This window comes from Neovison vison, chromosome 13 (assembly GCF_020171115.1).
Source record: "Neovison vison isolate M4711 chromosome 13, ASM_NN_V1, whole genome shotgun sequence".
In the NCBI taxonomy this organism is placed as follows: Eukaryota; Metazoa; Chordata; class Mammalia; order Carnivora; family Mustelidae; genus Neogale; species Neogale vison.
The window spans coordinates 40025097-40097185 of record NC_058103.1 but is presented as its reverse complement, the minus strand read 5'-3'; the positions used below and the strand labels follow the sequence as shown (position 1 = coordinate 40097185).

General features: G+C 38.5%; 1 protein-coding gene across 1 annotated transcript; it reads left to right on the top strand.

The window, feature by feature from the left end:
* Positions 1-16633: 16633 nt before the first annotated feature.
* PPM1A (protein phosphatase, Mg2+/Mn2+ dependent 1A) lies at positions 16634-54823 on the top strand. Its single transcript, XM_044231328.1, has 6 exons — positions 16634-16890; positions 44144-44997; positions 47253-47370; positions 51449-51557; positions 52943-53000; positions 53939-54823. Exons 2-6 carry the CDS (start codon positions 44164-44166, stop codon positions 53966-53968), a joined length of 1149 nt encoding a protein of 382 aa, XP_044087263.1. The 5' UTR covers positions 16634-16890; positions 44144-44163; the 3' UTR covers positions 53969-54823.
* The last annotated feature ends 17266 nt before the right edge of the window (positions 54824-72089 follow it).

Here is a 72089-nt window from a genome sequence, read left to right as displayed (position 1 = left end):
GTTCCATTGATGTATATGTCTGTTTTTGTGCCAGTACCATACTGTCTTGATGATGACAGCTTTGTAATAGAGCTTGAAGTCCGGAACTGTGATGCCACCAACTTTGGCTTTCTTTTTCAATATTCCTTTGTCTATTCGAGGTCTTTTCTGGTTCCATATAAATTTTAGGATTATTTGTTCCATTTCTTTGAAAAAAATGGATGGTATTTTGATAGGGATTGGATTCAATGTGTAGATTGTTTTAGGTAGCATAGACATTTTTACAATATTTGTTCTTCCAATCCATGAGCATGGAACGTTTTTCCATTTCTTTGTGTCTTCCCCAATTTCTTTCATGAGTACTTTATTGTGTTCTTTATAGTTTACTTTATAGGTTCTTTGCCTCTTTGGTTAGGTTTATTCCTATGTATTTTATGGTTTTGGGTGCAATTGTAAATGGGATTGACTCCTTAATTCCTCTTTCTTCTGTCAGGGAACTGTATTTTTAAAAAGCTTTCCAAGTGATGATGATGCTCAGTTGGTTTTCTGTACTAAAATGCCATTATTAAATTAGATTTGAAAATATCTCCTAATAGCAGTAACAAGCAAATTAAGATCCTAAATAAGTAAAGTATATGCCCTAGCTTCCTGTTGCTCTTGTAACAAATTAACATAAACGCAGTCGCTTCAAACAACATAAATGTATTATCTTACCATTCTGGAGATCAGAAATAATAAGATCTGCCTGTAAGGCCATGTTCCTTCTGAAAGCTCTAGGGAGGAATCAGTTTCCTTGCCTTTGCCATCTTCTGGAGATCACCTAATTCCTTGGTTTGTGACCCTTTCTTCATATCATTCTGACTTCTGTTTCCATCATCACATCTTTTTCTCTGACTCCACTCTTCCTGATTCACTCCTGTAATGACACTTGTGATTACACTGTGCCCTGGGTAATCCACAATAATCTTCCTACCTCAATACCCTTCGCTGAATGCCATCTGCCTTTTCCTTTTGCCACGTAAGGTAACATAGCTGCACGTTCCAGGGATTAGAGGGGCACACTTTGGTGGGACAAATATATATATATATAGAGAGAGAGAGAGAGAGAGAGAAAGAGAGAGAGAGAGAGAGAATTAAAGAAGAATTATTATTGTACAATATTAATGGGCCACACGCTCCCTATTTACAACTCTGGACTCTTTAGACCTATCTACATTCTGATATTCTGTTAAGAAAATTATAAGTAGCAGGGCACCTGGGTGGCTCAGATGGTTAAGCATCTGCCTTTGGCTCTCTGGGTCCTGGGATCCAGCCCTGAGTCAGACTTCCCGCTCAGCAGGGAGCCTACTTCCTCCTATCCCTCTGCCTCTCTCTCCTGCTCATGCTCTCTTTCTCTCTGCCTCTAGGTCTCAAATGAATAAATTTTTTAAAATCTATAAAAATAGGCATGCCTGGGTGGCTCAGTGGGTTAAGCCTATACCTTCGTCTCAGGTTATGATCTCAGGGTGCTGGGATTGAGCGCCGCATTGGGCTTTCTGCTCAGCAGGGAGCCTGCTTCCTCCTCTCCTTCTGCCTGCCTCTCTGCCTACTTGTGATCTCTGTCTGTCAAATAAATAAATAAAATCTTTTTAAAAAAATCTTTTAAAATAAAAAAACAAAACTATAAATAACAAACCTGGAATAAACTTGCTAGGAGTTGAATGTCTTCAGAAAAGACATGTCTTCTGAAAATCTCTTTCAGTCCATTTTCGTTTCCAAAATTATAGACGCCCCTGGGTTTGGGATGTTACATACAGTATTTCTCTAACAACTTCAAAAGATGTTGTTAACTTTTTAAAAATGTATCAAGATGAAACTTATTTTTAGTTACCATAACTTTAAACAAATATACCACATATATTTAGGGACACAGAAAGAGCTGTGTTACAAAAACATTTTTAAGCATCATTGCAATATTGTTAGAGGTGATATAGAAATCATGGGCTTAGATGCCATATTAGTTATCAATTGCTGCTTTAAAATTACCCCCAGAACTTTGTGATTTAAAGCAACAAACTCATCTTACCTTACAGTTTCTGGTCAATTACCTGGAAATGGCTTAGCTAAGTCCTCTGGCTCAAGGTTTCCCACGGTCTAAAATTCAAAATGTTGGCCAAAGCTGCCATGACCTCAAGGCTCAACTGGGGATGGGTCCTCTTCCAAGCTCATACATGCTGTTGTTGGCAGGATTCTGACAGGATACAGTTTCTCCAGACTGTTGGACCAAGGGCCTTGGTTCCTCACTTGCTGTTGGCTGGAGGCTGCCCCTAGTTCCTAGCCAAATGGACCTCTCTATGGAGAAGACAGTTCACACCTGCCAGCTACCTTCATCAGCACAAACAAGCTGGAAGGAGAGACAGAGTTCTAGCAAGACAGAAACCACAGTTTTCGCAACTTAATCTTGGAAGTAACAGCTCATCACTTTTGCCACATTCTCTTTGTTAGAAAGGAGGTTTAGCTCATACTCAAGGGGAGGGAACTACAAAACCATGTGAGTAGCAGGAGATGGAGATCGTTGTAACCGATCTTCCAAGTAATCTTAGAAGGCTGTCTACGTTAGATGGCTCTGGGATCCTCGCCTTCTACTTCTTTGTGACTTCCCCCAACCCCCTTTTCCCTTAACTGTGGCTGCTAGTCACACTGGATTTGTCATTATTACTATGGGAATGGATGCAACAACCTCTTTGAAATGATCCTGTTATTTCTAATATATTTTTTGATGCTGACAAACCCTACAATGACTTCCAACTCTGAGCATAATGTTAAGCCTCCATGATCACTGCCTTCCATAAATCACTGGCCATGTGACTCAATCTCCAACCATCCCCCACCCCTTCCCATAGGTTGGGCTAATCTCACCCACTTCAAAACCCCAAATGTCTAGTCTCATGATTGGTCTTTCTGGCATGGTCAGCTTAGATCCTGAGTCATCACATTTGTTTAAATTATGAAAGGTCCCATTGTTAGTCAACTCATTAGCATAAACTATCAGGAATGTGATGAATAACAAAGATACTCCTAGCACTTGGGATGTTCCAAGGTTTTAAAGGCTACTTCCCAGGAACTAGGGAGAAAGGCCAAATTCTTTATTACACAGGTTGTCTACTAAAATACCTACACACAGTCTCTGCTTACACCATGGTAGTATGGTTTCAAGGGCAAATGTTCCAAAAGAGAGAGAACCCATATGGAAACCATATTGCCTGTATGACCTAGCCTTGGAAATAATGCAGTGTTGCTTCAATCACAATCTATTTGTTGAGACAGTTTTAAAGGCTTACCTAAGATCAATGGGTAAAGAGAAGTATCTTCTCCCACCTTTTGATGCAACAATGGCAAGGTTTGGAAAAGGAGAGGTAGAACTCAAAATATCAGAGGGGTCTTTTTTGAAAAATAAAATCTGACATAATCACCCAAGTCTAAACTCCTCCTGGACCCTTACAACATCTTTAACAATTTAGTCTCATACTGCTTTTCATCCCTGGTATCTAACTACCTCCTTATACTTTGCTTCTAATCCAGTTAAAAGAGTCATGCCCATTTCGAAGATTCTGGGCAGAGCTTTCTCCCCACTGAAATCCAACTGAATGCAAATTCAACCTATCCTTCAAGGAATACCCCTATTGTGACTCTATGAACCAGAGAGAAACCCCAATTTAAACCGGCTTAACCAAATAGAGAATGTATTGTCTCAAGGAACTAAACACTCCAGAGGAGAAGTTATCTTTGCACATGACCCAAGAAACTCCAAACTCTCACCATCCTTACTGCTAACAACCATAGAGGAACAGGATGTCTTTCTTCTAATCACTCCCAAATGATTCCTAGGATTTACTCTAATTGGTCCACTTAGGTCATGTGTCTAAACTTGCACCAGATTCTGGGGTCAGAGGAAGAAATGCTATTGAGAGGAAGAGGTAGTGGTTCCTAAAGAAATGTACATTACTGGTACCAGAATGTGGAAGAAAAAGAAGTTCAGTTCCAGAGTCATGGTTTTTTCATTTCTAGAGTAGTGGAATGTTGAAGATGGAAGGAACTGCAAGGACTATTTGACTCAATCCCTTCATTTTACATATGTGGAAACTCAAAATTCAGAAAGATGAGATGACTTGTCTATATTGCATACAGTGGCATAACATCAGTGCCAAAACTAAAACCCTGTGTTCTGACTCCCCAGGCCACAGGGTCTTTGAATAACCTGATGCCTTAATAGAGCTAGGATTATGTTTTAAACTTCAAATTTGCGTTATAAAAACCAGCAAGCTTGGAGTCACATGGTGGTCAAATTCATCCACTCACTTGTTCTATGAATTTGGACAAGTTACTTAACCCTTCTGAGCTCCCATGTCTCATTCGTGAAATATAGTAAAAACAGCTACCTTGAAGGAATATTGTTGGGGTTAAATTAGCTACTGTGGAAATAATGATTCTAACAAAAAAGGAAGCACTCAATAAATGGTAGCCATTATTTGTGTCTCTTGCCATGTTTAATGGGATTTAACACAAATTATGTTTTTATTCCAACTTGGTATTTGACTAACAATTCTTTTCATAGGTGTGGGGGTTGTGATTTACATCATCTAGAACATTTTATTAAGTCAAGGAAATTTCTTACCCTTTAACAGCTTCAAACAAATATTAATAACCAAAAAGTATCTATCTAATCCAAATTCAATAGTTACAAGTAGCATTTCATGGACTTTTAAACACCCTTTTGTAATGCTGCCCTTGGGAATCTAAGTACAGGACAGCAGAAATTTTAATTGTCAGTTCCATGTGTTTCTGTATTTTAGTTTTTGCTTTTGAATTCAGGCAGGACTGACATGTGATGGTGCATTTAGTGATGACAGTCCAAATACTCTGACTGCCTCTAAGGCAATGTTTATGGGTACATAACCCAGATATGATACGCATGACTCACAGGCCATATAAATCACTGGTATTTTATATCAAGCCAAGATTTTTTGGGGGGCCTCCCATGTTTCAAGTACTCACATTGTTCCCTTTAACCTTCCCATGCTTTTGTTGTGATTGACAACACAAAAGAGCTTTGTATGTCTTGCCTACTTGGACAAAGGTCAGTAATTTTACTGACCACCCCCCCACCTCAAGATGTACATATGGTTCTTTAAAAGTACAGATCCATATATTTTATTAAATACTCTTTTCAAGAACTTTGGTGGCCATAAATGTAATTTGAACAACGAAATATTTCTAATTTATATATATATATGTATATATATATGTATATATGTATATACATATATATTAAGATTTTATTTATTTATTTATTTGATGGAGAGAGAACAAGCAGGGGGAACTGGAGAAGCAGGTTCCCTGCTGAACAAGGAGCCTGACACAGGACTTGATCCCAGGACTCCCGGATCATCACCTGAGCTGAAGGTCGACACTTAACTGACTGAGCCACCCAGATGCCCTAAAAGATATTTTTAATAGAATTGATATACATATATTAGATTCTGGTAAACAGGAGGTTTGTGATATGCTATAGCAACTATTATTTGCATCCTTCTCCATATTTAATGTTATTTGACACATTGTAGGTTCCTAATCAGTACTTAGTTTTGAATGATGGATTATTTTTCCCAATGTTAGGTGCTTATGATTTATATCAACTAGTGCACAGGCTGAATCTGTCACTATTAGCAGAAATTGTTGTTTGGTTCGCCAATGCAGAGATCATAGATTCTACAGGTATAATACAATAGCCATAATAACTTTTATTATGAAATATTTCTTGGGTATCTGCAATGTACTAATTATAAGATTAAACATAAAATTAGTCATGGTTCTTTTTTAAAGGCCTATTCTGGCCTTTAGAAAGGCCTTGAAGATTACCAATATATGACTTTCAAATTAAAGGAAGAAATCTCAGGAGCAAATAAGAAGACTAAACATGTGAAGTATTTATCTTTCTTTCATTGGTCCATGAATGAGATTGAACCTAGATATGGCAGTGGAAGAAGTAGAATCATCTTTGATTTATTGAGGTCTTTACCGAGTACCTTCTTAAATTTGCTTTACCCTACCCCACTAAGGCATGTCAATACAACTTGCTTCCCATGTATTAAAATTTAACTATCAAAAGATCTAAAGATTTTCATATTAAAAATCTCTGCCTGGGGCGCCTGGGTGGCTCAGTGGGTTAAGCCGCTGCCTTCGGCTCAGGTCATGATCCCGGGGTCCTGGGATCGAGTCCCGCATCGGGCTCTCTGCTGAGCGGAGAGCCTGCTTTCCTCTCTCTCTCTCTCTCTCTGCCTGCCTCTCTGCCTACTTGTGATCTCTCTCTGTCAAATAATAAATAAAATCTTAAAAAAAAAAAATCTCTGCCTTAGGTAAGGACACTTAAACTACTATTCTCACTGGATAGCACAAGATCTAAATAACTAGTAGAATTTTGGTCTTCAGCCTTCAGATGTGTGTTAGGGGAGCATTAAGTAGGGAGGGAGAGGATAATAAGGTTCTTGGAGAGTATTTTTGAAGGAGGTATTCACCTGAAATTGAACCACTTGAATGTGTGTCTATCTTACCTACTCTTAATTTAGCCTTTCCTACAAGGTACTCCTTGCTACATTTTAGTATACTAACCAAGAAAGGTTACATGATGAGTCATTGGCAAAAATATCTAAGCATCCTTCTCAGAAAATGAAAACAGAAACTCCAGTAATAAGAGCTCTCTAGAAGACCTCATTCCTACCACCAATATGTAATCATTTTATGCCATTTAAAGCTGAAAACTAATTTCACTTCCTCTTTAAGGATTTATGAAGCTGACATGAAAGGATTTTTCTACTTCCACTTTTACTTTTCTAAAATCTCTTCTCCATATTGCAGCAAGGGTAAAACATAAATCAGATCACATCATTTCCCTGCATGAAAACCTTCAGTAGTTTTCCATCACACTTAAAAAAAAAAAATATATATATATATATATATATATATATATATATATATATATATGCTTGCTGTGGTCTATAGGCAACTGCCTACATAGCACTCTGTCCCACCTTCACCGTGCCCCAAACATTCCAGAGTTCTCTTCATTCCTTGACATGTCAAGAGCACTCCCACCCCAGGGCCTTTGCTCTTACGTAGGTCTTCCCTTAGATGTTTACATGGTGGTTTCCTCTGTCATCCAGGCCTGCCCAGCTGCCACCCATATAACAGGCTTTCTCTGACCAGCTGCTGTAAAGTAACCTTTCCTTTGTTCCCTCTCCCATCCTGCTGGACCACACCATACTTTGCTCTACATCTTTTAGAGTATTTATTCCTCTGTAAGAATCTTGTTTGTTTTCTGTTAACCCCAAGTAAGCTCTATGAAAACTGACTTTCTTCTTCACCATAGTATCCCCAGCCTCTAGAGCACTGCTTGGCGTTTTTGAGGTACTCAATACCTTTATCTTTATCGATTAGATAAAATGCATGATGGTGACTCAAGTCTGTTTGGAAATTACAAATACTGTAACACATAAAACACGGGGTTTGGAGTCCTTCTTTTAAAGCAGTATAAGAAGAACAATTTAGAGTTTAGGTTCAGAACCAAATGGTCACCTCTGGTGTAGATGGCATGAAGTGGAAATTCACGTAAAAAGGGTCGGCAGTGGTGGGGGTGACAGAATCCTCCAGGAGAGGACCCTTGTCATAGGTCACACATACATTCCCACAGGCCCTCAGTAAGCCAATGGGCTAGATGTCAAAACAAGTCTTGAAAAGAATAATTTTAGGGGCACTTGGGTGGCTCAGTGGGTTAAGTCTCTGCCTTCAGCTCAGGTCATGATCTCAGAGTCCTGGGATCAAGCCCCACATTGGGCTCTCTGCTCAGCAGAGAGCCTGCTCCCCCCTCTCTCTCTGCCTGCCTCTCTGTCTACTTGTGATCTGTCAAATAAACAAATAAAATCTTAAAAAAAAAAAAAAAGAATAATTTTAGCCATGCCTATGCCTATGTAGGCCTAGAGAAGGGACAAAATATTGCATGAAAGGTGTCCAATCATTTACAATGTGTTATTATTAAAAATATCACATGATGTGCTTTAAAGTCACAGTTACATTTTCTTGTGCCACTGCTATCGGGCCATGTGGCAGGTTCTTTGTGTGCAAGATATCTGTTTCTGCAAGGTGATTATTCCTGTGTTCCTGATGAAGAAACCAAGGCTGAGAGAGATTAATGACTTGTCCACAGGATAAACAGCAGAGATAGGCTTTGGAATATCCTCTTTGGCTTTAACATGTTTAAAATATTAAAAATGATTGTTATGAATATCTTCAAACAAAATGAAGTTTTTGCTACTGCCTGTCGTCATACCAAGCCCGGTCTCACACACTTACCAAGGACCTGCCTGGCAGGCCCTATATTTGTCAGTCTTCGAGCTAATCTGAATTCTTCCTTCTACCTGCTACTTCTCTACAAAGAGGCCTCTGCCATGTTTGTACCAATGGCGGGGTGCTTTCTAAAAACCCCTGGGGTGGCCGTCAATGACTGTTATGCTGGTTTTTGTCTTGCTAAGTAGGATTTGTAAAGAATCAGCCAAAAAGAAAGGACAAAGTTTTAGGAAGCAGGAGGAGAGAAATTTTTCTTGAGTGGAGAGAGCAGGAGAATGGAGTTTGTGACAGCTGCAAACAAAATTCTAAGATAAGTGATGATTTTATATGGAGCTTGAGAAATATTTTGCTGTTCAATGTTCCTTCTCCAAGACATCTTCAGCAAGGGCACCATTTTTGGACTTGTTCTTTTTTTCGTGGATGGGAAACTTCCTCAAGAAGAGAGAAAGACAGCGCAAGAAGGCCCAGTCAGCTTCTGGGACTGAAAAAGCAGTGACTTTGGACTCATGGTCTCAGGTCTGCAAAAGAGCTCTTTTTCTCAGCCTTAGTTTCTTTTTCTGTAAAATGGGGGGTGAGAGAGAGAGAAGGGAAGGATCTTTGTTTGCAAAGTTGTTGTGAGAATTAAATAACACCCATAAGGGGCCTGGTATAGACCCTGGCATATTCTAGTCCCTGTTGATTCCCTTTCCCTCATATTGAACCAGAGTGCTCTCTGTAATCCCCATGAATTGGTTCTTGTTCTACTTTGCAGAACCTGATGGGATTCTATCACCTTTTTCATGTGATAATGCTCTAGTCTGTCTAGAGCTTTCAAGAAAAGAAAATGCGTAACAACGTCTCTGAATCAATTGCTCTCAAACCTAAAATGACTTCATTTTTCAATTACTGTTTTTACTACCCAATTAAAAACACTTCTAAGAAAGAATCAAGATAAAGATTAAAAGTGAATCTACATACAGAACAAATCCTTCAAATATCAAGGGATAAGGTAAGTATACACCTCACCTCATCCGATTTTCTAAAGGCAAAACATCTAATTTGGTAATTAGCTAACCTTCCTGAGCACTCACTGGGTGTCAAGGATGTACCAGTTCTGCTGTATTTGGTTGCTTTTAGCTACAAATAACTGACTACAAAAATGAAAGTGGCTTCAACAATGAGAAATATTATCCACTCCCAAAATAAATTCCGAAGGTAGGCTTTGCAGGGATGGCTCAAGGGTTCAGCAATGTGCAGGACCAACCTTTTGTCATTATTCACCTTCTCCATGTTACACTCGTTCTTTGCAAGATGTCTCAGAAGTTGCAGCTCATACATAGATGTAACAGCATATGGTTGAAGAAGGCATTGTCTCTCGGGTGACTCTTCTTATTAGGGAGGAAAATCTTTCCCAGATCCATCTCCCAAGACTTTTCCCCAAGTTCCATTGGTCAGAACTGCATCATGTACCCATGCCTTAAGCCAATGCTTCCCAATTTTTTCACATCATGACACAAACAGAAAGAGAATATTTTTATGACATAGAGGGCTACCTGAGTGAGGTTGCTTATGGCCACACAGGACAGTCTCAGGCTGCAGCAGCTGATCCTCACTCAACTATTCCAAGGGCTTAAGGGATCAATACTTTTTCACATTTCTAACCCATTCAGGACAAACTAGTGTGTGCTGGCATATGGATTGGGACACTGTGCTCGAGGCTATGAGGGAGACTGGGAGAGCATTATCCATATACAAACTGTAGTGAGAGAGGGATCTACCAGTGAGAAGGAAGAAGAATAAGATGGTCAAGGGCATCTCATCTATTCTAAATCTTACAATACAGTGAGAGGAAATACAATTGACCTTTGAACAATGTGGGTTTGAACTATGTGTCCACTTATTCATGGATTTTCTACAGTACAGCACTGTAAATATATTTCCTCTTCCTTATGATCTTAATAGCATTTTTTTCTCAAGTTTACATATGTATAATACATAAAAGATGTGCTAATCAATTGTTTATGTTATTGGTAAGACTTCTGATCAACTGTAATCTATTGGTAGTTGAGTTTTGGGGGGGGAACAAAAGTTATGTGCTGATTTTCAACTGCACAGGGGTCAGTCCCCCTAAACTCCTGCCGTGTTCAAGGGATTTGAACATGGAGAAGGAAACTGAGGCTAATAATCTAAGTGACTTACTTAAGGTCACAGAGCCAGGAAGTGTCCCAATTGTCACAGCAGATGCAGATCCAGTGGTATGCTGATAAATGTTTAACAGCCAGCTTTCCAAATGTGGTTCTGGCATGCCTCTTGGTTAGTATTTACGATAAAACTAAAACAGCAAACATGTATATGGGTACTTACTTGTCAATGATGTGAGGGCTCCTTTGCTGAGCTGGATGTCCTGTGCCATTCACCATGTCACAGCTATAGATACAACACACTTTTTTTTTAAATTAATTAATTAATTTATTTTTTAAAAGATTTTATTTATTTATTTGACAGAGAGAGATCACAAGTAGGCAGAGAGGCAGGCAGAGAGAGAGGAGGAAGCAGGCTCCCTGCTGAGCAGAGAGCCCGAAGCGGGACTCGATCCCAGGACCCTGAGATCATGACCTGAGCTGAAGGCAGTGGCTTAACCCACTGAGCCACCCAGGCGCCCACAACACACTTTTTAAAGCTGAATCTGCTTTAACAGTTTCTCTGTCACTTTCTTAAGTCTAGACAATCAACGAAGCCTAAGTCAAGCCCTGTCTGTGGCCCTTGCTGATTTCCATGGTGTAAATATTCCTTTCATAGCCAACTTCAAGCCACCAAAGTGAAGTCACTGAATACAGCATTGAGAAGAAATGTGCAGTAACACAGTATAGAGAATTTTCACCAGACAGGCACAATATATGTAAGTAACCTCAAGAGCACACATAATAATAAAATACATTAAAAGAGTTTGGAAGTGATGAGTTTTTAAATAGACATTAGCTTTGTTTAAATTTTATTTAATTGGAAGTTTTATAAAATTTAATTTTTTGTAACTATTCTGTTTAACAAACAGCTGGCAAAATTCCTGAAAAAAAATTTTTTTAAGATTTTATTTATTTATTTGACAGACAGAGATCACAAGTAGGCAGAGAGGCAGAAGGCAGTTCCATACAGCACTGTTGGCTTGAAGTCCATGTGTTTTCTATGGAGTTTCTTTGCTGCTTTTATTAGTGATGTGTAAATGCTAGAGATGATCTGTAGCAGACAGGAAAGAAACCTGGGTACTAATGATTACTTCTGGTGCCCCTGTGTTTTTGCTACCTGACACTCCATTTTCTCTTCTGTAAAGGGTGAGAACAACAGTCCTTACCCTGCCTACCCATAAGGGATGTTGTGAGGATTAAATGGCCTGCCCTAAGTGACAGTGCTTTGAAAACTACACAGCCAGATAGAGGAAAAAGCCTTTATCATGGTGGTCATTTCATCACTGGTTCTCAACCAGGCCACCATCATTAAGGATGAAAATGTGTTGCAGCTTCCAAAGATATGGTTTGAGATCTTCTCTAACGCCTATAGTGGACAGTAAAAAACCCAGAAAAATTGTCCTTGAGAAGTCCAAATTTTTGTTAGTCTTCCCCTGCTCAGAGTAACTATTTTGGAAGAAAAAGGATTCTTTTTACCCATTTCTAGCTGCTGTTGGGCTGTCTGAGGGGATCACTCCCTCGGGTTGTAAAATGCTTCTTATTTTCAATAGCTGATAAAGGTTCTTTAATTTTTAATTTTGATTTTTCAAGCTGCTTTGCTTTTGGGGCCAGACCAATTCACTAAGTTATTTGGCATAGACCATACTTCTCTGCTCAGGGTGGTTTCCTAACAGCGAATTGGATTAAGTGTCACAAATATCCCAAGTTGAAATTCTAAATGTGACTGTCTTTATAAAATATATATCTTGCATTTTCTGAACTTCTCTTTGGTCTGTAGACAACTTTTCCGCCAAAGCCTATCCTACATCAGACCCTTTGCTCATGCTGATCCCTCTGCCAAGAAAGCTTTTCCCTGATTCTTTGCAAAGTTGACTCCTTTGTACAAAGGGCTTGTCTGAACACCTGTTTCAAGTCATGTCCCCAATTTATGTCCTTTATAGCACTGATCATAATCTTTTTTTTAAAGTTTATTTTATTTTAAAGATTTTATTTATTTGACAGAGAGAGAAACAGCAAGAGAGGAAGCACAAGTAAGGGGAGTGGGGGAGGGAGAAGCAGGCTTTCCACTGAGCTGGGAGCCCAATGGGGCTCCATCCCAGGACTCTGGGATCATGAACTGAGCTGAAGGCAGATGCTTAACCAACTGAGACACCCAGGCGGCCCGCACTGATCGTAATCTTAGTTTCCTTATTTGTTTGTTTCTTCGTCTATATCCCTGATTATAATATCGACTCCTTGAGGGTGAGACTTTTTGCCTAGTCATGCCCTTATCTACGACCAGCCCAGCATCCAATAACTATCTGCTGAACAAGTGAATTTGCCTGAAAGGACCTGCACAAATGTCATGGGGCTGTCCATATACAGTTCTCTTGAGGTGAGACCTACTCTGAAGACTCCCTAGGACTTGGCCTATGGTGTTAATGGTGACCCACATTTCTTTTGAAAGGTCCAGGAGGAGTCACAAGGACAATACAAGACTGCTAGTTCCCATCTGCTCCACCTGACAGAGCTGCCTCAGTGATGTCACACAGGACAGGATTTTCTAATCCTTTTCATTCTGTGACAGAACTTTAAAGACCTAAGTTTCTCGTGACCCTATATGGTTGGGGGAGGGGGGGAAGGATGGAGGGAAGAGGGCCAGGGTGGGGGGCACACCCCCCACCAACAAAATTAATTTGGGGCACTATCCACTGAAATGTACTACTTCAGAAGAAAGTGGGTAGCAGAGGCTGTAATTTGGACTAAGCTAGGAAAAAGTGAGAAAAGAAGAATGGGGAAAAGAAGGACAAAGGGGACTAAGAAAGAACAGAAGAAAGGGAGAAGAGTGATAAGGAGAAAAGAGAGAAGAGGAGGACATATGAAGAGGATATTTGGGAAAAAGACACGTGGAACAGGTAGTGAAGGTGGAGGAGGCAGGCAGAGTTGAAACTCTGTTCTGCTTGGCTCTGTGACTCTTGAGTAGTGACTGACCTCAGTGTGAAAGGGTGAACGGCTCAGGTGAGGGGAATTCTCCAGTACTCCCTGGAGGGATCACTAAAATTGTTGACATTTATTTTGAGAGGCCTAAGCCAGGCTGTCTCAAGGGTGACCCTCCTGGATTGATTCACAATAGCAATTTGGTAACAAGTAATGTAAATGTAACCTTCACTTTTAACTGTGATTATCGAGGAAAAGAGGAGAGAGTATGGCTAACCAGATTAAGCTTCAGACTCCTCACCTCAGCCTCCTCCTCAGGCCAGGCCTCCCAATTACTAAGCTGATAGCACACAGTTAAATTCAGGACTTGAAAGCCAATCTATCAGAAAATCCTCCTCCTCTTTGGTGATTGAAATGTAAACAGATTTCCAAAGCGGAGTATGATAGTTTTACATTATACCTGTAAGAATTACTAAAATACAATTATGAGAATATGTTCTCACTGAGGTTTCACAGAAATTCACTTTGAACAACCCAAATACATGTAGGAGTCCACCTGTAGTTCAAAAAAAAAAAAATTTAACCCTCTTTTTTCAATGTCCTTTCCTCCTTTCTAAATAGTTGGGTTTTGTCTACAGCACAACATTTTGGGAACATAATACTTAATATAATAATAAGGAAGGGAATATTATAATATCAAGCATATTTATTCAGACAATATTAAGATACCTTCGTCCCAAACTTGAAAATGTTACCTTATAACCCACGAATTTCCTAGTTCATACCAAAATGTCCCTGCAAACTGTATCTAGAAATGAGAAATAGTAGGAAGGTACAGTTTTATCAGTAGTCTGTGGCACACTGTGCAGCCTCCTTAAGTCTCTTTATGCTCTTATTTTCTATCCTTCTGCCTTTTCTGCTATAATTGACCCAGATTCTCTTACAAGTATAGAACAGAGACAAAGATGTGGAAGCCTAAAGGAAGGAAGCAGAAAGATAAGCTAGTCCTTCAAGTTCTCTATTACCCTCTACTGTCATTGACTACCCAGGCTCTGCCTTAGGAATAAGAAAGTTTGCTTTCCAGGGGCACTTCAAATAGTGGTTGCCTCTTGGGCTTTTTAATTTCACAATTGTAATGAGTCCACCAGCATGCTAATCATGCTGTTACTTGTCTTAAGTATTAAGGATTTCAATACGGCACAGTTTCAAAGATCTTTGATCTAATTTCCCCCATTTTGGCAAGCGTAGGGAGAATTGGGAAATGTGTCCTCAGATGATACTGGGACTCAAGTGCATAAATGGATTTTATTTTCATGTTGTATACCTGGAAAAGATCCATCTTCCTCTTACTCTAAGAAATTCTAACGCCATAGATATTGGGTAGAGTGATTTTTGGGTTTCTCGAAGAATTGGCCAGCCAGTGACTGGTGAAACTATTTTATCCTGTTGTCAGATTCCAGGCCTAAATGTGAAAGGAACACAATCTTCCCAAAAAAGGCAGGCAGAAAAAATTGGAAATGGCTTTCACAGCTTCAAAAACAGCTAAGTGTTTGCTGAATGACAGAAAGAATAAACAGATTGCTTTTGATCTAAGCGTTGGGGCAACAAAGTACTTTTAGGATATACAAAGTAACAGGGTATAAATTGCTACAGTGAGTTCCTGAGATAAAATAGAGAGGCCTCATCGCAAGTTTACCTCTTTATTGGCCAGAACCCAACTTGACTAATATTTTCAGGTGTTCTTTTTAAATTACTTGCCTCCTACACTGAACTATTTGGGTTTTTCTTTATATATACGCGACCATTTTTTAAAACATGATTTTTCTTTAAAATTTTTTTTGCAGCCAGTGTGGTATAGGTCAAATCCGTGAACAGGTTAAGTCTCTGAAGAGAGAGGGAAAGCCACCCCATCCAATGGGAAATCGTGCTGGTGATGTACTGCTCCCAGTTCTGATTCATTGGCCGCCTAGGGTTGTCATTCTATCCCCGCGTCTGCAAACAGCGTGGGTCGGTTTTCTGTAGTCCAGCTAGCTAAACTGGATTTTGGCCGCCTGCATATGTAGTTTCAATTAGGTTCACTTGATCTCTAACTCTTAATAGAAGCAGCTGTTACGTTTCTGATTATTATCAAGAAAAATCTTGTGTTCCTTCAACCTTGCAGGAGGTCGTTGGAGGTCCCCTGTGACAGAATCACGTGACTAACATGTGCAAATAAATACAATGTGGAATCCCATGAGCTACGAATGGAAAACGTGCCAGAAACTCAGAACATGTGCGTGTATCAGTTGCACTCGCGTGTGGGTGGGTGGTGGTAGGGTGTTGCTGCCCTTCTGGACGAGAGGTGTGTGGTAGGGGCACCTGCATGAAGCTCCCGGGGTCGCTGGTTAGGGTGGCTCCAGAGGCCTTGGGGCCCCGGAAGAGAGGGGGTCTGGCGGCCGCCTGGTGCAACAGCGCGTTCTAGCCGCGCCCACCGTGCGGCAACTAGGCCGCAACTGCGTCCGAGAGAGGTCGAAAGCACGGGGTTGGTCCTCCAGGTTCTGAGAACGGCGTCTTTGCAGGGAGTGGGGTGTGTGTTTAAGACAAGTGGAAGCGCCGGGGCGGGAGGAGCCGACGCCCTAGGGGGAGCTCCCGAGTCCCCGCTCGACAGACTGCCGGGTTTGGAGAAGCTCTCGAAGTCCGGGTCTCCTTACAATCACGCACCCTGTCCGGCCCCCGGGCCGGGGGCATAAAAGCTCCAGTCCCGGTTCCGATCCGGGATTCGATGTTCCCTTCGGCCTCGGCCTTGGGCCGAGGGGGCTGCGGCCAGAGTAGCTGGGTAGGGCAGTGATGTCATCTGCGGCTGCCCCTCCCCCGCCTGCTGGCCCTCGCCGCAGTTCCTGCCCAACGACATCCGGGTCTCTGCAGCTGCTCCGCCGCGCCGCAGCTGTAGCGGCCGCCGAGCCCGCTGGGCGGGGCGGACAGAGGAGTCGGGGAGGGGCCGCACGGCGCCTTCGTGAGCGCGCCTGCGCGGGGACGCGCTCAAGGCGGCGGCGGCGGCGGCGGCGGCGCTAGGGGCGGGAGCGCGCGCGGGAGCGAGGGAGCAGTGGTCTCGGCGCCGGCCCGGCCCGCAGCTTCGGGTGCTCGGGCGGCTGCAGCGCCGGAACGGGTGGTTGGGGAGGGGGGGTGGGGGGGCGCCAGGCAGGTGGGGCACGAAAGCGATGAGTCTTCGGCTCTTCCTCCTCCTCCTCCGGGACCCGCTCTCCGCCTCCCGCTCCAACGCCCGGATGATCTGAGCCGCGAGGGCGCCGAGAGCCGGGGGCCCGGACGCAGCCCGGCTCCTCCCCTCCTCCGCCCCCTCCCCCGGCCTGACCTGGCCGGCAGCCGCCGCGGTGACCCCCTTCCAGCCCCCTCCCCGGGCGCCGTCGCCGCCGCTGCCTTGGCCGACCAGGGACCTGCCCGCCCGCGGCTGCTCCGGGTAAGCGCGACGCTCGGGCCGAGGGCGGGCGGGCGGGCGGGCCTGCGCGGCGGCGGCGGCGGCGGCGGCCAGGCCTGGGCCTGGGGCCTGTAAACAAGCCGGGCGTCTGCCCGGGCGCTCCCGGGAGGAGACACGACAACTCCACCCCCTGGCCCGGCCTCCTCCCCGAAGCCGGGCGGCGGGCCGCAAGGAGTTAACGCTCAGCGAGGGCGGTGGCGGCGGGGAGGCGGGGGCGGGGTGTTGGTGGCGGCTGCGGCGGCGCGGGGAGGGGGCGCGACCCTCCTGCCGCCGACGCCGGGCAAGTGTTTGTGGCCGCGGCGCGGGCGAGGGCCCCAGGGCAGCCTGGCCCGAGAACGGCGGGCGGAACTTTTCCCGAGCGAGGAGTGGGGCGTCGCGGCGCCCCCTCCCGCAGGGCGGCCAAGGGCTCCAACCCCTGGGAGGGAGGCCTGGAGGAAGAAGGGGTTAGGCTTCCTTTGGACCGGACTTGGCCTCGAGGCTCCAAATTCTGGAGGATTTGCTTCAGGGGTCTGAGCTGAGAATGAGGCTCCTTAAGAACTCAAGTCGGTGATACCTCCAGTCCATTCATTATTAAGGCATCGAACAAATCCATTGAAGTAAATCACACTGATTTCTTGTATTTTTAACTGTGTGAATTGTGTGATGAACTTCTTAGAGTTTGGTGGTTGAGGTATGGTTCTGTTCTGCTTGTAGATTTAAATATTCTCTTGAAAGACAGCTGGCTGTGGAGAGCCTTCTACCAACCGCAGTTTAGATACGTTTTGAAAATTTCATCACCTGAGGTATTTTTCCTTCTCTCTTCTCAAGCACCGCATGGTACTTAAAAATCCACAGAGGTCATACTTAAGTTGTCCAAGCCAAGAAATACATGCGCCGCCCCCATCCCCACCCCTGAATTTTATGCAGGTTGCACTAATGAGCATAATGAATTTTAAGAAGTGATTGAGAGAGTGATGGGAGGTGTAAAAATCAATGGGATATAGGTATTACTTTCCCAGAGTAGGTGATTTTTGACTTTTTTTATTTTTAAAGATTTTATTTATTTATTTGACAGACAGATCACAAGTAGGCAGAGAAGCAGGCCCCCTGCTGAGCAGAGAGCCCGATGCGGGACTCCATCCCCGGACCCTGAGTTCGTAACCTGAGCCGAAGGCAGCGGCTTAACCCACTGAGCCACCCAGGCGCCCGATTTTTGACATTATTGAAAGAAATTAAAAATTTCAAAAATTGTTCTGGAGGAAGAAGGCTTAGTCTTTTCAGATTGGCATGGTGGGATTTTAAACACAATCAGTTTTTAGATGCAAAGAGCTCTGAAGAGTAAGGGGGTATTTATTTATTTAAATGGTACTCTGCTGAGCCATAGGGGTTCCAGAGCTCATAGGAGTTCGGCAGGGCTTACTCCCCAGTTCCTCTAAAACTGGAACAATTTCACTATTACAACTTTTATATTTTTTACATATTGGGTCTTTTACAAATACTGTATTTCTGTAACACTTTACAGATTAGAAAATTGATTAGGAAGGTGGTGACCCACCCCATGCCCATTTTCTAATCATAGATGTTACCCTTGATTTAATGTTTCTTTGTCAGTAAATAAGTTGAAGCACAAAGTAACATTCCTTGCCTGATGTTGTAGTTCTGTTCTTATGTGTGACTCTTGTATATCTGAATAAACACTGAACCATGTAGAGATGATTACTTTTAAGCTGCAAGGTGCTGCAGTGACACATTATTGAAACTGTAATGAGAAGTGCACATGGAAGTTACTGAAGACATTTTTTATTTGATATCATCAAACATTTTTCACATAAGTGAAGTAATTTGTTACGGGAGAGGTATATAAGAGCAGGAAGTTTGGCTAGCTACCTCAGTATATATTTGCAAAGTAACAGGGTTGAATGCTAGTCATTAAAATGTCTTTTTTTAGGGGCACCTGAGTGGCTCAGTTGGTTAAGCTTCTGACTCTTGGTCTCAGCTCAGGTCTTTATTCCAGTGTTGTGAGTTCAGGCCCCTCCTTGGAGGCTATGCTGGGCATGGAGCCTGCTTTAAAAAGGTGTCTTTTTCTTTTTTGGTGGAAATTTACATAAATTTCTTTAGACATTCTTTTTTTTTTTAAACACAGGTTGTATCTTTTTATATTTCGGTTTGAAGGGCTAGAGTGATGACCATAATTACAGTATAACCTGTTGAAGGGAACATTGTACTCGGAGATAAGAATTGTTTAGTCATGGCTGTGCTCCAAAATATCTGTGTCCATGGACAAGTGCTTTTTAACTGTTTGAGTCTCAGTTTACAAATCAGTAAAGCATAGTGGTATACTGTATTATCAAATACATGGCCAGTTACTAAATTTTCTTAACTTAGTTAACACTGTCTATTCAGTATGCCTTGACCAAATGCCTAGAATATGTCAGGCACTTAGAAGTTTCAGCATTCTAAATCTGCGTGTTATTTAAAAGTGTCTTAAAAGAATTTTAAGTTGATAATTGATCTTTAGGGATGATATTCCTGTAGATAGGCTTTTTTGATTTTTCTGTTGGGATTGGGAAGTCTAGAAAAACTCTTGGGAGGAAGAAGGATGGGGATTCCACAAGAAATAAAGGGTGGATGAAACTGCAGGTTTGAACAAGCACAGGACCTTTCATAGTTTGATGTGAAGGACATTATAAGAACACATTATGAAGATGTTTCTGTAAGTTCAAGCTGGGTCTTGCTTATCTTGACTTGTTAATAAACCTTTGTCTGAAAATTTGTTTCCTAATGCCTAATTTTTTTCAAAGAACTCTATAGCAACATCATGTTGTCACATGGTAAACATTGCTAAGCAGTTACCAAAAACTTAGAACAGTCTTTGAATTTTTTCAGATTATACCAACACTATTTATTATAGTAGCTAATAGAATGTAGAGCTGATTTTGGCTCAGCTGTGAATGCTGATTTATTTAATAATTTAAAACTGAAGACTGACATATGTCCACAGGGAGCTTGTTGTCCCTGAAATGCTCACCCATGAGAGCTGAATTAATTTCTTAAAGTGTAAATCTGTGATAATTAGAGGGTGATATTTTGATGACCTCCCCCCCATGATTATCTAACTCTTGCCTGGGCACCTGACTTTTGAGTGGTACTGTAAAATAATCTAAGGATTACTTTCCATCCTTAGAACAAAGAAGGAAGGCAGCCAAGTAAGAAAGTCGGCTGAAGTGGAGTCCTATAAGAGTAAAAAAGAAGTGGGGCTCCTGGATGGCTCTGTCGGTTAAGGGTCTGCCTTCTGCTCAGGTCATAATCCCAGGGTCCCAGGATAGAGTCCTGCATGGGGCTCCCTGCTCAGTGGGGAGCCTGCTTCTCCCTCTCCCAATCCCCTGCTTGTGTTCCCTCTCTCACTGTGTCTCTCTGTCAAATAAATAAATAAAATATTTTTTTTAAAAAAGTTAACATAAAACAAGGTGTGGCCTGTGAAATATGTGGACCTTGGGTGAGGGGAAGGTGTGAGACAACTAGATAAAATTTACACCCTCCTGTACCTTTGGTGGTAGCTTTATGCCAGTTTCATTTCGAATAATGTTGGTGACAAATTTTTAAAATTCAGTTGCTTCATTTATTATTGCACTATTAGCCAAGAAATTCCCTGAATTTCTAGCTGGGATTATTAACCACCCTTATATAAAAGAAGCTTGGGTTAAATTTATATAAAAATCAAAAGGTTGATTATATTCTTCTTTTGCTTTCTTTCTTTTTTTTTTTTTTTTAAGGTTTTATTTATCTGACAGCGAGGGATCACAAGTAGGCAGAGAGGCAGGCAGAGAGAGAGAAGGGGATGCAGGCTCCCTGCTGAGCAGAGAGCCCCCAGGTCTTGATCCAGAGCCCAAAGGAAGAGAGGCCTAACCCACTGAGCCACCCAGGAGCCTCTTTTGCTCTCAAATGTACTTCATATTACACAAGTAACAATTTCATATTTTATTGAATCTACAGAATTTATTCCTTGATGCTTTTGACCTTTGCATGTCCTAGCTATCTCTGTACAACCTAGATAATCTCTTTACCTAGCTTTTCTTTTGCTGAGGCAAGTAGGAGGAGCTAGAGAAAGGAAACGATTAAGAGAGGTGAGCTTCTGAATATCTTTATCTAAAATGTAGTAGACTTTAGAATTTTTTTTTTAAACTGAGAAAAGTGGTAGATCTTATTGTGTATTAGTAGACTACTGATACTGTGTTTACGAAATTAGAGGTGTCTTAAACATTCCTTGAATAATAAGGGAGGGAACTTGAGTTTTTATAATTCTAAATGTTTATTTGGAATCCATTGACCAAGTTTATGTACTATTCATGTTTAGGATCTGGATTGAAAGAATTTTTGTAGGTGATAAGATTTATATTAAAATCCTATGAGAACAAACTACTTCTAGATACAGAATAAAGATATAGTGAAAGTGTATTTCTTTTTTTTTAAGGTTTTTACTTTTTCGACAGAGCAAGAGAGGGAACACAAGCAGGGAGAAGGGGAGAGGGAAAAGCGGCTTCCCACGGAGCAGGGACCCGGTATGGGGATCGATCTCCGGATGCTGGGATCATGACCAGAGCCAAAGGCAGACACTTAACGACAGAGCCACCTAGGCAACAGAGCCACCCAGGCGCCCCAAAGTCACAGTGTATTAACTATTTGTCAGGCTTTAATTTTCCCCACAACCCTCTAAAGTATATGATATTACTTCTCTTTTACAAGTGAAGAAATAATAGACTCAGAGAATCTAAGTTAACATGCCAAGATCAGAACTGTGTAGATATGAAGTTCTTTTCAGAACATTCCTGAGTGAATTTTTCCTAAATAGATGATCCTTCTTGTTCCTAGGAATCAAAAATTGAGAATCTGAATGTTAACATTAAGATTCAGATTCCTAGAATTAAAAGACACCTTATAAATTTATGTATAAATTGTCTTTATATGTAATTTATGTATAAATTAAGCCTTCCAGTGTTTCTGAAACATTCCAAAAAGTCTCTTCTGAAACATTCCAAAAAGTTTAAGAAGTTCCTGGAGTTCATTTTCTCATTCCCTAAGTTTCCGAAGTCAGCAGAGCTAAACAGTTTTATGTCTTCAACTATCATTGTTTAAATTGAGGAATGGAATCAATATTAAATTCTCAGATGGTTGATATCCTTAATGAAGGATTAAGAGTAATGTTTCTAAGTACATACATTAAAGGCTTTAGAGAGGAGGTGATAAAATTTCCTAGTGGGGTGATTTTGGACAAGGTCCTCAATTTCGCTAAGCCTCATATTTATCTGTCTTAATGGGAAAGCCTTTCTCATAAGGTATTCTTTTTTTTTTTTTTTTTTTTTTTAAGATTTTATTTATTTATTGGAAACCGCATGAGAGGGGGAAGGATGAAAGAGAGAAGCAGACGCCCTGCTGAGCAGGGAGACCTATGCAGGACTAGATCTTGAAACTCCAGGATCATGACCTGGGCCAAAGACAGTTGCTTAATCAACTGAGCCACCCAGGCGCCCCTTATAAGGTATTCTTGAAGATTAAGTGAAATGATTGTGTAAAATACTTGACGTTTTCTACCATGAAGAAAGTACTAAATAAATAGTAGCTGCTTTTGAGTTTGTGAAATCTTGAGATACAGGAATAGAAGCAACAGAGTGTGAGTCTTTGAGTACAGTTTTAGCAGTGAGCCTGGAAATCATACTGTAAGAGATTGGGTAGAGACTTTAAAAGTTACAAAAGTTGTAGGCATATAGAATTTATAAATAAAAGTTAAACATTAAGAGGTAGTGGAAGAGAAAGTTGAGTTTGAGCAGCTTTATTTGACTGTATGAAGCTAGAGAGGTGATTGGTTTGTAGTTAATTGTTAGGTGGGAAGAGATGGTTAAATAGAGGATAAAGAGTAATAAAAGCAAAGGTGAATGTTCAGACTAGAATGATGAGTAAGTGAAGAAAGACAAGGGTTGGTATTTTGAAGAGAAGTTACAGTTTGTGATTAGAAATGGGCAGGAAGATACTGTTATGGAGAAAGGGGAAGAGAAAGTAAGAAAACAAAATTATAATTCAGATCTTATAAAAAATAGTCTTTATATAGAAAATATTAAGGCTTTACAGGTGGGTCCTGTGTTATTTAAGTTAGAAAAATTGTATTAGAATAGTACAGATCTTAATCACTTCATACCCAAACCATTGGTTTTAGCACTCCAGCTGGTCTTTCCACTTTTATTTTGTACTGCATCTCCCTTCCCCGTTCAATAAACCATCACAAACTCCTTCTAAAAAACTGTTCGTATCATATTATTTCTCTGCTTGATATACTTGTGATTCCCTTTTCATCTAGGATAAAGTTTAGAATTCTTTGCTGTGGTTTTGACACTTTCCATAATTGAACTTGAAGATCTATTTCTTGCTCTCTCTCTTTTTTTTAAAGATTTTATTTATTTGACAGAGTTCACAAGCAGGCAGAGAGACAGGCAGAAAGAGGGGGGAAGCAGGCTCCCCGCCGAGCAGAGAGCCCAACTTGGGGCTCAATCCCAGGACCCTGAGATCATGACCTGAGCCAAAGGCAGAGGCTTAACCCACTGAGCCACCCAGGTGCCCCTCTCTCTTTTTAAAAAGATTTTGTTTATTTGCTTTGGGGAGAGTGAGGAGTGTGTATGGGGGGTGGGGCAGAGGGAGAGGATTTCAAGCAGGCCGGGGGGTGGGGGTGGGGGGGGGTTGGGTAGCCAGAGGTGGGACTTAGTCTTGGGACCCATTAGATCAGGACCTGAACCAAAATCACAAGTTAGATGCTTAGCCAGCCGAGCCATCCAGGCGTCCCAGGACAGATCAGTTTCAACCAAACCAGTACATTTTGCCATCTCTGTCTGGAACATACCTTGTCCTTTTATCTCAGTGGATTGTTGTTCATGCTAATTGGTAGGTTGGAATTCTTGCCCTTCTTTTTCTAGCTTTTGCTTTCCCCTCTATCAAAGCTCATTTATAATATTTTTTCTTTCACAGTGCCTTCTCTGATCATAGTGTTTCATCTGTACTTCTATGGCATTATCTATTGTATTACTTGTATGACTTTAGTTGTATGCTTTATTGCTAGGTATTGGTGTTCTAATTATAACTGTATATTCAGCTTATAAAATTCTGAAGGGGAAGATACAGTAGCTTTTTATTATCCTCAGAATTTACCACAGTGCCTTGTGGATAGTAGACACTCAGATATTTTGTAAATATTAGCCAAAATCTACCTGCAAGTAGAAGTGATTGTTGTTGGAAGTGGTAGAAAAAGTTCAGAGCTTTCAGGTAGCACACATTTCTGACTTTTCTTCCTGTATATTATTTTGGCTGAACCTGGATATTTGAAGATTAATACATATCAGAAATGTGGCAGAGTTCTTAATGCTGGTATAGAAAATTAGGTTGATTGATTCTAGACCTAAAGGTTTCACTTTAATTTCTAGTGTTTTCACTTTGAGGGTTAATAGGACATTCCATAGACTTTTATCTCTTTCCAGAGTTATGTTTGCAGATACTGTGAACTAGACACCTTTTAAATGGGAGTTGTGGAGTCACAGAAATGAGATGTTTTATTAGTTAAAGAAGGGAGATATGCTCACCTGATTTCATTTGAACCAAAACAAGTATCTAATATATGAGTAGTCCATGTTCATAAAAACCTTAAAGCTAAATTTTAAGCCATATCAAACTGTTAAAACAGATTCCAGTATTTGGAAAATGCATGGTAAAATTTCCTTTATTGACTTTTTAAATGGATAATTTTATATGAGCAGTCTGGTTGCTGAGATCCATTTATTGGAGTATGATACTAATGAGGCCAGAATCGTTAAATTCGATTCTTTGTGCACCTTTTAAGTTTTTCTAGCCTCAACATTAGCTACTAACAATGACAGCTAACATTGAGCAGTAGGCCAGGTATTATTGTAGAAAAATTTTAATTACTGTCTCCTTAGATCTTCCTATCTCTATATATGAGATAGATACTATTACTGCTTGGATCTTATTAGCAGATGAGGAAATTGAGACAAAGGTTAAGTTATTTGTCTGAAGCTTCACAGCTGGTAATAGAAAGTGAACTCCAGTCCTTGGATTTTTCATTGTTATTATATATATGGATCACTGCAGTTTTATTGCTCCTGCTGAGAGAAACTATTGGCAGTTATGATGGTTTAGAAAATCTTTGGTTATGAAGGTTATGACTACATTTCCATTGTACCCTGTGAGTGAATCTTGTGATTGAGTTGAGGTCTGATGTGGAAGGGTATACTAAATTTGAAAAGTATAGTGTCATGTGTTATGTCCGTTCACTTTAGAACTTTTTATGAAGAACTATTAAATTTTGTAATATCAGAAAAATATAAGATATGGGCATAAGGCAACTATTACCACAAGTTATACACAGTTTTGCCTTAAGACTTACTTGTTACTTTGCAACCCACTGACAACTGCTTTCATAGGTCCTTTATTCAAATTATATTCTTAGTGAATTTAAGAAGATGGTCTTAAATACAAGCTACCTAATTGGGCTTAAAATAGAATTTATACTATAAATGGCATACTTCAATATTAAGATTTATTAAAAATAAAGTGCTTGAAAGCAAGGATAGGGTTTTATTTGTTTTTAGTAGCTTATTGTTTAATCTTATAGTCTACTTGCTTATTTTCTGATGAACACATGACAAAGAAAATTGAATGTGAACCAAAAGTGTAGCAAATTATGAGAGCATAGGTAATGGGTAATCTATTTTATATTTAACCTAGTTCTTTTTACTCATCTGTGATATGACCATTTGGGCAGGAATATAGATAAATGGTTTTGTGTGTGTGTGTGTGTGTGTGTGTGTGTGTGTATTTTGTTTTGAATCAGGCTGTATGTAGCTTAGTTATTTTGTTTAAAGAATATGTTATTCAAAAACTATTGTGCTATTTTTAAGACTGTAATTCATTACTGATTTTGAATAAATGCCTTGACTTTTTTCCCCCCTTTTCTTAGCACTTCTCCTTTTCTTAAGCATGAGTGGTAGAAAATTGCATTTAATTTGATATTATGTCTACAGAAGTTACAGCTTCCTTTACCAAATTCCAGAAATGAAAATATTAATGATAAGGATAAGCAAGGAGTAGCTCTACAGTTGTTTTTGTTGTTGTTGCTTTTGTTTTGCAAACAGTTACAAAACTTACCAGGCTTCAAAAAACTATCTCTGCAGTATGTCATCATGTTTCAGAATATAAATAGATGGTAAATAAAATTTTCACTTTTTATAAAGCAGTAGATTATTATCCTTGCTGAGAGTAAGGCTGTTTTGGATGTTAGGGGCTAATCTTAGAAGTGGCAGGTTTTTTCTGCTGTCAGCCCACACCTTAACACCCTCTATTACTCCATATCTCATCTTCATTTTTCTCTGTGTAAATGCTTCCTGATGGTATAAGCAAGTACTGTAACAACTAGTCAGCCATCTGGTGTGATCTTGTACGAGTTTGCTGCAGTCAGTAGAATAAGGAGCTCTTTAAGTGCTTATGGGATCAATTCATGTTATATATAGTAAAACTCCCAGACTAAGTTAAAGATATTTTTGTTGAAAATACATTGAAAGTGGGTTTCCTAGCTCTCAGAAATTATTCCTCAATTACTTTATACCTTGCTTCCCATATAGAAAAGACTTTTAAGAAATTTACCCATTCGTGACTATTGATTGAATGATCAGATGAATAAATAAATAGCTTAGGGAAAGAAAATGTATAGGCTCTAACTTCTAGTCAAAACTACATCTTTCTCTTTTGTCATCTCTAATATATCTTATGTGGCATTTTTCAGTAATGAGAGTGTCAACTAATGATGTCAAGAAACTTTTAAGTCATTAATGAACACAATCTGAGAATCAGATTTTTTTTTTTTAAAGATTTTATTTGTTTATTTGACAGACAGAGATCACAAGTAGACAGAGAGGCAGGCAGAGAGAGAGAGGGAAGCAGGCTCCCTGCTGAGCAGAGAGCCCGATGCTGGTGAGAATCAGATTTTTAATTGGTAAGCTGCACATTTGCTTTAGAGTCCAATGTTTTCTTACTAGAAATCAATTATATTTCTGTAGAGATCTTAAATATTAGAACTATGCATTCTGTAGAATAATAAAATGGAAATGGTAGGATAGATTTAGTCTGCAGATCCTCTTCTCTGGGAATACTTTTTCCTGGGTAGAAAAGAACTCCTGAGTCTGTTGACAAGAGAGAAGTCATGATGATGGCTATCATTCCTTTGTCCTACTCTCCATATGCAAAGTAGTATGAATAGAAAAGACATGATTCCTTCCCTCATGAATCTGAAAATCTAAAATTGGAAGAATTCACAGGGTCTTATATACTGTGATAAGGGTGAAAATACAGGATTCTGCGAGCTTATGACTAATGGTAGATCTATTTCTTGAGACAGGGAGCTGGGTAGGAGAAGTAACACGGAATTGAGAAACTCATTTTAGGTCATGTCATTTGAAGTGTGGCTCATCAAGTACAGGAGGTAGTTAGATTTATACATATGTGTGTGTGTGTGTGTGTGTGTGTGTGTGTATAAAGCTATCAGAAAGATGGAATTTTCACTTAAAAAAAAAACAAAACTTTTTTCTCTTTCCCAATACCCTTTTCCATATACACAAAGCATCTCATCAAAATTTGTGGACTCAGTTAATGAATCTGTTTAGGAAAAATGTTAGATTGTATGGACAGAAGTCTTTCTCTTAGGGGCAAATACTTCTTGATTTTTTTTTTCTAGCAGTGACATTTCATATGTGTAAAATACTTAAAACTGCTGCATATTTTGTTTTTGAATAAACCTTTTGTCATCGTAAATATTTAATAAGTTTTATTTTCTCCCTCTTTCAGGTTACCAGCATACATTTTAAAATGTACTGTCACGCAGGGGTTTTTGTTTGTTTTAAGCAAAAGGAAAAAGAATGGATTGGCTAAGGGAGTCAGTTATTATTTTCTAGGTCAGTCTGAGTTTGAATCCTCAAATATGCAAGGTTTAAAAAATAGCAAACTGGAAATCGAATCCACTTCTTTAGACAAGTTACTCAAAACAGAAATTCGAGGGGCCCCTGGTTGGCTCAGTGGGTTAAAGCCTCTGCCTTTGGCTCGGGTCATGATCCCAGGGTTCTGGGATCAAGCCCCAATCCGGCTTCTCTGCTTCCACCTTTCTCTGCCTACTTGTGATCTCTGTCTCTCAAATAAATAAATAAAAATCTTTAAAAACAAAACAAAACCAAAAAAACCCCAAAATTTGAAATAGTTAACAGATGAGGCAAATTGAGATTGTGAATACTATAGAACATTCTTAGAAAATTTTAAAAACTAAATAGCTCTGTGCTTTCCACATCTTTTCAATGTTCTGCTCACACTGTAGTGGTTAATGATAATAGGTCAGTATCTAATTTTTATAGTCAGTAGAACCCACCAACTAAATTGAGCTTAGTAATTTTTTAAAAATAATTTATTTGACAGACAAATACTTATTTGACAGACAGAGATCACCAGTAGGCAGAGAGGACAAAGCAGACTCCCTGCTGAGCAGAGAGCCTCATGTGGGGCTCCATCCCAGGACCCTGGGATCATGACCTGAGTTGAAGGCAGAGGCTTTAACCCACTGAGCCACCCAAACACCCCTGAGCTTAAATATTTTTCAGGCAATTACGTCCTTCTGACTTTTTTTTTTTAAGATTTTATTTATTTATTGACGAGAGACGGTGAGAGAGAGCATGAGAGGAGAGAAGGTCAGAGGGAGAAACAAGCTGGGGACTCGATCCCCAGACTCCGAAATCATGCATGACCTGAGCCGAAGGCAGTCACCCAACCTACTGAGCAACCCAGGCACACCCTGAAGTTGAACTTTTAAAAAATTGTGCAGTACATACCTTTGTAAAAACTTAAGAAGTCTACCTTCTAGAGCATGTAATTCATATCACAGTACATGTCTAGAAGATATTGATACATTAAACATGAAGGAAACATCAAAAGTGGCAAGCTCTGTCTACGCTTAGTATATGAAATTGAGACTACTGCACAAGGTGACTATGGTTTGGGTAGTTGTAAGTTTTTACCTAATTCAGCAAAGACTATTTTTGAGTGATGTTTTGTAGAAAAAAATGACTTTTGTCATGGACTTCATGGAAATACTATTTAGCATAGAAGAGCTGTATCTGACTTATTTTGGTTGGTTTGCTTGGTCGCTTTTGGTTTGCTTTTTGAAATTTCATTTTTGAGGTTTGAATGCAGGGCATTTAAATTTAGGTATTTTTTTAACTCAGTAACAGTCTTTTGCATTGTAATTCATTTGATTATTTGGAAGAAATATTTAATTTGAAGGGTGAAGTCAGTATTTGGTTGAAGCTATAAGGTGAAGAAATATTGGGCAGCAGAGGAAGTTTTCCAGTAATCTTTGAAAAAATTTAATATAGTATTTTTTGTATTGGACCATATATTCTGTAGTCATCTTTTAAAATCTTTTTATGGGGGCACTTGGATGGCTTAGTCGTTAAGTGTCTGCCTTTGGCTCAGGTCACGGTCTCGGGGTCCTGGAATCAAGCCCCACTTTGGGCTCCCTGCTTGGTATTCCTCTCTCACTGTGTCTCTCTCTGTCAAATAAATAAATAAAATCTTGAAAAAAAGTAAAATCTTTTTATGCAGAATAAAAATACAGAAAACCATAGCAGTCTTTTTAAATGACTTTATTGAGATATAACTCACATAGTATAAAATTCATCCATTTTAAGTTTGCTGCTCAGTAATTTTTAGTGTGTTCACGGAATTGTGCAACCATTAACCACAATTTAATTTTAGAACATTTACATCACCTCCAGAGAAACCTTATACTCATTAGCAGTCATTCCCCATTCTCCTCCCCCCAGCCCTTGTCAGCCACTCATCTACTTTCTGTCTCTATACATTTTTTGATATTTCATATAAATGCAATCTAAATAACTTTTTGATCAGGTGATTCCTAGCCATTATAAACTTCTTGTGTATCTTACGAGATAACCAATGATGAATAATGTGGCCTCCTTATATAGCTTAAATAATGGTTGTTTCCTCCTCCTCTGACCAGGAAAAATTAATTCAGTAATTGGAAGACTGTATCCAAATTTAAACCAAGAATCAGTCTCTTCACTGATATTGTAGGTTCAAAGAATATGTACCATTAGTCCTCATCCAGAAGTGCTTTTTACTGTGGGTTGCTCATTAGTCCCTCCTCTTCCCCTGAAGTGTTGCTCTAGTAGCTAACCTTTCAAACTCAGGCGTGCATGAATTAACTGAAATGTTTCCCCTAGCAGCTGACTTGCCTGAACTCTATCTTCTAACTCTCCTAAACCCAAGGATGAGAAAGGCAAGAACAGGAAAATAGAAGAGATTGATCAGGTTGGGGAGGGACAAAGTTCTCTAGGTGAGAACAGGAATAGAAATGTTATAAAATTTGCAAGGAGACCAAGTTTGTGAACAGAAGAATGAAACTTGGAGGTTGCTTAGGAGAGAATAAGACCTAGAGGGAAGAAGGAAAAGGCAGAGATGTTACCATGTAGTAGAAGATAAGAATTTTTTCTTTTTTAATTCTCCATTCTGAACTTCAAATTTTAGTCATAATGTCAATGAAGGAGGTTTGGTACCCTTGACATAGTTTCTTTCCAGAACTTTGTATAGGAATTTTGAAGCTGAACTATAGTCATGTATTGGTTTTGGTTGAGGGGTGGGGGGGGGGATTGAAGATCTTCAGGTTTGAACCAGGATAGCATGAGAAACCCTTATCACCTTGGAATACTTTGGACAAATCCCACAGATTTAAATAGCAATGAGGTTTTCAAATTGGAGGGGTAGAATCCTACCTATTCTGGTGCCTCCATACTCAGTGGACTACACTTCAGGGATCTAGAATTAGTCAGCGGAATGGCACTAATTGAGAGATGCCGCTGCCAAAGAAAATCTAATTCAATTTGATAGATCGGGGCCTTCTGGTTGGACTAGAATTGTTAGTGGGATTTTAGGTACAATCAGTAAAAGTGCCAACTCAAAATTTGTGAGAAGGGGAATGTAAACTAATGGGAACTGTTTGGACTTGTATTTTATATCTTGGGTGATAGGTTTAAAATACCATAATCAGTCCCTTATCAGAAATATTGCCTATAATATTTTGTATATAACTTTCTAAAGGAGCAGGTGATGAAGATAATTTCTTTAGAACAATGAGATTCGTTATTTAACATTTAAAATATCATGTGACTTAAGTGAATGTTTTTAGTATTGGAACCCAAGTTTACAAAATGTGTTTTTTGTTTGTTTGGTTTTTTAATAATAAGTATTTCTATTCAAAAGAACTTTATAGGGGTATTGGGGTGGCTCAGTCAGTTAAGTTTCTGCCTTCAGATCAGGTCATGATCCCAGGGTTCTGGGATCCAGCCCCTTATTGGGCTCTTTGCTCAGTGGGGAGCCTGCTTCTTTCTGCTTGCCACTCCCCCTGCTGTGTGCTCTCTCGCTTTCTCTGTCTCTGTCAAATAAAATCTTAAAAAAAAAAAAAAGAACTCTATATAAATCTTCATAACTTATAGGTTACTTATATTTGGAGAAGAAATTTAAGAGTAGTTGTTGATTTAACTGACTCATCTATAAAATTGAGCTTTATTACAAGAATATTTACTAGAGAAACCTGTGAAAATATTTTAGGCCTGAGGGAGATCGGAACACCATTCCAGAGGCCTTAGCCCTACGAGCTGCAAACTAACAGACCCCATAGGAAAGAAACATCTACCTCGGGGCGCCTGGGTGGCTCAGTGGGATAAGCCGCTGCCTTCGGCTCAGGTCATGATCTCAGGGTCCTGGGATCGAGTTCCGCATCGGGCTCTCTGCTCAGCAGGGAGCCTGCTTCCTCCTCTCTCTCTCTCTGCCTGCCTCTCCATCTACTTGTGATCTCTCTCTGTCAAATAAATAAATAAAATCTTTAAAAAAAAAAAAACAACAAACATCTACCTCTAACCAAAGGTAGATGAATTTAAAGATTGCTATGATTTAGGCATATTTAGAAAATGAGATACCAGAGAAGCGTTTGTTAAATGAGATGAAGCTGTACCTTACAGAGTAAGGTGCCATTGTTTCACCGGTGTTTTCTGATTCTCTCAGTGAAATAAATATGTAAAGAACTCTTGTACTACCAGAGCCATGTTCTAGGGAGTTGTCATCAGCTAAAAGATTAGTTAATAGTTCTTGGACTTTCAGAAGCACTACAAAGTCCAACTCTTAACAGTTCTTAGAGTTACTTCTGTCGACTATTGATGCTACATAACTTGTTGGAGAATTTGATTTTCTTTTTCTCCTAACCCCCCTCATCCTTTGGTTTTAAGTTTTTTGAAGTGAACATAATTTTATTTTTTTATTTCTTCAACTCAGTGAACTACATTTATTGCATTTGTTTCTAATCTGTTGTCATCATTTGAAATTTTAATATCAATGTTTTTAATTCTTAATTTCCAAAGGTGGCATTTAATTCTTTCCCAGTTTCCTCTAAAATATATTTTTAAATAATTTCTTCTCATTTTCTGGGTGTGTGTGTATGTGTGTATGTGTTTGTGTGAAAAATCCTCTTAAACATTTCATAGTTATTTTATATCTTGTATTTATTATGTTACTCCTATTCACTGCAGCTTGTATCCTTGTATATATGGTGATTTTTTTCTTGTGTGCTGATATTTGATTAAACACAACATTCCTTCATCATCTGTATAACTCTGTACAATTACTCATTTTGTAGCCTAAAGGTTTTCTGTTTTCTTTTTTATATTTAACACCTACTTTAATCAACCAAATATTTCACTGTCCTTACTATTCCTTGTATCTCATTCCTGGAATTACCTTTCTTCTTGCTAAGGTACATCTTTTAGTAATCTTTTCAGGATGGCCTGTAATGTCTGTAATTTTTATCTGAAAGTATATTTTATACATTACTTTCTGTTTTTCTTAAGCAAATAAAGAATTCTTGGTTAATAGGTAACCCCCTGCTTCCTATTAGTACCTTCAGTATATTTCATTGTATTATGAAATTTGGATCTCTAAGAAGTCTGGTTTCTACCTGGTTGTTAGGCCTTTGTACATAATTTTCTATCAGTTTTTAAAAAGATTCATTTTCTGTGTCCTGTCACCACTATTTACTTGTGACCTTGGACAAGTTCTAAACAGACGTAGTGAGATAGTATCATAGTGAGGTTGTATGGGTTTATAGCAGTGATTAAGTTAATATATGTAAAATAATATGCAGGACGGAGCCCTGCTTTTGTGTGTGTGTGGTGTGTGTGTTTTAAGGCTTTATTTATTTATTTGACAGACACAGCCAGAGAGGGAACAGGAGTTGGGGGAGTTGGAGAGGGAGAGGCAGGCTTCCTGCTTGAACAAGGAGCCTGATGCAGGCTCAATCCCAGGGGCCCGAACTGAAGGCAGCTGCTTAAGGGCTGAGCCACCCAGGCGCCCCAGAGCCCTGTTTTTTAATATTAGTATTTGTTCCACCATACTTGATATCTTGAGCACATTCCCCTATGCCTAGGAGGTGTGCATATGTTGTGTTATATGGAGGTACTCTTTGAAATCTACTATTGAGGGACGCCTGGGTGGCTCAGTTTGTTAAGCAGCTGCCTTCAGCTCAGGTCATGATCCCAGCGTCCTGGGATCGAGTCCCACATCCGGCTCCTTGCTTGGCAGGGAGCCTGCTTCTCCCTCTGCCTCTGCCTGCCACTCTGTCTGCCTGTGCTCACTCTCGCTCCTCTCTCTCTGACAAATAAATAAATAAAATCTTTAAAAAAAAAAAAAAGAAAAGAAATCTATTGATCTAAAGATGCATTATCTTCAATTCTAGAAATAATTTAACTTTTATATTTTTTTTAAGATTTTATTTATTTATTTATTTATTTATTTCTTATTTCTTTTCAGCATAACAGAATTCATTGTTTTTACACCACGCCCAGTGCTCCATGCAATACCTCCTTAAATATACCCTCCACCTGGCTCCCCCAACGTCCCATCCCCCGCCCCAAGATTTTTATTTTTAAGTAATCTCTACCCCCAATGTGGGATTCAAACTAAAACCCCAAGATCGAGAGTCATACTCTACCCACTGAGCCAGCCAGGCACCCCTATATTTTGGAGTATTGCTTTTCCAGTATTCCTTTTTAATCTCTGTTATTTTCTAGGCAGTTCTAAGTATCATTTTTCAATTTATTAATTAACCCTTTGACTTTATCCAGCTAGAGTTCATGTGTCTCAGTTTTTATTTCTCAATGAATATTTTTCTCATTTTCAGGTTCTCGCTGTCTCTAATAGCCACCTATTCTGGTTTGATTTCTAACTATTTTAAATTTTTTTCCTCTTCAAGTCTATTGTCTTTTTTAATTTTGGAAGGCTCCTAAACACACATTTTATTTTCAGATTGTTGTTTTTCTTTCTAGTTTGAATTCCTACAATTGTTGATTTTGTTGGCTGTCCATCACAGTTTTTTTTTTTTTTCTCATGTGTTTTGGACTTTGGTTTTGTGTTCTCTTATTAAGTGGAAGTTTTTTGTTTTGTTTTCTCCCTTCTTATCCATGTTTTTGCATGTGTCTACATCTTGACCCTGGGGTTCCCAGTCTGAAAGCGTGTCTTACATTGGAGGTGTGGTTCCTGATTCTTGATAAGATCAGGTTCAGGTTTATCGCTCCAAGAAAAGACACAAACTAAAAGAGCTATACTCTTCTGCTCACTGGGCACCTAATTTCATCTAAACGATAGCTCCAGGTTATGGTTAATAAGTAGCTTTTTCCAGCTCCTTTTATAGGCAGCAGACCCCCTTCACCCCAGGCATGAGTTTCAGTGAGTTTGAGTTCTATCCTAGCTTTGCGCAGAGCATTTTTAATTTCTGTTACTATCCCTGCAGGATGTAGACTCTTAACCATCTCTGTTAGTTCCATCCAGGAGGCTCCTGTAGTTTTTAGCTTCACAAAAAGCTTTGTATTTTAAGAGTTTATCTTTAGCAGGTGGTTTGGTCTTCTTAATTTTGTTTTATAGTCCATTTATTTTAAAAATACTTTTGGAATAGAAGGGCACTTCAGAATGTGAGTATAGAAAATTATTTAAATGGAAGTCAACATTTAAAATTAATGTGTGTCCTACATATATCCTTTAGAAAGGTGGCAGTTTAGTCCCTACCTATGAGAAGCATATTTTTTTTACTCCTTTGCCAATACTGGACACTGTACATTTTTAATCTTTTTTTTTTTTAAAGATTTTGTTTATTTGAGAGAGACAGAGAGAACACACCTGCAAGAGCCTGAGCATGGGGGGCAGCAGGCAGGGAGGGAGAGGGAGAAGCAAACTCTCCGCTGAGCAGGGAGCCAGATGTGGGGCAAGACAACTGAGCCACCCTGGCACCCCGGCACCCCCGGCATTAATCTTCCTTTAAATAGGTTTTCCGTGAATGGTTACACGGGTGATACCTTTTTTTTTTTAAAGATCTATTTGTTAGAGCAAGAGAGCTTGAGCGTGGAGAGGGTCAGAGGGAGAAGGAGAGAGAATCCACAAGCAGACTCCTCGGCTAAGCATGTAGCCTGACGTCGGGCTTTTATCCCAGGACCCCAAGATCATGACCTGAGCCGAAATCAAGAGTTGGCCACTTAACTGACTGAGCCACCCAGGCGCCCCTGGATGATACTTTTTTAGTGTTGGCATAGGTGATGCTGTCTTTTCTGTTACCTTCACATATATGAAATTCTGGGAATATCCCTCTTTACTCTCAACATCTATAGCCATTACTTCATTATTGCGTATCATGTGACAAAGAAGTTTGAGGCCAGGCTGATTTGTTTTTGTTTTTATTTTTTGGCATGCTTCATTTTTCTAAATTCTTGTATTCTTGAAATTCATTATGAGTACTTTGGTATTGATGATTTTTTACTAAAATTATTACTTGATGAACACTTTGAATCATCAGCTTTTCACTCAGTTTTGGATTAATTTATTTTTTCCTCCATTATTTGATTTTCTTTTTACAGTATACGAATTAAATTGTTGCATCTGCATTGTTTTTATCTTTAATCTACTCACTTTTATCTCTTTATTCCTACCTGCATATTGGATGATTTTTCTCTTATTTTAAATTTTACCCCTTGCAGACTGTTTTCTTTTCTTTTTTTTTTTTTTTTTTTAAGATTTTATTTATTTATTTGACAGAGAGAGATCACAACTAGGCAGAGAGGCAGGCAGAGAGAGAGAGAGGAGGAAGCAGGCTCCCCGCTGAGCAGAGAGCCCGATGTGGGACTCAATCCCAGGACTCTGAGATCATGACCTGAGCCGAAGGCAGCGGCTTAACCCACTGAGCCACCCAGGCGCCCCTGCAGATTGTTTTCTATAGGTTTTTTGCTCATGATTGTTTTTCATGCCATTTAAAACATTCCAATAATTTTTTATCTATTAAAATTTCTTTCCTTAGCTCTATTAATACTTTTTATATTCTAGGTTCTTATTTGCCATACGCATTTATTCTCTTACCATTCTAGAGGGCATAAGTCCAAAATTAGTTTCACTGGGCCAAAGTCAAGGTGTTGGCAGGAGTGTGTTCACTCTGGAGGCTTTAGGAAGAGTGCAACATTTTTTGGATTTTAGCTATATGTCACTGTAATCTTCAAGGGCTAGCATCTTCAAATCTCTTTGCTTTATCTTCACTTCTCTGTGAGAATTCTTCCTCTGCCTCTTTTTCAGGGGTGCTTGAGATTGCATTTAAGGGCCCCAATATATAATCCAAAATAATCCCCTCATTGCAAGTTTCTTAACTAACCATGCCTGCAAAGACTCTTTCCAAATAAGGTGATATTTATAGGATTTGGACCTGGTATCTTTGAAGCCATTATTCAGCCTTTTACAGGTATCATTTTGTTTTGCTACTTTGAGATGAGGTGGCCACTTCATTAAAAATCAGATTAGAGTAAATCTTCATGGATTGTATGCATTGTCCTCTTTATCAAATGATGCCAACTCAGATGTGCCATGTGGTCTGTAAGGAGTAGTAGGGGCACTGGAGAATGCCCCTGTTCAGGGGCAGAGGCTAAAAATGTATGTGAAGATCAAATTCAGGCTATCAGCTTGTGGTCCTAGTTGGTTGCTGGTTTTTTCTTTTTTTCATTCTCTCCAAGTTGACTCTTCTGTTGTGAAATAATTTTATCTCATAATTTTTATCTTGGTATTAAGAATAGTATTTTTAAGTGGAATTCATCAGCATGATTTTAGACTGAAGTATTATTTACTGATGCCATTTACCTAGTTACTCTTAGAACTTTAGGGTTCTTGCTTGTGCATTTCTCAGAACAAGGTAATTGTTCTGAAAGTGGCTAATCATTCTTGTTTGTTTATCACGGAATCTCGAGAGAGAGAGAAGTTAAAGGATTTGGCCAAAGTCATATATTGGATACATCTCTAACTTTTTAGTTTAATCTTACGAAAGGTATTTGTATTTATACACATAAAGGGGATGTCTCCGTAGTATTAAATTGGTTAAGTGGGCAATTTCCCAACTTCTTTTTACTTTATGTATGGGATTTTGTTTTTTAGATTATTTTTAAGAAGCAGGTTATTTAAGAGTTAAACAAATGACAAGTCGTAGAGATGAACTTAGTTTTAAAACACAGTGAGTAAATGTTTGCTCGGCTGGATTTCTTATTAAAAAATTATGAGTGTATACTTCGAGTCCTTGTGTATTTTAAAATACCATCCAGTTCCCTTTTCTCCATACACATGAATAGTAGTTTGGAAGCTAACATAAAGTGAGAATAGGGCTTAGGTCTAAGCCTTGAATGTCAGTATATAATGGCTTGGAAGATGAAGATGGGCCTGCAAAGGGAACAAGGACGGAAAAGCCAGGGGCAGGAGGAAAGCTGAGAGTGTGTAGCTTCTTGAAAAGCCAGTGGGAATTTGGAAGAGGGAATGTCAAATGCTGTTGTAAGCAATGAAACGAGGACTAAAAAGTCCAGTGGATTAAGCAACTTGGAGGAGCTTATTTTGGTGGAATGGCCATGCAGCAATGTGGAGCATAAACATGTGTGTTTAAGAAGTTAAACTCCAAAGGGAAGGGAAAATCAGAAGGGTAGCTACAGGAGAAGGAGTTACATAAAGACTTAATTAGTAATGGTTGACATCTGAGTGTCTTTAAAAATTGTACTCCAATTGAAAAGGAGAGGTTAAATATAAAGAAGAGGAGGATAGCTGTGTAAGGTTCCAGAGAACACATGTTAAGTAGTATAAGATTCCTTTGAAGCATGGGCCTCAAAGCTCTAGCAGAGGGATTTTTTTTTTTTTAAGATTTTATTTATTTATTTGACAGACAGAGATCACAAGTAGGCAGAGAGGCAGGCAGAGACAGAGAGGAGGAAGCAGGCTCCCTGCCGAGCAGAGAGCCCGATGCGGGGCTCGATCCCAGGACCCTAAGATCATGACCTGAGCTGAAGGCAGAGGCTTAACCCACTGAGCCACCCAGGCACCCCAGAGGGATTTATGTTAAGTGAGAGCACAGAGAGTCCTCTTTTATAACAGAAAGGTATGGCGATAGGATGGGTACAGATGTGGGTGGGTTTGTATGTTGGAATTAACAAGATGAAGAAAGACCTGAGTTCTAAAAGAATTCCTGAGGTGATCTCATTTATTGGTTTGATTCCCCCCACCATGGTATCCAGTTGGCTATTCATTCTCTCTGTTACAATTTTTAGTTCAATAATTGTTTTTTTCATTTCCATGTACTACTTTTAGAGTTCCTTTATTTATTTATTTACTTACTTATTTAAAGTTGACAGCCTGTAGTTTCATTCATTGAGTGTCATCTCTTATCTTAATGGGTTGTTTCTAGTGTGGAGGTAATGAATATTGAGGTATGTGTCCCCTTCTCCCCCATATTTTCTGAACCTTTAAAAATATATCCTCTTAGTTTTCTTTGCTCATTATTACATTTTATTTAGCCCTTGAGTATTTGAGATTAGCTTTGCAAGAAATTGTGCACTCTGGTTCTTCCTCAGTCCCAGACAAAAAAAAACAAAGTTTAGATTTATTGCTTTTTTCCCTTTTCTCTTTACCTTTCCTTCTTTTTCATCCTTTATCTTTGGCAGTATAGAAATTTAGAAAAGAAGTTAGAGTAGGCAGAGGAAAAAATGGCACTTAAGGGAGTTTCAGCATTGTTCTGTGACAATCTTCCCTACTTAGTGTGGCCTTTAAAAAGCCTGTTTTTAGATTCCCGTTAACTTCATTTGCAAGTAAGTACACAGGACAGGATTTATAGAATTGCAGTAAAGTTCCAGAAACATAGGTTCCTATTCTCAGCTTTTACTGTAGAACCAGCTTTGTGACCTTCAGCAAATGTGTGCTTTCTCATTTGTAAAATAGATTTAGACCATTTCTACATTTTGGCTCTGATGTGTTTTACAAGTTAATCAAAATTAAATTGGTAAATATAAATACGTGTAATCTTTTTTTTTTTTTTTTTTTTTTAAGAGAGAGAGGAGGGCAAGGGGAGAGGGAGAAAGAGCATCTTAAGCGCAGGGCTCAATGTCAGGACCCTGGGATCATGACCTGAGCTGAAATCGAGTCAGATGCTTCACCAATTGCACAACCCAGGTTCCCCTGTATAATCATTTTTTTTAAAAATAAAGGTCAATGAGAAATTCCAGACTCAAATGAGAGAAAAATTACCCAGATTAGCCTTTTTCCTTTCTGAAATTGGTATAAAGTTTTGTCGATGCACTTACTTGTCATTACCATAAATAACTATGATGTGGCTGCCTTGGATTACAAAATATAATTTATGAATTACCATGTCTTAAAGCTTGGGAAGTGCAAAGTAGTTTGTGTTCTAAATTATCCTTTGCAGAGATTCAGCCACAAGGGGTCTGTGTTTCTTCACTGAACCCCAGCTCTGCAGTATCTTGGTTAAATCCTATCATTCAGGGGGCACCTGGGTGGCTCAGTCAGTCTGCCTTCAGCTCAGGACGTGATTCCAGGACTCCAGCCCACATGGGGCTCCTTGCTTGGCAGGGAGCCTGCTTCTCCCTCTGCTTGTGCTCTCTTGCTAGCTGTCTCTCTTGCTAGCTCACTCTCTGTATCAAACAAATCTTAAAAAAAAAAAAAAAAAGACTTATAAATCCTATCATTCAGTAAATGTGCATTTTAGAGGTCAGGTGAACGTTTGTCTTCATGTTTGACAAAGTCTATTCACATGTAAGCATTAGTGGGAAGTGTAGAATACGATGAATATTTGGTAGCAGTGGAGGGTTTACATCTCACATCCCACTGCACATGACTTGAATTTGCCATATTGTGTATACTGTTGTGTATTGTTCCATTTTCCCCCTCTTTCCCAAGGAGTTCCTAGTCTCTCTTGTATATAGTCCCCCCCCAATTCTCCCTAATCTTTAAAATATAATTTCTCCACTTTGTTTACATGTCTTATTTTGTCCTTTGTTTGTGGACCCTGGAGGAGTTCTATATTAGCTTGTGTCCCATAGGTAAACAGAAAAAAGCCTTACATGGTTTTATTCCTCATTTTTTTTTTTTTTAACTAGGAGACTGCTCAAACTGTCACTTGAGTAACTCTTATTTCTGGGCTAATTTGTTGAATATATAGATCTTTTATTGGGGGGATTTATAAGCAGATTAAACCAAATGACAGGTTTAAGATTTTCTGCTATGATTATGAGATCAGTTTTGCTTAATAAAAGCCAAAGGCTGAATTTTAATGAATGACTTCCTGGCCCAGCCTTAGAGTTTTTCAATTTAGGAGTTAGTTTGGTTTTCAGAGACAAAAAATGTTCACCAAAATTTCTGGTTATATCAAAGAGGAGTTCAGTCTTGTGATTGTCATAGTATTTTGTTTTGAGAAAAGTTCAGATCAACTGATAAGCTAGTGTTGTGGTGAGATCCATCCAGCATGTGCTCAGAGGAGATTTTAGACAATGCAAGAACTAGAATTTCTCTCAGAAACTAGATTAAGCTTTCTTGGGCAAATTAAACCCCTTGGGATTTACTATTTATAGATAGATGCCAATTTAATAATTTGACTACATAATTAGTAGTCCACTTCTGGAAGATGACTATGTAAACATAGTATTTATAAGTAAGTAATTTCTGGTATTATATTTACATAACCATCTGCTGTATTTATGTAGCTATTGTTGGCTGCTTCACTAGGATTCTACAAATTACTCAGAATCCCAGGAGGTAAGATTTCTGAATTGTCTAGTTTCACTATGTGAAAGTCCAACCACTAAATTACTAATTTGTCCTTGATGCAGATTTTTATATTTGCTATGGGCTGGACCTAAAATTTTATCAGATGGCTGGCTTGATATGTTACATTTTCACATCTCTAATACATATTTTTCAAAAGTTTGGGTTTTGTTTTTAGAAATTTTACCCTGTCTTCAAATAATTATTTATTTGGTAGTTTTATATGTACATCTGGAAAATAGCTACTGGGCTTTTCTGCAAAAGAAAGTAAATTCCCTCTTAGGTAATACCAGAATCTAATGTAACTATATATGTAGGAATGTAGTAATAATTAAATAGTTCACGGAATACCTTATTTTTGCCTATCTCATTTAAATTTTGAAGCAACATTCAGAGGTAAGTATAAATATGTTCATTGTACAGACAAGGAATGCTAGATTATCAAGCATCTTAACTATATCTCTCTCCTTCCCCTTTAGCCTAGCTAAAGGAATTGAGGTACAGAGATGAGGCAAATTGCTGTTGACCTTCAGCAGATGACTTAACTTCACAATGGCTCAGTCATCATCTAGCCATCTAGATGTACTTATCTAGGCATCTCATCTAATCTTTTTTACAGATATGCAGGTGCCTTGGTTCCACGCCTACCCTGGAAATTCTGATTTGTTAATGTAATTTTTCAAAAAGTCCATAAATAATCCTTTTGTATATCCATGATCAAGACCATTGCCTTAGTAGTAAAAGGTGTATTAGATTCAGAGAGGCTTGAATTAGAGTCTTGATTCCTCTAAATTTTATCAGTTGAGTTACCTTGGCCATTCTTTAGTCTCAGTGAGATTCATCTACAAATTGAAGATATTATTATTCACTTTAGAGGGTTGTTCAGAATGAATGATTTAGACTTTAATATTAAACATTGTCTGCTATTAAGTTATTATCATTATGTTATTCCTTTGTCCAGTCAAAGCAATCTTTTTTTTTTTCCAATTTATTTATTTTCAGAAAAACAGTATTCATTATTTTTTCACCACACCCAGTGCTCCATGCAAGCTGTGCCCTCTATAACACCCACCACCTGGTACCCCAACCTCCCACCCCCCCGCCACTTCAAACCCCTCAGATTGTTTTTCAGAGTCCATAGTCTCTCATGGTTCATCTCAGTCAAAGCAATCTTGTCATAATAATGTATATCAACTTGGTATCTGGTAATCTGATGAATACTGCCATAAGGAGTAAATGATGACTAGCTTTTCTTATTTACCTTCATTAGTGGAATTGTAATAGGGGACAGAGGAGTACTCGGCAGGAGATTGTTTTATCACATCACATTGTTGTTATATTGTTATATTGTGAGATTGTTTTATCACATCAGCCAGACTTCTCTCCTGGGTTTGGCCCTGGTAGGAGAAGAAGGGGGGGAAGGGCTACTGGGACACTGTGACCTTCCTAAGGAGTTTTTCTTAACCTTTTCTGTCCCAACTTCTTCTCAAAGCTTAGCCTCACTAGCATCATCAATCCCTTCATCTCATAACTGCATCCTGATTTACCTAGGTACTTTTACCTAAGCCCTATTTTGCCTCCCCATTTTACCTCCATTAAATTTAATTCTAGCCTTCTTTCAGTTTGGTTTGAGTTCAGTTTTGACTTATTTGATGATTTGTACCCCACGTCTCTACATTCCTAGGCTATTGCTCAAGTAAAGGTCAACCTAAGTTCTAACCAACTGTCCCCCTGCGTTGTGTGGGCCCATTTCAGACCAGAGTTTTTAGCTTTTGATTATTGGGAAAGAATTACATTAGCTAATCCTTGTCCACATGGCTGTTTCTAGGCCCTCTAGTCTCCTTTACTGTAATACCAAATGGTCATAGCATATACTAATAATAAATATACATGTTATAACTGCTAAAGTAATAGGGCATCAGTAGATCACAATAGGCTGGTTTTGTTATATGTAATAAGCACTGTTGTATTTATGTATAATTGCTTTGCAACTTGATAATTGAGGTTGTACTCCTTGTGATAATTTTTTTTTAAATCAATTACAACTTTTTTTTTTTTTTAAGATTTTTTATTTATTTATTTGACAGAGGTCACAAGTAGGCAGAGAGAGAGAGGAGGAAGCAGGCTCCCCGCTGAGCAGAGAGCCCGATGCAGGACTCGATCCCAGGATCCTGAGGTCATGACCCGAGCCCAAGGCAGCGGCCCAACCCACTGAGCCACCCAGGCGCCCTCCTTGTGATAATTTAATAACTTAATGGCTTTGTCAGAGAAAAAAAAACCTGTGGAGAACGTAGAATTTGAACTAGACTTTAAAGGATGGTTATACATTTTTCTGTAAGTAGGGAGGAGGGACAGGGGATTCCAGTTAAGGGGACTGACATGAGCAAAGGCTTAAAGGAATGAGTGTGCAAATTTGGATCATTGTGAGTAGGTCATTTTTTACTTTTTCAGAGGGTTCATGTAGTAGTAATAAAACTCTAGGTAGTTCAGAATAAAACTGGAAAATCCTAAATGTTCAACCAAGATGTTTGAATTAGTAGGCTTTTGGTATGTTATGAATTCATTGGGCTTTTTCTGGATTAACATACACATATAATTTAGGTCTGAGATTCCCTAAGAGATTCACATACTCATTGCATCTTGAAACACTTGGACTAGTTCATGTAAGCTGATGACCACTGCCAGTCTCCTTTCTGCCTCAAGTGGTTGTGCCTGGTGGGGTAGTGTCAGGTCAGCAAATTTATTCTGATGCTTCAGTTCTTTCTGCCTGTTGTTCATTCTAACCTGTGCCTGATCAGCTTCTTTTCCAATTCTTTCTTACTAATCTCTAGGTTCCAAGTCAGCAACACAAGGAGTGTCTGCTTATAAGAGTTGTGACTTCTTATTTAAAGCTTTCTTTGTATCTTCTTCACTCTTAAAAATATTGTTGGATCTGTATTTTGTCTATAAGATAGTTATTAACTTTCCTGTTTCTCTTCTTTTGCAGACCTAGAATATCAAGACATAATGGGAGCATTTTTAGACAAGCCAAAGATGGAAAAACATAACGCCCAGGGGCAGGGTAATGGGTTGCGGTATGGGCTAAGCAGCATGCAAGGTTGGCGAGTTGAAATGGAGGATGCACATACGGCTGTGATCGGTTTGCCAAGTGGACTTGAAACATGGTCGTTCTTTGCTGTGTATGATGGGCATGCTGGTTCTCAGGTTGCCAAATACTGCTGTGAGCATTTGTTAGATCACATCACCAATAACCAGGATTTTAAAGGGTCTGCAGGAGCACCTTCTGTGGAAAATGTAAAGAATGGAATCAGAACAGGTTTTCTGGAGATTGATGAACACATGAGAGTTATGTCAGAGAAGAAACATGGTGCAGATAGAAGTGGGTCAACAGCTGTGGGTGTCTTAATTTCTCCTCAACATACTTATTTCATTAACTGTGGAGACTCGAGAGGTTTACTTTGTAGAAACAGGAAAGTTCACTTCTTCACACAAGATCACAAACCAAGTAATCCACTGGAAAAAGAACGAATTCAGAATGCAGGTGGTTCTGTCATGATTCAGCGTGTGAATGGCTCTCTGGCTGTATCGAGGGCTCTCGGGGACTTTGATTACAAATGTGTCCACGGAAAAGGTCCTACAGAGCAGCTTGTCTCACCAGAGCCTGAAGTCCATGATATTGAAAGATCTGAAGAAGATGATCAGTTCATTATCCTTGCATGTGATGGTATTTGGGATGTTATGGGAAATGAAGAGCTCTGTGATTTTGTAAGATCCAGACTTGAAGTCACTGATGACCTTGAGAAAGTTTGCAATGAAGTAGTCGACACCTGTTTGTATAAGGTAGTTAGACTTTTTTTTAAGAGATAAAAATGGTTTTATGTCATCTTAACTATTACTCTAGTATTTAATCATTATAGAAACTGTAGTTCTCAGACATAAATTGTTGGCACAAAATTGTAGGATACTCTTTACCAATTATGAAAATTTAGGGACTTTTTTTTAGAAAGAAATTACCCAATGTGCAAGAATTATAATCTAAATGGTCTTTTAGTAACCATGACTACCTCAGCTTTTTAATATTGTGGGAGATTATCAAAGGCAGAAAGACTATATCAGAGTGCATGTCTTAAAAGGAAAGACATGGGGGAGGGTAGACCTTTGTGTCTAATAAATGAAAAGTATTTTAGAATTCTAATATTTTATTTTTATCACATGATATCGCCATACATTCATGGGAGTACTTTGAGACTATAGTCTAATCAATCTGTAGCAGCAACAAAGAGAATTTAGTGATCACTTGGCTTGATGTAATAAAAATAGCCTTGAACGTGGAGTCAGAAGAACTTGGTATGAGACTGAGTATGACTTCAGGTAAGCTATTTAAGCTGTCTGGAAAATCAGTTTCTGTAACTGTAAAAAAGGTAAGAGATGTTATCCGCTGTCTCATGGGGTTGTTGGGATGATCAAAAGGGTCATGTACGTAGATGAGCCAGCTCAGCCCCTTTATCTTACAGATGTGAAGTTGAAGCAAGAGGAAGCTGACTGAAGAGGCAGGCCTTGAGTCAGGCTTACCTCTGTCTCTTTTGTACTCCACAGTCTCTGACAAATTGTTTGACCTCTCACAGCTATTGAATGGAGCTGACAGTAGCTAACTCATAGGACTACTGAGAAATTAAATTTTTTGTCCGTACTGTTCATTAACTTGTTCTTTGATTTTCTTTCTTTTCCTCTAACAAATGTTGATTTTGTAAAACTCTTCTGAGACTGCATATTTGATTTTCTCTCAACGTGCAGAAATAGAAAGTCACCTTACTGTTCTTTGTAGTGTTATAAGCATACTGCCAGCTCTACTTAAAATCTTAATTAAAAATCTGATCATAGTTAGAAATCAGGTTTATGTAACAAATCAAGTTTATGTAACATCCAGCACATAGGTTTAAAAAAACCAATAGAGCAATGACTTAATAGTGCAAACTCTTGATTGCTGAATTTGAGGAGAGCTGAATAGTGGTACCTGTGCTCTTTGTCCCCTTTAGTGTGCATAAAAGTAGTATCTATTTATTGGCCTTCCTGTGTAGCTCTTGAGAACTAAATAGTTGTTGGCTAGATTAAAAGCTCTTTTCTTGGAGAGAAGTGTCACGTTCAGACACTAGTCAGTTTTGACTCAGCTAATACTTTATCTTGTCTGCATTCTCCATTTTAAAAAATTATTCAGTACCCTATCACTTGCCACATTTTACACTGTTTTTCTCCAAGATTCTTTTTGATATTAAATTCTTCGTATGGTTTGCTTAAACTTACAGTGTAAGATCAGTTTTCCCATATTGAGGAATCAAATACATAATATGTAAAAGTTAACTCTAATTCCTAATAGGGAGGGGTATATGAAGAGGCTAACATTGATTCAAGTATTTTAATTACAGCATTTTGAATAGGTGTCTTTGAAAATGAATGTACTTCCTAAAAGTTAAGCCCTTTTTTAAAATTATGAAAGTTAAAAAACTGGTTTTTAAATTATATATACTTTTTCTACTAATTCCATATTTATATTTATTATGAAGCAAATTAATTGGCTTCCAAATTTATTTTAAATATAAATTTGTTGAGTGTACATGTAACTATAGGTCAAATCCTCTGGAATTTTCTGTTTTGTTGATTGAGTGAGAGACAGAGAGAGAGTGTGTGTGTGTGTGTGTGTGTATTTGTGTTAGGTATCTTCAAATTAATTAAGTAGGCCACCAGTAAATGTTTGGTAATATTTTTGTTTTATAGCATTTAAAAATAAAATGATTGTTACAATGGAGGTTAACTTGTAGTGCTTCTCCTACCTTTTGGAGTGTTGGTTATTCTGTATACCATATACACTGTATGTGTTTGGGGGGGGGTGCCTCTCCACATATGCATATTTTTTCCTCCTTAAAAACAACATATATATATATATATATATATATATATATATATACATATACATATATGTATATATATATGTCATTATTAGAACAAGTATAATTAAAATTGTCATGGCTGTAAAAGTTTTCAGGGCTTTAAAGAACAAGAAGAAAGTGTAATATTTCTCCCAACTTTTTTCTTCCCAGGGAAGTCGAGACAACATGAGTGTGATATTGATCTGTTTTCCAAATGCACCCAAAGTATCACCAGAAGCAGTGAAGAAGGAGGCAGAATTGGACAAGTACCTGGAAAGCAGAGTAGAAGGTGGATCATTTAACAAAAAATAAGTAGCTTTATTAAAGAAAAACCTCAACACAATCAAACTTTAGTATTTTAGCTTTTAGGTCTTTACATGCCTTTGACATCTAGTGTTTAGTGTACAAAAGTGAGAAAGGGCATTTCTGTAGTAACTGTTCAGATGTTTTTGATTGTCCTATTACAGTTATATTAGAAATAAGAACTAGTGTGACCCTGTACATTCTGTTCAGGATACTTTTGTTTAAAAAGGCTAAAAAGTGTTTGTATGCTTTAAAATTCTTGATGGATTCACTGGCATGTGTAGTTTTATGCCAGGAAAGTCTGATTTGTGGTTTATTTAATTATAAACAGTTTATTTATGATGGTGATAATCTGAATACCATCTTTCTGTGTAAAGCTATGTGTATGAATTTAAGGTCTTTAGGATTTTTTTTTAATAACTTGAAGATTACAGCCCAGTTATTAGGAACTTCCATGTGCCACAGCTTTTAAAAATTTGTTTAAAACTGTTTTCAAGGCTTCTTGACTAAGCCATAAACTTCCTCACCAAGACAACATAGACCTGAATAGAAGATACAGTAGGTTTCTACTTGGCAGAAATACAAATGCTGAATAAAAGCAAGAAATAAGTTGGGAATTTCAAGAATATATTTGTCATAATTCTGCAAATTACTTTGAGACAGCTAGAAAGATGTTTGTAACTCTCAAGTGTAATGCCTTTAAATATTTGAAAAAATACAGACGACCTTTTACGAAGCTACTGCTTTAAATGCTAAGTCTCCCCAGAGAATTCCATTTGCCTGCATATATGCAATAAACTTGTAGATTATGCAGTTTCTTTTAAGCAGAAAAACTTGACATGCCTATGATAGCATTAAAATGCATTTTGGGCTCCTAATTTCATGAATTTGCACGTTAAAGATCTAATAGCATGTAAGCATTGACCTACACACTATTATATCCTGCTGTGCCTGCATTATTAAAATTAATATGCACTTTAATTTTGTTTTCTCCCTTTTTACTGTTTGATATCAATTATAATCAGTCTACTATTAGAATCATGATTGGTTTTGACTTTCGGTACTATCTAGAGCTGCTATTTTGTTTTTATTGCTCTCCCCCACTTGATAGTGATATATCTAGTATGTGTGTGAACTGTTAGTATTTCACTCATTGGACATACTATTCACTAAGTTTGTTTTCTCACTATTATCCAAGGCTCTTGGAATTTTTATATTTAAAAAAAATCATTTTGATATGTTATTTATTTACAATACAGTAAAATACTTAGAATGCTACCAAGTCATATCACATTGGTTCAGACTGCTGGCTAGTGGAAAAATGAAACAGTAAGAATATGTATTGGGATAAATTGGTATGTGGTTTATTGGCACTTTAAAGTAACTTGGGTTAAAAAAAAAAGTAACGGGTATATGTTTTCTTACTGATTTAATGAATAAGTACTTTAGTTTTACTTACTATGAAGCAGGATCACATTTTAGAAATGAATTACAGCTTTTCTCTTTAGTGTACACTCTCTAAGTTTTTGGTGCAGTTCTAAATAATTGCTTTAGATACATAATTTCATGTTACAATATTAAGCTTTATATTGCTTTTTATCAAGGAAGAATTGCTACCTGAACAGAGTTTACATCAATCTCAATATTTTTGATATGTTGAAATATTATACTTGTATCATTCAGTCTGAGATTATTATGTCACAAATCAAATTTCATATTCTTTATTGAGGTAGGTTTGATAAGACTGCAACTAGAAAATAAATACTACGTTAATTAAAATTCCTACTATATTTTAAAACATAGAATGTAACTATTTACATTGCAAAAATTGTTCTACGTAAAAAACACTACATTCAGCTTCCAGAACAGGCACTGAACATTTCTTTCTTTCTTTTTTTCTTTATTTGTTTAAATACCTGGCTTCAAAATTGCTGTGACCTACTAAACCTCCTTTTATTTGCTTTGAATACTTCTGGCTTCTTTGTCCATGCCACAGAAAAGAGGAAAAGCCTTTTTAGCTCTCCTATTACCTGTGCCCTTCAAAATACTTGACTCTCTAGGGTTGTGATTAAAAAGACTCAGCTTATAATTTAAACTACATCTCTTAAGGTTGTGGTCCATCTAAGCCAATTTAAGATTGTACCTGTACATACATACTTTTAAAATCTTTTCTGTTGACTACCCAAGCTTTAAAGTTGCTAATTTGGAGATAACTGATAGGATCCCTCAGATGCGGTGTGGAGGGGAGTAGGGAAGAGCAGAATGTGTTTATATGTGAGTATGGGAAACAGATCTTCTATACATATATTCTTCAGTAAAAGCATTCAGTCTTTTTGCAGTTCTAATTAATGTACAGTCCAAGAGCAATTAAAGAAATATTTCATAAAATTCATCTTGTTTTCCTTTTTAAAAGCAGAAGAAGCAATGCTAGTGTAGTGTTAATGGTAAGACAGTTTAAATGTGTTGTCCCATGTGGAATAGGAAATATTAACTGTTTTTAAAGCCTTACATTAATTTTTTTTAAAGAGTTTGTCTTCCTGTAATTTTCTTCATAATTAAAATACCCTAATATATATTTTAATAAAGGAGATGTAAGATACATCAAATATAGATGAATCAAGGTAATGTTTTTTAGACCTGATACTCTCATTGATTAAATTTCTCATCAGTGTTCATTTCTGTTGTATTTAGTTATCTATCCAATAATTGTATTGGCTTAGCAGAGACTGTATGTTAAGTGTATTACAGCTTTAGATTGTGAAATTGTGCAGCTTAGGTAAACATCAAAACCCTTTATTTTTGTACAGCAGATTTCCAGCATTAGAACCATGTAGAATACTAGATGTTAAAGATTATACAATAAAGGAACTTGGCAAACCAAATCTGAGATCCTTGCTTTTTGTTCGATCTAAGACTGTTTTTTTTTTAAATACCAAAAAAAAAAAAAAAAATCATGGTAAAATTTGGCCTTAATTCCAAAAGGACAATTTGAGCCATTTAAAGAAATATGGGTAGCAATGTCTGTCTTTTAATATGTGGCTTTAATGAGGAATTGATATTTTGAGACTTAATCGAAGGATGGAAGATCTTTACATGCATTGTAATTTTCAAAGGTATTTACAGTTTGAGAACTAGAATGATAATTTTCTTGCCCTAATGATGACAAAGAGAATTTCTTAGTATAAACACTTAAAAACAGATAATTGAGCAAAACTTGAACTTTTAAATTACAAATACCTTTGTTATGATCTTGCATTTAGAAGAAATATGCTAAAACTCCAAGTAAAGACTTCTTATACTTGACAGTTTGAGAATTCTTTAAGTTGGTTGTACATAATTGTTGGTGTTCTGTGGTATGAATGACAGTATGCATCTCTGTGGCAACACTGCAGATCATATCACTATCCCCATTTAATAACTGGATGTTTTAAAATTAATTTTAAGTGTAATGTACCTATTTACTGTTAAAGATATTTCAGACAAAAATTAAGCTGTGAGTGGTATTCAGTTATATAACCTAACCTGCACATGCTACTTAAGTATCACTTTGCGAATATAAACATACGTAAAATGATTTGGTTAGTAAATAATCAAAAAATTCCTTTATACTTAAAGGAGTTTTTTTTTCCATTCAAATTTTGAAATTGGTTATTTTTTTTTAAATCTGTGCAAAATTCAGGAAACCTGTTTCTTTCTAGTCTAAAGAGAGGAGTTGACCTCCTCAAAAGTAATTAGTTTGGCATTTTAAGTCTCCTTTGTATACCCATATCCTTGATCATGTAATACATTGATTTTAACATGAAATTTTTTTCACATTTTTATTCTGTTTATTTTCATTCTTTGAAGTTATTCTGGAAAGTATCTCATTTATTGTATCATTTTTTGCATCCCTTTGTCATAAATTTTCAAAGGTCAACTTGATTTTTTTTTCCTAATACCAGCTTAGAAAATCTCAGATGTGGTAAATGCCATCTTTAAAAACCTAAGTTATCTTTGTTTCAGTTTTGTTTTTTTTTAAATTAAATTTGGACAACACTTACAAAAAAAGTACTTCTGATCCCCAGAAATCATAAAGAAGCAGGGGGAAGGCGTCCCTGACTTAGTCCATGTGATGCGCACATTAGCAAGTGAGAACATCCCCAGCCTCCCACCAGGGGGTGAATTGGCAAGCAAGTAAGTTACATTCTGAGTACTCTTAATAATTTATCTCAGTACATAAAAATGTAAGGTGTTCATTGATCAGATGTGTACTTACCTAATTTCTGACATTTTCAAATGTTTAATGTTTAGCCTGTGGTTCAGTGTTTTTCACTATTAATGATACATGATGCACATTTAGAGTAGGTGTCAGAATGTCATTATGTGTAACTCATTATACTAAAGACTGTCTTTAGCGAAGGCTTGGGTTATAGGATAATAAATTAACACACTGAAACAATTTTTGAAGCTAAATTACGCAGTACTACAAAATTCTGATTGTTGTTTTTATTGCTACTATTTTAATTTGATTTTTTCAGTCAAATTTGAGTACCCCAGGGATGAGCCTCTTTCTCTTCCTCCATCTAGGCCATTTTTCTACATCTCTGATTTTCCCAGTGTTTTTGGTTGTTGATTCCTGGTTGGTTGGATTTTGTTATGAGGGAAGATAGGAGGATGTATTTTTTGCCTTCTTATGTGTGCATTTCAGTTCTTAGAACTGGACTAATTTTTGTCAGATATTAAGCTTTACATCTTTATAAGCCAAAGTGGAGACTTTAAGAAATTTTATAATTCAAAAAAAAATTTTACAATTCAAACATTTTTACCTCTGAGATCCATATAATGGTTCCCTACTATGTTGTTTATAATCATTTCTCTAGTAATTGTTAAAATTCCTATTTGAAGGTTTTATTTCTTGGAAATCTTTTCATCAGTATGACCTTCTGTGAAATGACTGTCTATGAAATTGCTTCAAATCTATTTTGGAAGTAGGGGAGGCTATAACTTACAAATAACACTACAGATTGTTTTAATAAAATGTTATTCAGAATGTCCTAGACTTGGCAGGGAAATGTCATATTTGACATTTTAGCTTTAATAAGAGTTTTTTAAAGGGGGCATTACAAAAAAACAAATTTAAATGTAAAATTTATCTAAATTATTTTACCACAACAGTTGTTGAAATAAACTTCTACTTCAAAATTAATGTTCAGTTCTTAAGAAGAATATAGATTAGTATTAGATCTTAAAACTGCATCATCATTGCTGACTCATAACCACATAAGCCAGTTCAAATGAAGTAGACCATATATAGACTGATTTTTTTTTTTTTTTTTAAACCATGACTTTTAGTCTTCTGTTAATTGGGCTGGTAGAGTAAATTCACCTCTAGTTTAACACTGGATCTCAAATACCTTATAATAATTTATTATATATAATAAAGTGAGGATACCTATTGGCAGTAAGAAACAATTAAAATAATTCTAAGATTATCTTTGACATTTTAATGAGCACTTAACTTTGAATTATTAAAGTTCTGTGTTCTAAATTAACTTTCTGCATTTTTTTTTAAAATTTAGGCGGAATGTAATTGAAGCCGTTTACAATAGACTGAATCCTTACAAAAATGATGACACTGTAAGTAACATTTTGGCTGTGTCTGCTTTCCCTTTCTCTCCACTCTAAATGCATATCCTTCCTACCTGTTTCTGCAGAGCTGTTCTCTGCACCCATTCTCTTACACACCCCTGATCGATTGCTCTGAGCTCTGGCTGCACCACAGTTCTAGTGACTAGGGACATAATCATGGTGAGTGGCCACCTCTCTCAGAAAAGAAGAAAGTCCTTTGAATTCTTCTTGTTTCTTAAAGCCTCTATAAGCAGTCAGCTTCAGAAGGTTTGCCTCCACTAAGTGATTTTTTTTGAAGGTGGAAATGATACCTCTGCTCAGAATCTTGAATTATTCTGAGTTTTATATACAGCTGCAATGGAACTTCAGAATGCTCAGCTCCACTTTGTAGTTTTTATGTTTGGAAATACTTTCAGAACCCTGAAACACATACTTCATTTAAATGCTGAAGTAGAGAATTCTACTCTAAAAAGACATTAGAATGTCCTATTCTCAAGTTAAATTTCCAGGTTAGAATTCAGTTGTAGTGTGGTGTTTACAAAACAGTGCTAACTTACCATCATTTGGGCACAGCTCTGAGATAGAAATTGCATTATGACACCTCCTCAAATCTCATATTACTTGAAGCCTTAATCTCTTATGTAGTAAAAGTTTATAAAGTAGTGTTCTGGAGGTAAATTGGGTTTTAATTGAAGAAAAAATTTTTTTAGTAGTTATACTGGTTTAGAAATACATTTGGTCAACCTCATGGTAAAATTGTATTTAAAATATTTTATTCCAAACAAAACAAAGGGCTAACAGTTTTTTGAGCAGATTGAATACTGATATTTCACACACACACACACACACACACACACACACACTTTAAAAAGCACTTGCAGTAATGTATTTTGGCACCTTTCAGCTTTAATGTAGTTCCTTGTTCTGCTCTGTTTCCTTTTATAAAGGACTCTACATCAACTGATGACATGTGGTAAAACTGCTCATTTAGCCATGGAGTTTACCTTCACCTCCAAAGGAGAATACAGCTCATCTTCCTTGAACCTTTTAAGCATCCATCCTCAACTTTAAAGAAGGACGTATGACGTGGGTGAGAATGGATCACACCAGAGAACTCAGCAGTACAACAGCTAGCCCAGGACTGATTTTTTTTTTTTTTTTTGTAAATTTGAGACTTATGTAAACGTGATTTCAAACCATAATTCATGTTGTAAATCAGACTCCAGCAATTTTTGTTGTATGATTTTGTTTTTTGTAAAGTATAATTGTCCTTGTACAAAATGCTCATATTTAATTATGAACTGCTTTAAATCACTATCAAAGTTGCAAAAAATGTTTGGCTTGTTGTGTGCTGCAACAGATATATAGTTCTTTCGAGTCATGTTGTGTTTGGACTTGGGGTCGGGACAGGGAGAGCAGCAGCCATGTCAGCTAGATGCTCAAATGTGCACCCGATTATGGAGAAGAATTCCAAAATCCTACAAAGCCGAACATCCAGGGAGTTAACCGAAAACTGTCTTGGCAGTGGGGTTGGCACTGTTGATAAGCTGGTCCCTTCATTTAACTGTTTTTTAGGTTCTCACCTTGTTGCCAGGAGTATTGCAGGTAATACAGTATATTCATAAGAATATCAATCTTGGGGCTAAAATGCCTTGATTCTTTGCACCTCTTTTAAAAGTCCTTACGTTGAATTACTAATTGATAAGCAGCAGCTTCCTACACCTAACCGGAGACTGCCACGTTTTTGCTCTCATGATTGGCTGGGCCTGCTGCTGTTCCTGGTAAGGTATTCTGAATTCCATTTTATCAATAAAGCTTGATTTAACAAACAAGAAATGTAATCATGTATGTGTAATTCCTCCTCTACCCCACCCTTTTAAAACACCATGCCATTGTAGATGAGAAGTTTCTCATGGGGAAAGATGTTAGTCTCTTTTAATCGGGAAATACTGTTACTCAAGGCACGCATGGAACTGTTTCCCTTCCGTTACAAAGACTACAAGATTTAAGTCTGTGGTTGTTTCTTAATGTGTTTTTTAATGGATTTCTTTTTGGCTGCTTATTTTTCATTAAGATGTGGATCAGCTTGAATTTGCCTACTGTTTAATTAAAATAATTGTCAGAGCTTGACAATCTTAACACTCTGTAGTGGGGGTGTGTGTAGGGATGTGTGTGTGTATGTGTATATATGTGTGTGTGTGTGTGTGTGAGAGAGTGTGTGTGTTTGCCTGTGATTCTTAACTGGCCCATGTCTTTAGAATCCAAGTAGTTAAGATGTATTTGTGATTTGAAATATAGCATGTTGCTAATATTTAGCTGTTGGCCTTTAAAAATAACTTTCAAAGCTTAAAGAATTGTAGATATAAAAATAACCTAATTTAATTTAGGCTTAAATTCCTCTGATTAAGCATGTGAAAGTAAGTTTTTAAATCTGTCACGCAGAAAAGACTACTGTTTTGTGCCCTTCTGTATTTTTGTCTGTCTAGGTTGGATATTGTATTTATTACTGTGTAATTTAATCATTCAGTAGGCAGATTCCCCACTAGAAAACTATTAACATGTAAGATTACAGTACAACATTGAACACAAAATTGAAATTGTGTATAAAAAGTAGTATAATCAGTTTTGTTATATTTGTTTTTTTCCCTAACTTGGAAATATACATATTTGTATATATAGCCTTAAAACTAATGTAAAGTTAGGGGAGTAGTGGGCAAGGTAATGTGAAGTGTCCAGATTTAAGTAGTTACATACCAGCAAAACCTTTCCATTATCCCTCTTATTTGTGAGGCGATTCAATGTAATTTAATTGTATTTAATTTATAACTCAATCCAGCATGAAAGAAGAAAAACACGTACTATTTATCTTTAGAAATTCGTAACAGTTGGAATTATAGAACCATTTCCAAACTTACAAATAAATGCTCAGTGTCTAAATCTGTGGTAGAGTGCGAAGTATGAGATGTTCTGTTATGGCTTGGGAGGCCACCTCCATGTGGCGTCAGCAGATCACAGTGCTGCTGCTGGTGGAGAGGGATTCCTAGACCTACTAGCACTGACAACTAAATTTCTAATGTAGGAAGCCAGCTCCTTAGGACTTAAAGTAGACTGAGTTTTTTAGTTCTAGAAATTTCAAAACCGTGAATTAGCTTTTGAGATGCAAAATTATAAGTCACGAGTATAAAAATATGTGATGGAAAGCTATATTTCAAAACATAACAGCATATTTAGAGTTGTTTTTTTATTTGGGAATTTTTAAATAGGAGGTTAAGATATTCCTTGTTAAAATTAATAGTACTGAACTGAAGCTTGGAAGTGAGAGAAAACTATGAAGTGTTCTCTGAGAAGACTAAATCTTTTCCACATGAGTTAGCATTGCCATACTATATATAATTTTTCATTGTAAAAAAGGAAGTGTACATTATAATTGCAGACTGTTTGTGTTCTTGATTCCTGGGGGTAAGGGTGAGGGGTGGGAACCAACCACACTTTCAAAAGGCACTTTTGCACCTCTGTTGTGCACTGCATTTTTGTACCACTTAAGTTCTTGCCCTCCCAACCCCCTTTTGTGTGCTAATTAGCATCTCAGGGCAATGCCTCAAAAGTTTTTGATACGTTTTATGTTATTTCCTTCGGAGGGTGAAAGTTCTTGTATGATAATATACCGTTCAAAATGTACTTTCGTTTAAGTGTTTTCATAGGATGAACTCAATTTGCTGCTTTTAATAGGAAATTCATTTTGTGTAGCAGACTCTTGTTACCCTAACATTAAAAATTTTCACTGATCTCTTATTGTTTTAGCAAAGTAAACTCTCTTAATTTCCACTTTCTTCAGGAATATACTTTTACAGATAACAGAAGCAGTTCTCAATATTAGCATTAACTTTCAAAAAAATCCAAGTGGTATTTTTCTTATTTAGCTTTAGAAGTATTTCAAACATTTTTTATTAATAATGCTTGCTTCTAGAGTACTATGCAATTAGTGTACTGCTCCAGCCACTTATTTTTTTTTAACCATATTAAGAAATTTGGATTAAAGACTAAATGAAGTACGTAATTCAAATAATCTGAATTATACCAACACTTTTAGTGACCATCCATTTGGCCACATATTGGTTCCGCTAATCCATCTTTTCCACAAGATGTATTGAGAGTTATCTCTAAAACATTGTTCTAGGCCAAGTATCTTGGAACTATAAAGACATGAAGAGGTTCTTGCCCTCAAGGAGTTTACATTTGAGTACAATTTATAATCTAATGTATGTTAATGTTGTAACTGAATCACACATCCAAAAAAATAGCTACAGCCTTCCTACTACTCTCTGCCAGATAAGTTTCCTGAATAAGGCGGGCCTCTGCCCTAACCAGCTCATTTGTACTTCCATTATTCACTTGAAAACTCTTCCGTTTATTTTCCTCAAACAAAGTTAGAAATCTCATTCAGAAGAAAATTTTGGTTAGCATAGTAATAAAATTGGATGGAGGAGGCTCAATTCTATTCATTATGCTTGACTACCTTCAACAAATGGCCTTTACTCCTCCTGCTGACAGCAGTCAGAGAAAGAGGTCATGGAGTTCTTAGAATTCTCCAACCCGGGAAATACTGGTGGAGTTTGAGTTGAAGGCATTCAAAAGAAAAAAAAGGAAAAAAAAAAAATATATATATATATATATAGCTAAATTTATCTTATTTAAGAAAAAATTCTTTTTTTTTTAAAAAAACACTGCCACTGTTAATAACTAGTTTTAGCCAAATGATTACTGTGTGTTTTAGTTTTTATAAATAATTTCACTGCCCATCTTTATTGGAAAAATTCATATGGGAATTCAGTGTGATTTCTGAAAGAACTGACAAAATTGGTTACAGGATTTCTTGCTTTTTTTCATTTTGAATTTCATGGTGTATACTTTTAATTCATAAAGTTGAATTAGAGGTGAAAGCCTATGATGTTTTGTTATTTGTACAGTATTATGTTAGGATTTCATAGTAGAAAATATGTAAATATTTCAGTACATAAATGTTCCTCTTTTGAGGCTTTTCTTTGAAGGAACGTTAAAGAGTTTCATACTTTTGCTTGCAGATATTGCTGGTGAGATGACCATTTTGTAATTGAGTGTAATTGAGTCTTCTGATTAGTTTTTCTTTTAGTCATAGGACAATTTTTTTATAGTTTAAAACTTTAGAAGTCTAATTTTACTTTATTTCTTTCGATAATGTGCCATGAGTTTTGGATTGTATTTTAAGTTATACATTACTTTAGAATATGCTTGAATATTTAAGAATACATTTTCTAAATGTTGGGACTAAATTACTGTATTATTTTGTTGGTCAGAATAATAAGTCTCAAGTGTTATTACTGATAATCAGAATGCCATACAGAAGTGAAGAGAGCCATTTAGTTCCACTTTGTTGTCAAATGAACATTTCTACTTCTGTTAACCTTTACATAGATTCTTTCCCTTTTACCTGCTTTATATGTTAACTTAGGGGCCTCTGATCTTAAATTTTCCTGATTATATTACCAGCACATAGGAGTGCACCAACTAGAAAAGCTCAGATATATTTAAACAGAAGTTGACAACCTGTTAGATGGGGGAAAATATTGCTTGAATTGATACAACAAAAAGTGACTTTTTTCCCCCTCACCTAGCACGAAATATTGCTTGATTTCCTCTGCTATCCTCTTGGTGATGGTTCTGTGTCTCTCTTTCTCTCACTCTCTTTAAGCAGGCCAATTCCATTTTCTTGGATGCATTACCTCACCAAGGCCAATAGACACTATATAAAGTGAGCCAAAAATTAGAAAACTTGGGAGATGGAGGGGTGGGGAGATGCCAGTAAGGAAGACACAGAAGATCACTCTTAATTATTTTAAAAGCAGTTGGAAGGTCTTCTTGAGCCTAGCTGTATATTATTAAGAATTGTTGCATCACATAAACCAGCAAAAATGAACCTTTACTTCCTCAGATCATTTGATTTTTCCAGCAAGGGAGATAATGGTAAAAATTACTGCTGCTTCAACTTAACCGAGAAAAATAAATGCAATGTTTATTCACCACAAAACCCAATCTTTTTGTTCTTTAATTGCTCCAAAACTCTGTTTTCTATTAACTTTCTTATTGAATTAAATGTTTAGAAAAGTTTAATGTTTTTCCTTTCTTTGCCTCTCCTCCCCGCCCCCCTTTTCCTTCTGATCCAGTAAAGGACATATAGTAACATTTGTGTTTGTATGGTACTATCTGAAGTAAGATTTGTATAGGGGATAGGGTAGCTGCAGAACAAAATTACTAATAATTAGGTACAGTGGTGGGTACAAACTCATTTTAGCAGTGGTTCTTAACTTTTTTTTTTTTTGGTTCTTAACCTTTTAGGTTTCCAGGCCCTTTGAAATTGATGAATCCTAGGAACTTCCTTACCCAGGAAAATTCACATAATGTACATTACTTCCCCAAAGTTGACAATATTGCAGTGGTTCGTCAGCCTTTTTCCTTCAAAGCCCATAAAGACTTCAAGGGCATCAAAATAATTTGAATCTATTTTTAAAAAGTGTTTCACTTTTTAAAAGATGGAAAGCCTAGTCTAGAGCTGACTATGAAAATACCCTTTTTAAAGGTATTTTGGGGGAAAGCGAGTGATTAAAGGTGAATAAAATAGAGTATTTAGACTGGTTTTAGAGGATAACATCACTCTAAGTTTGCCACTTGAATCTCAACAGAAAAGAGATAAAAAATTGAAATTTGTAATGTTTCTGACCTGTGTCATGCAAATACAGTATATTCACAACACGTTTAACTGTCAGATCTCACTCAGGTTTTGAGCTCCCTTGTCTTAGAGTTCATTAAATGTTGAATTCACCTCAGTCGTAAGATAAGATGTAACATACAGCCATTAATGTACAGAATTAATGGGATTTCTACTAAAATACAACCACCATGAAAAAAATCATTAGGTTGTTGCATTTGTTGCCAAAATTGGATGTTCAGTTACAGCTTACTTAATTTCCATTTGTGGAAATTTTGAAACACAAACCATTGTCTTACTTGGTTAGCCATTGATTAAGGCAACAGCATATACCTGCAGGAAAGTATCTTGTTTGTAGTAATTCGCCCCAACGGTAGTTGGTTTCACTGTTGAACTGGTTTATTTCACTTAATTTGTATAAATGTTATGAGTGGAGAGATCATGTACATGTTAAAGCATGTTGCATTATATATATATATATATATACACACACACATATATATATTCATTTTTTAAATCTATAAATGTAAAACTAATACAACTGCAGAAATATTTTTCCTAAACAGTGTATAACAAAATTCTCCACAGTTAACTCACCCACTGTTTGCATTTCTGTGATCCAAACTTCTAAAGAAATTCCATAAATGTATATTTTGTATTATGTACCATTTTCCTGGTCCAAAGAAAACATGTGGATTCAGTTCTAACTTTAAGAATGTACTTTCTGTTTTTAAGTCTGTTGAAGAAATTGCATTCAGCCTGTGAATGATTGCAGATTGTATGTGAGATGAAAAGTAGAAATAATTTCTAGTTTGCAAAACTGGTGCCACTAAATAAACAGGCAATTGCATAACGTGTGTGTATGTTGGTGATTGTTTGATACTGCAGGCAGCATTTGTGTTCTGCCTAGAAATGGAATTTTGAAGTTAGGAGGATACCTTAGGAGAATTTTTGTTCAGTTTGGTTTATTGGCTAAAGAAGATAGAACTGATAGTCATAATTTGAACTAGACTTGTCCCTGCTTGATTCTAGGAAGAATTACTGAAAGCAAGTCAGTTGCAATTGATGGTTATTTTCATAAAAACATTCCAGAAACAAAGAAGCCTGAAGTCCTTCGGCAAGAACATTTCTATCTATCTTCTTATGATAAAGATTTCTTACTCCTTTGGAGAATTGGGAATTGGGAGCAGTCTCAAACTTAACCTTTTAGTGTCCCTGGTGTAGTGCTCACTTCATAGTGGGGGGTGTGGGTGTGTCTGAGTGTGTGTGTGTTACTGCTTCTGCTAATTCTAATACTTTGTTGTATTACCAGTGTTCCTATCTGAAAGTGTGACTTATTTTGTAGGCTTGCATAATTGAATTAGAGGGATTTTAAAGTACATTGAGTTGGTGATTTAAGTGAAGTTCTATAAACTGCAGAAGCCAATTTTTGTTATAAAATGTGTAATGAAAACATTGATTGAAGGTAACAAGTCTTGGAAATAAGGTTGAGGCAAATAAGAATTTATTTGGCTCACATGTAACTAGTGCGTGTTCACCTGTCAAAGTGTAGTTCTGTATCTTGGAGAACTGTTTTTGTTTTTTGTAATTATTCTTTTAAACATTGAAAGTAGGGTTTTTTATTTTTAATTAAAAATGGTTTATTTCAAATATTTTTTCCCTTTAAGTGATTACTTACCAAGAAACTAATATTGGGGTACTCTTCCCTTGTTATCACTTAATTGCTTAGATGGAAATTCCCATAAGTTTTGATTCTAGTTGAAAATCTATTCTTAAATGAACTACCCCAGAAAAACTTAGTTTGCATGCCATCCTTAGGATTTCATTTACTTGCCACAAAACCACCCATTTACCAGAGATAGGGAAGGGATTTGTGCTCCGCTGCTGCCTGTTGTCTAAATGAGATTCATAGTAATTTCTCAGATACCTTATAAAAGGTGATACAGGGTATCTAAAAAGCTTCTTAAAAGACTGTGTTTCATGTTAATGGTTATACCATTACCTAGATAGTAGACTAGCTAAACATACTGCATATGTGTCCTCCTTTGCTTATAGTTTAGGTACTGGCTTGGGTGTCCCAGACCAAAGTACTTTCTCTATGGCTTTCCTTATAGGTACAGAGTTTTTCCAGATGTTAGTTTGAACCAGTGAAATTTATAATTGAAATTTCTTTTTTTTATTTTCTAAAAATTGTACTAACTTTTTAGAGAGAGAGAGAGTGAGTAAGAGTGGAGGGAGCAGAGGGGGAGACAAGCAGCCTCCATGCTGAGCACAGAGCCCTGAACAAGGGGCTCAATCCCACAACCTGCGATCATGACCTGAGCCGAAATCAAGAGCTGGACGGTTAACCAACTGAGCCACCCGGGCACCCCTCTAATTGAAATTTCTGATTTCAAGTTTCTCATTTGACCGTTTTTGATCTACAAAAATGGCAGTTTTATTTGGTTCAATTTCATAGTTTCTGAGGCTAGTTCTTGAATGATCAGATTGCGAATCAATACCTCTCTTGTTATTTCAGTTTAATCGTGTCTCCTTAGAATTGACCCCTAGAACTGGATGACAGGTTTAAAGAAAAATCATACATATAGGAAATTTGCATATATGAAGCTTGATAAATACAGACAATACTAACTTTATAATTCCTACTTTGAAATTAAAGATACGTTTTTATTTTAAATTAGTTATTCTTTGTCATTTCGGCTTTTCATAAAGCCCCCTCTAGGTGCTCTAGCATTAGATCAACTTGCTTGGACATCGGTACGGGAAATGTTATTCCAGCAGCTGACCCAGAAAGGAAATAATAATAATAATAAGCAATAGGGCATAGCTTATGTCAAATGTTAATGCTGGATTATAATGTAGCATAAAAAAAGATGGGAAAATGATTTTTAAGATTTGAATGACACCAAACTGAGGTGAGTGGAGAGTTCCTTTCAAATACTAAGGATCCAACTCAGTCTGGATCCAACTCAGTCTGACTGAGGCATCACTGAGGTCTCTGAAAATTATTCTTATAGATGTAGGAGGGCTCTAACTAGGTGACAGTCAAATTCTGACTTTGATTGTAGCCATGCTGTGTCCTTCCTCAAGATCCTTTTTGTATTGTATTTTGCTATTTGTGTTTGTTTTGCTGTCAACTCAAATTGTTTAGTGTTTAAAAAATCAAAGTTTTGCCAGACGAGTTTGTGACTGTTCTAGGTCCAATGGGTTCTATGTGTACCTCACATTAGCATACTGAAACCATTCTAAGGGTTGTCTTTTAAATTTTCCGTATAATGATCTTCAGTGTATATTTGATTCTATTTAATGAAGAAAACAAAGATTCACTATATATCATTATAAGAGCAGAGCTTTTTTTTTTTTCTTAAAGATTTTATTTATTTGACAGACAGAGATCACAAGTAGGCAGAGAGGCAGGCAGAGAGAGGAGGAAGCAGGCTCCCCGCTGAGCAGAGAGCCAATGCAGGGCTTGATCCCAGGACCCTGGGGTCATGACCTGAGCCAAAGGCAGAGGCTTTAACCCACTGAGCCACCCAGGTACCCCAAGAGCAGAGCTTTTTAAAAATTTATTTTAGCCATTGATCTTTTTACTGCTTACTAATGAAAGTGATTTTAACTAAAAGTCTCCAAAACATTCCTAACAAAACTATAATGTTCAAGTGATTTGATGTAGTAGAAGCACATAGGAAGTGACTTTTTAACCTGCTATTAAGTGTTCATGTATCTGATGTAAATTCAACTTTTATAATTATCCACTTTTCTTGATGTATTTTAACAGACTTTGCTGCAATCATCCTTAACAAAATAAAAAGAGGTGTTAGTATTTAATAAGGGCAACAAAATGGCTAATGTGCCTAGATCCCAGAAAGGAAGCTTGCTTGGTGTCCTTCTTCCTTAGTATTTACTTTTATGTCTGAAATCAGAATGCTTGCCTTGGTTTTTCCCTTGGTTTTCTTTTAAATATGTAAGTTGCTAGACTACATTCGCTTTAGGACTTAAGTAAATGTTTTTTTTTTTAAAAAGTCTGAGGGTGTTGAATTCTCTCTCTTCTCCTATCCTAAGGGTTTGCATTGTGCTCTGTCCTGATTTCCTCAATATTTCTAGGTTGGACTTTTTAATGACAATGTGATTATAAGGGTGTTACATAGGCATATATAAATAACCTTGTTCAAGGTCCACTCCAAGTGCCTGTCCCTAGTGTTACTGCTTCAACTTGACCTTCAGAGAGGTTTGCTGCTTCATGACCAGATGAATTTGGCATATGACAGAACTACAGTGTCAGTAAAACTTCACCTCAGGAGGAGCAGGGCTCCAAGAAGGAAACTTCCTGGAGGGCGAGTCTCCATGTCTCCGTGATTTGAGATGAGAAGGCAGTAGCGTTTTTTGAAAATCATGTAGTTGGTTCTCTAAATCTGTTGGAACTGTCTTGATATTTTAGTTTCTTAGGCTGAAAGTCAAACACTTTTGTTCAAACATCATTTGTTCAGGTATAAAAATTTGCTCTATGTGAAAATCATTGTACTTTTTAATCTTAGAATGTATGATTTTCTTAGACTTCAACTTGAAGTCATTTAATGAAATCGGCAGAATTCTTTTTTGGCAATAGAGGAAGAGGAAAAGTGAATACAGAGGAGGGGAAGGAAAGGTGATAAATACTAAGGGCAAGAGGTTCTAAAGTGAAAAACAAGGTATCGGTTTTTTTTTAAGTTAAGAGAATTCTACTTTACTGAAATTAAAAACAGAATCAATCAATTTAGGCTCCATAAATCCTTATGATTTATAGCAGTCAATATGCATCCCTGCTTGGCAGATTAGGCATCTCTGGTCTCCCTCCAGTATGTCCCTCCAAAGGCCCTGTGTAATGGGAAGCAGGGGATGACCCAATGTCAATTGTCAACTGTCAGTTATAGGTTGGATTAGGAAAGCAATAAAAATGAAGTTTTAGATAAGGATTGTAGGTTTCCCTTCTATTAATTGGTCCCCTGGCTTCTCTGAAGCACTGATTCCAACTTGCCTACAAGACAGAATGATCTGGAAAATTAAAAAATCTTTTATCAGGGAAGGCTCAGTTGGGGGATTAACTCCACTGCCATCCCCAGGGAATGCCTGCACTCTCCCTTGCCCCTCAGATCCTTGGTTCAAATTCCTGAGATGGCTCCAGTTTCACTCAGTAATAGCCAAAGTCCTTCACAGCGGCCTACAAAGCCCCCTATGTGATGCAGTCCCTGAGACCTCTAGGGCCCACCTCCCTTGTTTTGCGTCTTCCATACTGGTCTCCTGGCTGTCCCCAGAACATGCCTGTCTCATTCAAATCCTGGGGTCTTAGGGGAACTTACTTTACTGTTCCCTCCGCTCGGATGGTTTCATTGGCCAAAGCAAGTCACATCTAACGTTAGGAGACCTGAAAGGAACAAACCAGAATATTCGTGAATAACCTTAAAAAGTGTTGGGTGCACAATATGCACTTGGATAAATAAGCCTGTGGGTGTGTCTGTGCCTGCAGAAAACGAGATTGGTCTTTATGCTCAGGGAGAGGTGGTCTTATTTTGAGCTGTGCGCCCTGAGACCAGTGCCGGCCGTAGAGAGTCTGGGACCACGAGGGATGATTCCATGTTGTAAGTGCTCATAATTATGAGAGGTCAACGTTCCTGCATCTTTGGGGATGAAGTGGAACACCTGACCTTAAGGGGGAGGTCAGATTTGCATAGACCAGAGCTGAACAGGAAGGTTTCCAAGCAGAGGAAACCGATGAGCAACGGAGCGCAAAGGTAAGCTGAGGCCGGTGAGGATACCCGGTGTGCAGGGACTTCCCGCGCCCGGACCCCCGACGGGGAATGAGAGAGGGTTAAAGAGACGTTACTTAAGAAGGCCTGCTTTCCGTGTCCTTTGCTTCTGAGAAGAGCTTTTCAGTAAGTCTACATCAGGAATAGGGCACTGTTTATGTCAAATCAGCTTCACCCCAGGCACACGTGCGGGGGCTCCCCCACCCCCTCATAGGCCACCAGCGCGGTGCCGCCCCGGACCTAACCGTCTGTCCGTCACTTGCGCCGATTGCCCAGTAGGAAGGTTTATCTGCAGCGTCCTCCCCCGAGGATGTTCTGGAGCCTCCGGATTAGACACGGGCTGTAGAGGAGCCTTGGAGCGGCTCTGGCAGGACTGCGGCCGCGTGACGACGGCTGCGACCTGAGCCGAGCACCCACCCCCCAACCCCGCCCCCGACCAGCCTTGCTATTCCGCCGCCAGCGCCGGCCGCAAGCCGGGGGCGAACTGGAACTGTGGGCTCGGAGGCAAGTGCATGGGAGCCGAGAGGCGGGCACCGCGTTAAAGGCTCTTGGAGGTTTCCTGTTTGCTGCAGCTGCGCGGCCGCTGCCTTCTGCCACCGCCACCCCCAAGCCCAGAGTCACGGAGGCCGCGGAGGGCGGGAAGCGTCTGGTGGCTCGTCATTTTTCACGTTTTAACAATGGATAGCACACTTCCTAATTTAAAAAACACTTTCTAAAAACAGCCTCCAGGGCGCCTGGGTGGCTCAGTGGGTTAAGACTCTGCCTTCGGCTCAAGTCATGATCCCGGGGTGCTGGGATCGAGCCCCGCATCGGGCTCTCTGCTCAGCAGGGAGGCTGCTTCCCCCTCTCTCTGTGCCTGCTTGTGATCTGTCAAATTAAAAAAGAAAAAAAAATCTTAAAAAAAAAAAAAAAGACAGATTCCCAATTCATCGGCAACTCACTTCGAGGCGACTCCCTGAAGATGTGCAATTACTCTGTGTTTTGGAGCTGCTTCGGAAGCGGTTGCCCAGGTGCGCTCATCGTGACTTTGACAATTTGGGGGTACACCTTGCCTAGTTTTGTCAGAAGGCTTCCCTCCCCCGGCCCCCTCCCTTCCACTCGAAGACAGTCACCCGTGCCGGCGGTGGCCAGGACATGGGGTCACCAGTCCTACGTTTTGTCTTCGTGAAGGTGATTCTTCGGAGGAGACAGTCTCTGAATCCCAGTGGGGAGCGAAAAACAACACAAAAGCCAAACCCACCGACGTGGGTTCTGCCTGCTCCCCGGAGGGTTCGCCTTCCCGCGGCGCCAGCCGCCCCGCCCTCCGTCGCCGGCTGGAATGAAATAAAGACGCCCCTGCTGTCGCTAACCCCGACACCGGCTTCAGCCGCCCCGGCCAGCGGCCTCCGCTCTGCCATCAGCTGCCCTTGGAGTCTCCGCCCTGAGACTCGTAGGCGGTCCCAGGGGAAACCGCCCGCGCGCACCGCGCGCTCCCGGCCAGCACCTCCCGGCCCCGACCTCGGTCTCCTCCGCAGGTAATGACCGCGCCTCTCCCCGGCGCTTCTGGAAGCATCGGAGTGAATTTGAGGCTGCCCACAGAACCTCTAGTTTAACTTAGAGTAACTTAAATCTCTGACTTTGGTGACGATCTTTCCAATCATTTTCTTGTGATTCAGGGAAAAGACAAATCAAGTAGAAATTCTAGTGTGTGTGTGGATTATTGTATAAACTGAGGAATATTAATAATTAAGATATACTAGACTTACCTCCAACCATGATTTATAGCAACCTGTAAAAAATCAAAAACAAAAACAAACCTCAAGCTGGGGGGGGGGGAAACCCAGAATTAAAAAAAATTAACATATAATGTATTCTTTGCCCCAGGGGTATAGGTCTGTGATTCATCAGTTTTACACAATTCACAGCACTCCCCATAGCACAGACCCTCCCCAATATCCATCACCCAGCCACCACATGCCTCCCCCACACCCCTCCAGCAACCCTCTGTTTGTTTCCCAAGATCAAGAGTCTCTTATAAAAACCAAGAACTTTTTTCACACATCTTTGGTCATTAGCCACCTGAATTTACTTCTCAGGGAAGATCTCACCTGCTTTATTATCTTGACATAATTTCTTTCTTGCAACATGTACATAACAAAATTACCATTTTGAGCGTACAACTCAGTGCATTAAGTACATTCACACTGTTGTTGAACTATGGCCACCTCCCATCTCCAGAGCGCTTTCATCACCCCAAACAGAAACCTGGTATCCTGAGCAAGAACTTCCCATTGTCTCCTCCCCTCAGACCTTAGCAACTTCTATTCTACTTTATTATCTCTAGAAATTTACCTATGCTAGATATTTTATATACATGAAATCATACACTACTTGTCTATTTGTGTGTGACTTATTTCACTTAGCATCATGTTTTCATGTTTCATCCATATTCTGACATGTATCAGAATTTCATTCCTTTTTACGGATTTTTTTAAATTTTAGATTTTATTTATTTATTTGACAGAGAGACAGCAAGAGAGGGAACACAAGCAGGGGAGTGGGAAAGAGAGAAGCAGGCTCCCCACTGAGCAAGGAGCTTGATGTGGGGCTCAATCCTAGAACCCTGGGATCATGATCTGCGCCAAAGGCAGACACTTAACAACTGAGCCACCCAGGCACCCCGCCCTCTTTTATGGCTGTTATTCCTACAATGTGTATACACAGTTTAGCCATTTATACATTGGTGGACAGGGTTTTTTTTTTTTTTCTCCTTTTAGCTATTGTGAATAATGCTGCTATGAGCATAGGGTACAAATTTGAATCCGTGTTCTCAATTCTTTCAGGTATGTATCTAGAAGTAGAATTGCTCAGTCATATTGTAACTCTGTGTCCAACTTATTGAGGAGCTGAAAGATGGTTTCCCACAGCAGCTGCACAATGTTACATCCCCACCAGCAATGTATGAGGGTTCCAGCTCTCCACACCCTCATCAACACTTGTCTCTTTGTTTGCGTAACAGCTGTCCTGGTGGGCTTGCCGGTGTCTCACTGCTGTGGGTATACATTTCCCTGATGGCAAGTGATGGTGAGCATCTTCCTCTGTGCTTACTAGCTACCTGTGTATCTTTTTTGGAGAAGTGTCTACTTTAACCTTTGCCCATTGTTTAACTGGGTTGTTTGGCTTTGTTGGTGTGTTGAGTTGTAGGAATTCTTTATGTATTCTGGATATTAATTTCTTACGAGAAAGACGACTTGCAAATATTTCTTCCCATTCTGTGAGTTGTGTTTCTACTTTGTTGATGGTGTCTTTTGATGAGCAGTTTTTAATTTTGAGAAGCCTGATTTACTTTTTCTTTTATTGCCTGTGCTTTTGGTGACATACCTAGGAAATCATTTCCTGACCCAAGGCCATGAAGATTTTCAACTGTTTTATTCTAAGGGCTGTATAGTTACTAAATTTAGTCTTTGATCCATTTTTAGTTAATTTTTATATATGGCATAAGATAAGGGTCCAAATTCATCCTTTTGCATATGGACCTCCAGTTTTCCCAAAACCATTTGTTTAAAAGATTACCCAGCTATCAAAAAGTATGGAGTCTTGCTAGTTGCAACGACATGGATGGAAATAGAGGGTATTGTGCTAAGCAAAATAAGTCAGAGAAAGACAAATACCGTATGATTTCACTCATATGTGGAATTTAAGAAACAAAACACATGAACATATGGGAAGGGAAGGAAAAAGAAAATAAGATAAAAACAGAGAGGAGGGCAAACCATAAATGACTCTTAACTCTAGGAAACAAACAGGGTTGCTGGAAGGGAGGAGGATGGGGGCTGGGGTAACTGGGTGATGGGCATTAGAGAGGGCAGGGGATGTGAAGAGCACTGGGTGTTATACACAACTAATGAATCATTGAACACTACATCAGAAACTAATGATGTATTATATGTTGGCTAATTGAATGTAACAAAAAGAAAAAAAGAAAAGAAAAAAAAATGCATTAGCTTTTCCCTAGAGGGAGACAGCATAAAGTGTCATCAGTTACTGTACCAAGCGCTGGAAATCTCTGTGATAATCTGCTCTTGAGTCCTTGCCTTCAGTAGCTACCATACTAACTGGTGAATTTTTTTTTTTAAAGATTTTATTTATTTATTTGACAGAGAGAGATCACGAGTAGGCAGAGAGGCAGGCAGAGAGGGAGAGGAGGAAGCAGGCTCCCTGCTGAGCAGAGAACCCGATGAGGGACTCGATCCCAGGACCCCGAGATCCTGACCTGAGCCGAAGGCAACGGCTCAACCCACTGAGCCACCCAGGCGCCCCTAACTGGTGAATTTAACCAACAACTGGCAAGAGTGTGTGGGCAAACAGTGGTATCACTCTTTGTTGTAGCGACAATACCGTTCTCTGAACCGACCAAGACTTCGTCGCAAACACTGCACTTCTCCACCTCTGAATACTTCAGTGTGTTTCCTGAGAACGAGGACATTTTCTTACAGAATCACAGGCCAGTTCTCTCCACCAGTTAATATCACATTCATAAAATACAGTTCTCTAACCCACAGTCTACATTTCAATTTCATCACTTAACCCAAAATGTCTTTCTAGCTCTTTCCACCCCAGGGCTCAGCCTGGGATTCCGCATGGCCGTCCGTAGTCTTGTTGCCTTCACATCCTCACTGCAGAACGGTTCCTCAGCCTGCCTTTGTCTTGAGTGACTTTGCCACTTTTGAGGCATAGAAGACAGTTGTTCTGAGAATATCCCTCAACTTGGGTTTTTCTGGTGTTTTCTCATTACTAGGTTTAGAAGTTATCTCTGATCACTCAGTTAAGGTGGTATCTGTTGGTTTTCTCCGCTGTGAAGGTCCCGACTTTCCCTTTGTAATAAATGTGTAATCGGTGGGGAGATTATCTGAGACCATGTAAATAGTCTATTCCTCATCTAACTCCCCCCACCAGTTTTAGCATCAACTGATTTTATGACTCCATACTTTGTATATTTTACCATGAGGAAAGGCTTTCCTTTTTCTTTCTATTAGCTTTTTAAAAATTCATACACGGGGTGCCTGGGTGGCTCAGTGGGTTAAAGCCTCTGACTTTGGCTCAGGTCATGATTCCGGGGTCCTGGGATGGAGCCCCGCATCAGGCTCTCTGCTCAACAGGGAGCCTGCTTCCTCCTCTCTCTCTCTCTCTCTGCCTACTTGTGATCTCTGTCAAATGAATAAATAAAATCTTTACACTTGATCTTAGCCAAAAGGCCAAGAAGTGATAATAAATAAAATCTTTGAAAAAAATAAAATAAAAATTCATACGTGTCCCCAGCATATTCTCACCAGATCCTCGAGTTCCTTATTGTGAGCGTCAGCCCATCATGGGCTCCTGCTCCAGTCCTGAGCTTGGCCTTCCCACCCTGACGCCTGCTCCATCTCTGAGCGTCACCCTTCCCCAAGCTTTGCCCCTCACCCCACCCTGCGTTTGGTCTTGAGTCTAGATAATGTACCCTGGAGAGCAGACTGGACATTGATAATGTGTTGCTAAAAGCACTTACCTCAGAGAGCACATTACGTCATTCTTCACCTCCTTTTAAGTATTTTATTCCCTCTCTTACATCTTGTAGATTTCTACTGTTTTCCATCAGCCCTAACCATTTTAGACAGAGTTTCATTGCTAATCTTTGTCTCACTGGCTTTTCTAAAAGTCAAAACTAGAATTTTTTTCCTCAAAACATGAGCCCTGATTCGACTATTTGTTTGTGCCTTATTCTAAAAAGGTAGTTTCCAGAAATATACTAATGACTCTAAGAGGAAGATTGGGGATGAGGGAAAATCCAATGGGCTAAATGTTCAAGTGTCTCATATGTTCGTATATAAAAATACATAGGCTGAAACCCTAATCTCCAATGTCATGGTATTTGGAGGTGGGACTTTAAGAGGTGATTAGGTCACGAGGGTGGACCCTGCAGGAGTAGGATTCATGCCCTCATGAGAAGAGGCCAGAGAGCTGTCTTGCTCTCTTTCCACTGTGTGAAGATACCGGATGTTGGCAGTTTGCACCCCACAACAGGGCCCTCGGCAGAACCCAACCACTTGGCACCTTGGCTTCGGACTTCCAAGCTCCACAACAGTGAGCAATACGGTTCTGTCCTGTATCAGCCCCTCGATGTGTGGTATGTTTGTATGGCAGCCCCAACTAAGATGGGAAGCAAGAACGGCAAAAGTAAAACTAAGCCTGGAGTAAGGCTAATATATAGAATGCGTGGCATGGAGGCTTTGCTTGGATTGGGACTTTCTAGCAGCCAGTGCAAAAGGGAGATTTATCATGACCTAGTCATCTCCATTCATCAAATAGAGGGTGATGCTTTTTAAATTCTCTACACTGAAGTCAAATTCAGTTGCTCAGAAGACAGTGGTTCCTGAAATGTGGGATATGCAGAATACACAGTGCGGGGTGCTGGGTGCTCTATGTGCTTTCCTTACATGCCTGTGAGACTCGCAGGAGACTGGAGGCTGGAGACTTGAGGAGCCTCTGCTGCTCTCTAGAGCCCTTTCTTGTCAACTTTCTCAGACACTCTCTCCTGAGAACCCTGGAGCCTGAGCT

Excerpts from the sequence above, each read along its gene's own strand:
- PPM1A (XM_044231328.1), top strand. The coding sequence starts at position 44,164 with ATGGGAGCATTTTTAGACAAGCCAAAGATGGAAAAACATAACGCCCAG. Across the intron at positions 51,558-52,942 it reads GGGGGTGAATTGGCAAGCAA|GCGGAATGTAATTGAAGCCG; the intron begins GTAAGTTACATT and ends TTTAAAATTTAG. Across the intron at positions 53,001-53,938 it reads CTTACAAAAATGATGACACT|GACTCTACATCAACTGATGA; the intron begins GTAAGTAACATT and ends CCTTTTATAAAG.